Source organism: Pseudophryne corroboree, chromosome 1 (genome assembly GCF_028390025.1).
Source record: "Pseudophryne corroboree isolate aPseCor3 chromosome 1, aPseCor3.hap2, whole genome shotgun sequence".
In the NCBI taxonomy this organism is placed as follows: Eukaryota; Metazoa; Chordata; class Amphibia; order Anura; family Myobatrachidae; genus Pseudophryne; species Pseudophryne corroboree.
In genome coordinates this window covers 141,221,890-141,293,978 of record NC_086444.1, presented here as the reverse complement: position 1 = coordinate 141,293,978, position 72,089 = coordinate 141,221,890, and the positions used below count along the sequence as shown (strand labels likewise).

The 72,089-nt window shown below is 46.3% G+C and overlaps 2 protein-coding genes across 3 annotated transcripts; both read left to right on the top strand.

The window, feature by feature from the left end:
* The first annotated feature begins 12,207 nt into the window (after positions 1-12,207).
* On the top strand, positions 12,208-19,819 carry CCNB1 (cyclin B1). 2 transcript variants are annotated; one of them, XM_063963362.1, is made up of 9 exons: positions 12,208-12,463; positions 13,126-13,257; positions 13,581-13,664; positions 14,944-15,117; positions 16,319-16,477; positions 17,663-17,899; positions 18,680-18,820; positions 18,917-19,027; positions 19,624-19,819. In XM_063963362.1, exons 2-9 carry the CDS (start codon positions 13,129-13,131, stop codon positions 19,723-19,725), a joined length of 1,137 nt encoding a protein of 378 aa, XP_063819432.1. In that variant the 5' UTR covers positions 12,208-12,463; positions 13,126-13,128; the 3' UTR covers positions 19,726-19,819. The 2 variants fall into 2 exon arrangements, with proteins under 2 accessions (XP_063819432.1, XP_063819431.1); XM_063963361.1 differs by having other exon boundaries at positions 12,210-12,490.
* Positions 19,820-33,720: 13,901 nt separating this feature from the next.
* On the top strand, positions 33,721-66,000 carry LOC134992127 (uncharacterized). Its single transcript, XM_063950797.1, has 5 exons — positions 33,721-33,958; positions 55,752-55,903; positions 59,212-59,380; positions 63,870-64,005; positions 64,389-66,000. Exons 1-5 carry the CDS (start codon positions 33,910-33,912, stop codon positions 64,669-64,671), a joined length of 789 nt encoding a protein of 262 aa, XP_063806867.1. The 5' UTR covers positions 33,721-33,909; the 3' UTR covers positions 64,672-66,000.
* The last annotated feature ends 6,089 nt before the right edge of the window (positions 66,001-72,089 follow it).

Genomic DNA, 72,089 nt, shown 5'->3' with positions numbered 1-72,089 from the left:
TCTTCCAAATCAGATGGTAATGCTTAGACGTTACTCCCTTCCTAGCTTGGTTCAGAGTAGGAATGACCTTGCTTGGAATGTCCTTCTGAGCTAAAATCTGGCGTTCAACCTCCATGCCGTCAAACGTAGCCGCTGTAAGTCTTGATAGGCGAACGGCCTCTGTTGTAGAAGGTCCTCGTGAAGAGGAAGAAGCCTCGGATCCTCCAGCAATAATTCCAGAAGATCCGTGTACCAAGCTCGTCTTGGCCAGTCTTGAGCAATGAGGATCGCCTGAACTCTTTTCTTTTTATTAATTTGAGAATCCTTGGGATGAGCGGAAGCGGAGGAAACACATACACTGACCGCAACACCCACGGAGTTACCAGAGCATCCACCGCCACTGCTTGTGGGTCTCGTGACCTGGAACAGTACCTCCGAAGCATCTTGTTGAGGTGAGAGGCCATAATGTCTACTTGAGGTACGCCCCATCGGCTTATTACCTCTGCGAACACCTCCGGGTGCAGGCCCCATTCTCCTGGATGAAGATCGTGTCTGCTGAGGAAGTCTGCCTCCCAGTTGTTTACTTCTGGAATGAAGATCGCCGACAACGCCACTGCGTGTCTTTCTGCCCAGATGAGGATTTTTGTTACCTCTAACATTGCAGCTCTGCTCTTCGTTCCGCCCTACCTGTTTATGTAGGACACCGCTGTGATGTTGTCCGACTGAACCTGAATGTCTTGAGCTTGCAGAAGATGTGCCGCTTGTTGAAGGCCGTTGTAAATGGCCCTCAGTTCCAGAACGTTTATTGGAAGGTGAGATTCCTGACTGGACCGCCTTCCTTGGAAGTTTTCCCCCTGAGTGACTGCTCCCCAACATCTGAGACTTGCATCCATGGTTAGAAGGATCCAGTTCTGAATCCCGAACCTGCGGCCCTTGAGCAGGGGAGAATCTTGGAGCCACCAGAGAAGTGAAATTCTGGCTTTCGGCAACAGGCGTATCCGCTGGTGCATGTGAAGATGCGATCCCACCCACTTGTCTAGGAGATCCAGCTGGAAGGACCGTGCATGGAACCTTCCGTACTGTAGAGCCGCGTAGGAGGCTACCATCTTTCCCAGAAGGCGAATGCACTGATGAACCGACAACCGGGCTGGCTTGAAGACATCCCGGACCATTGATTGGATCACCAGCGCTTTCTCCACTGGTAGAAACAACCTGTGCACCTCCGTGTCGAGTATCATCAAATGTGACTTTGGAAGATTTAGGATCCACCCATGATCCTGGAGTAGTTGAATTGAGAGAGCAATACTCTGCAACAGCGTTTCCCTGGAAGATGCCTTTATTAGTAGATCATCCAGGTATGGATTAATGGGGGTCATTCCGAGTTGATTGCACGTAGCAACTTTTTGCTGCTCGTGCGATCAACCTGACGCCGCCTATGGGTGAGTGTATTTTAGCATAGCAGGGCTGCGAACGCTTGTGCAGCCCTGCTATGCTAAAATGTTTCACGTAAAACAAGACCAGCCCTAGACCTACTTACCATTTGCGACGGATCCAGCGATGCAGGTCCCAGGATTGAGGTCAGACATCCACCCTCAACACGCCTGCGTTCGTTGGACCACTCCCGGAAAACGGTGAGTTGATGCCCCGACACACCTTCCTCCTGTCAATCTTCTTGCGGTTGCCGCTGCAACCGCTTTCCTCGTTCCCGGCAACAGCCATCGCTGGGCAATGTAGCGCGTGCTCAATGCGCACACCGCGCATGCGCAGTTCCGACCTGAAGTGCAGCGTGCGATCGGGTCGGAATGACCCCCATTGTTCACTCCCTGCTTGCGGAGGAGGAGCATCATCTCTGCCATGACCTTGGTGAACACCCTCGGTGCTGTGGAGAGGCCAAATGGCAGGGCCCAGAACTGGTAGTGACAGTCCTGTATCGCAAACCTTAGATAGTCCTGGTGAGGCGGCCAGATCGGAATGTGAAGGTACGCACCCTTGATATTCAGGGATACCAGGAATTCCCCCTCTTCCAGACCTGAGACCACCGCTCTCAGGGACTCCATCTTGAACACTTGTAAGTATGGGTTCAAGGACTTTCGGTTCAATATTGGCCTTACCGAACCGTCCGGCTTCGGTACCACAAACAGGTTTGAGTAATAACCCGTTTCTTAGGTGAGGTGGAACTGGAACAATGACATTTGTGTGTACCAATTTTTGAATGGCTTCCTGCAGAATTGCACTTTCTGTCAGCGAAGCTGGTAAGCCTGATTTGAGGAATCTGTGGAGGTGGGAGTACCTGAAATTCCAGTGTGTACCCTTGGGTAACAATATCTTTTACCCAGGGGTCTAGGCATGATGACGCCCAGATGTGACTGAAATCTTTTAGTCTCGCTCCCACCTGATCGATTCCCAGGCTGTGAGGTCCAGCGTCATACCGAAGACTTGGAGGAGGCACAACCTGGTTTCTGTTCAAGGGAAGCTGCTTGTGCAGGTTTTCTCAATTTTCCCCGACCCTCTCTAAAGAAGGTGGGGAGACCCTTGGATTTTTTAAATGTTGAGGTCTGAAAGGAATGCAGTGCAGGCGTAGGATAGGCTTTCCGAGCCGGTGCAGCTGCGGAGGGAAGAAAGGTTGACTTACCCGCAGTTGCTGTGGATATCCACACATCCAGTGCTTTCCCAAGCAAGGCCTGACTTGTGAAGGGTAGATTCTCCACACTCTTCTTGGATTCCGCATCTGCAGTCCATTGGCGTAGCCAGAGTCCTCTGCGTGCTGAGACAGCCATGGAAGTAGCCCTTGCATTAAGCAGGCCAATGTCCTTCATGGCTTCCACCATGAAACCTGCCGAATCCTGTATGTGACGTTAAAACAAATCAATGTCACGCCTATCCATAGACTCTAATTCCACTAGTAATGTGCCTGACCGCTTTATTATAGCTTTAGAAATCCATGCACAAGCAATAGTGGGCCTTAAAGCCACGCCTGTAGCAGTGTATAGTGATTTGAGCATAGTCTCAATCTTGCGGTCAGCTGGCTCCTTTAAGGCGGTTGAACCGGGGACAGGTAAAACCACCTTTTTAGACAATCTAGATACAGAAGCGTCTACTATAGGTGGGTTTTCCCACTTCTTCCTGTCCTCTTCAGGGAAAGAAAAGGCAATGAGAATTCTTTTAGGAATTTGGAATATTTTCTATGGGTTTTCCCAGGATTTTTCAAACAAGGAGTTTAACTCCTTAGAAGCAGGGAAGGTAAGCGAGGATGCCTTATTTACAGTAAAAATAAGATTTTAAACCTACCGGTAAATCTTTTTCTCCTAGTCAGTAGAGGATGCTGGGGACTCCATAAGGACCATGGGGTATAGACGGGCTCCGCAGGAGACATGGGCACTATAAAGAACTTTAGATGGGTGTGCACTGGCTCCTCCCTCTATGCCCCTCCTCAAGGCCTCAGTTAGAGAACTGTGCCCAGAGGAGACGGACAGTACGAGGAAAGGATTTTTGTTAATCTAAGGGCAAGATTCATACCAGCCCACACCATCCACACCGTATAACTTGGAATATACGCAACCAGTCAACAGTATGAACAAAAACAGCATCAGCCAAAGACTGATCTTAACTGTAACATAACCCTTATGTAAGCAATAACTATATACAAGCCTTGCAGAAATAAGTCCGCACTGGGACGGGCGCCCAGCATCCTCTACGGACTAGTAGAAAAAGATTTACCGGTATTTTCTCTTACGTCCTAGAGGATGCTGGGGACTCCGTAAGGACCATGGGGATTATATCAAAGCTCCAGACCGGGCGGGAGAGTGCGGATGACTCTGCAGCACCGATTGAGCAAACATGAGGTCCTCATCAGCCAGGGTATCAAACTTGTAGAATTTTGCAAAAGTGTTTGAACCCGACCAAGTCACCGCTCGGCAAAACTAATGCCGAGATGCCTCGGGCAGCCGCCCAAGAAGAGCCCACCTTCCTAGTGGAATGGGCCTTTACCGAATTTGGTAACGGCAATCCAGCCGTAAAATGAGCCTGCTGAATCGTGTTACAAATCCAGCGAGCAATGGTCTGCTTAGAAGCAGGAGCGCCAACCTTGTTGGCTGCATACAAGACAAACAGTGCCTCTGTTTTCCTAACCCGAGCCGTCCTGGCTACATCAAGGGACTTGGAATCCTCCAAGTCATCTGCACTCCCTTTACAAAAGTCTGGACTTCTGGGAGAGAAGCCAATTCCTTCTGAAAGAAAATTGATAGGGCCGAAATCTGTACCTTAATGGAGCCTAATTTTAGGCCCATATCCACTCCTGTCTGTAGAAAGTGGAGAAAACGGCCCAGATAGATTTCCTCAGCAGAAGCATTCTTGGCTTCACACCAAGATACATACTTTCTCCAGATACGGTGATAATGTTTCGCCATCACCTCCTTCCTAGCCTTTATCAGAGTAGGGATGACTTCTTCTGGAATGCCTTTCCCAGCTAGGATTCGGTGTTCAACGCCATGCCGTCAAACATAACCATGGTAAGTCTTGGAACACGCAGGGCCCCTGTTGCAACAGGTCCTCTCTGAGAGGAAGAGGCCATGGATCTTCTGTGAGCATTTCCTGAAGATCTGAATACCAGGCCCTTCGAGGCCAATCTGGAACAATGAGTATTGTCCGCACGCTTCTTTGTCTTATGATTCTCAATATCTTTGAGATGAGTGGACCGACTGAAACACCCACGGTGTCACCAGGGCGTCTACTGCTACTGCCTGAGGGTCCCTTGACCTGGCACAATACCGCCGAAGTTTCTTGTTGATGCGTGACGACTTGTTATCTCTGCAAAAACTTCTTGATGAAGTCCCCACTCTCCTGGATGGAGATCGTGTCTGCTGAGGAAGTCTGCTTCCCAGTTGTCTACTCCCGGAATGAAGACTGCTGCCAAAGCGCTTATGTGATTTTCCGCCCAGCGAAGAATCCTGGTGGCTTCCGCCATTGCCGCTCTGCTCCTTGTCCTGCCTTGGCGGTTTACATGAGCCACGGCTGTGACGTTGTCTGATTGAATCAGAACCGGTAGGTCGCGAAGAAGATTCTCCGCTTGACGTAGGCCGTTGTATATGGCCCTCAATTCCAGTACGTTGATATGTAGACAAGCCTCCTGGCTTGACCACAGACCCTGAAAATGTCTTCCTTGTGTGACTGCTCCCCACCCTCGGAGGCTCGCATCCGTGGTCACCAGAACCCAGTCTTGAATACCGAATCTGCGACCCTCGAGAAGGTGAGCATTCTGCAGCCACCACAGGAGAGACACCCTGGCCCTGGGGGACAGGCATATTTTCTAAAGAATTTGAAGATGGGACCCGGACCACTTGTCCAGAAGGTCCCACTGAAACGTCCTTGCATGAAACCTGCCGAAGGGGATGGCCTCGTAGGTTGCCACCATTTTTCCCAGTACTCGAATGCATTGATGGACTGACACTCTTTTCGGTTTTAACAGGTCTCTGACCATGTTCTGGAGTTCCTGGACTTTTTCCATTGGGAGAAAAACCCTCTTTTGTTCCGTGTCCAGAATCATGCCTAAGAAAGATAGCCGAGTTGTTGGAACCAACTGTGACTTTGGTAGATTCAGAATCCATATATATACCTACAGCTAGAGATAAATCTCAAACTGTATATATATCTGGCGCTAAAATAATGTATGGTAGTAATTTACCAGATGGTAATCAGTGAAAATTGTGATCTCTAGGGCTGCTGAGCAAAAACAGCTGGTTAGGCTGAACAACTAATTGAAATACAAAGGAGAAAGAAATGCTCTGCGCACCAAAAATCACTTTGAATTGATTGATTGATTAATTAAGTGCAGTCTAGCAAGGAGAATGATTGACTCAATGAAACTTGACCTTTTTTATAGTGAAAAATATTTTATAAAACAGTTAATGACACAAAACAAAGTAAATAAGACAAACAATACATATATATATATATATATATATATATATATATATATATATATATATATATATATATATATATATATATATATATAGCAGTATAAAAACCGGAGGTATTTCACCTCTTGCAAGTGTAAATAGAAACACTGTATCTAACTTTTATAAACGTGCTGTTTAAACAGCATACACTGTATCTAAAATGCAGATCGGATATCTTAAGTGAAAGAGGCTCTATACAAAGAGCAACAATCGATTCTAACACTGGCGTCCCAGTGTGGAATCAAATAAAATGTCCACAGATGGCTCCACAATAAAATTATTAGAAGCAAAGCAAGTAATAATAGTTACCCTCGTGCTGATTCCTGAGATGTAATGCAGAGTCCTGTATGCATTTGCACGGGGAGAATGTAAAGATTGGTAGTTGCTGCCACAATGGTAATTAAAAGACAGACTTGTTGGAATATTTATTCTCCGTAATAATAGCCGTCAGTTGACCGTCAGATGATGACATGTAGGGAGTTTCCCAGCAAGGGACCTGATCCGTATGGCTATCGGTAACAGCATGGAACGGCAAAACCGCTGATGGCTGGCGCCGCACTGGTCTCACAGCGGAGATCCGTCTATATCCAGCTTGTCGCAGCGGGATTCTGATGTAGAAGTGCCGTTAGCAGCTGGACTCCCTTTAACCTCACTGCGGAGGTATAATTACTGTAGGTCACTTGGCTTAGATGTGGACGGAACCGGAATAGCAGGACCGAGATGGTAGGAGCCCGTCTGTGGAGTAACTGATATCCACTGCACTGCACTCGTAGAAAGGGGCGCTGTGAGACCAGTGCGGCGCCAGCCATCAGCGGTTTTGCCGTTCCATGCTGTTACCGATAGCCATACGGATCAGGTCCCTTGCTGGGAAACTCCCTACATGTCATCATCTGACGGTCAACTGACGGCTATTATTACGGAGAATAAATATTCCAACAAGTCTGTCTTTTAATTACCATTGTGGCAGCAACTACCAATCTTTACATTCTCCCCGTGCAAATGCATACAGGACTCTGCATTACATCTCAGGAATCAGCACGAGGGTAACTATTATTACTTGCTTTGCTTCTAATAATTTTATTGTGGAGCCATCTGTGGACATTTTATTTGATTCCACACTGGGACGCCAGTGTTAGAATCGATTGTTGCTCTTTGTATAGAGCCTCTTTCACTTAAGATATCCGATCTGCATTTTAGATACAGTGTATGCTGTTTAAACAGCACGTTTATAAAAGTTAGATACAGTGTTTCTATTTACACTTGCAAGAGGTGAAATACCTCCGGTTTTTATACTGCTATATATATATATATGTATTGTTTGTCTTATTTACTTTGTTTTGTGTCATTAACTGTTTTATAAAATATTTTTCACTATAAAAAAGGTCAAGTTTCATTGAGTCAATCATTCTCCTTGCTAGACTGCACTTAATTAATCAATCAATCAATTCAAAGTGATTTTTGGTGCGCAGAGCATTTCTTTCTCCTTTGAGATTCAGAATCCAGCCATGTTGCTGCAGCACTCTCAGGGAGAGCGCCACGCTTTTCAGCAACTGATCTTTCGATCTCGCTTTTATCAGGAGATCGTCCAAGTACGGGATAATTGTGACTCCCTGCCGGCGCAGGAGCACCATCATTTCCGCCATTACCTTGGTGAAAATCCTCGGGGACGTGGAAAGCCCAAACAGCAACGTCTGAAACTGGTAATGACAGTCCTGTACAGCGAATCTCAGGTACACCGGATGAGGGGGATATATGAGGACATGAAGGTAGGCATCCTTTATGTTCAGTGACACCATATAATCCCCCCCTTCCAGGCTGGAGATAACAGCCCGGAGTGATTCCATCTTGAATTTGAACTTTTTCAAGTACAGGTTTAGGGATTTTAAATTTAGAATGGGTCTGACCGAGCCATCCGGTTTTGGGACCACAAATAGGGTTGAATAGTACCCCTTCCCCTGTTGAACTAGGGGAACCTCGACAACCACTTGTTGTTGACACAGTTTTTGAATTGCAGCTAAAACAATCTGGGGAAGAAGCTGGTAAAGCAGATTTGAAAAACCGGTGAGGAGGCACGTCTTCGAATTCCAGCTTGTAACCTTGGGATACAATTTCTATTGCCCAAGGATCCACGTCTGACTGAACCCAGACGTGGCTGAAGAGACAAAGATGTGCCCCCACCGGCGCGGACTCCCCCAGTGGAGCCCCAGCGTCATGCGGTGGATTTAGTAGAAGCCGGGGAGGACTTCTGCTCCTGGGAACTAGCCGTAGCAGGCTGTTTTTTCCCTCTACCCTTACCTCTGGCGAGGAAGGAAGAGCCCCGACCTCTTCTGGACTTATGCGACCGAAACGACTGCATCTGATATTGCGGCGCTTTCTTTTGCTGTGGGGAAACATAAGGTAAAAAAAAGTAGATTTACCCGCGGTAGCTGTGGAAACTAGGTCTGCGAGACCTTCCCCAAATAAATCCTCACCTTTGTAAGGCAAAACTTCCATATGTCTCTTTGAGTCGGCATCACCCGTCCATTGGCGGGTCCACAGGGCTCGCCTAGCAGAAATCGCCATGGCGTTGGCTCTCGAACCTAGCAGACCAACGTCTCTCTGAGCATCTCTCATATATAAGACTGCGTCTTTAATGTGACCTAAGGTCAATAAAATGGTATCCCTATCCAGGGTATCAATGTCAGCTGACAAGGTCCAAGCCGCTACAGGGCTACAAACCCAAGCCGACGCTATTGCTGGTCTGAGCAAGGCACCCGTATGTGTATAAATTGATTTTAAGGTAGTTTCCTGTCTGCGAGCAGCAGGATCCTTGAGGGCAGCCGTGTCTGGAGACGGTAGCGCCACTTTTTTGGACAAGCGTGTTAACGCTTTGTCCACCCTGGGTGAGGATTCCCACCGTAACCTGTCCTGCGCAGGGAAAGGATACGCCATCAGAATTCTCTTGGGAATCTGCAGTTTCTTGTCTGGAGTTTCCCAAGCCTTTTCAAATAACGCGTTCAGCTCATGAGATGGGGGAAAGGTTACCTCAGGTTTCTTTTCCTTAAACATGTGAACCCTCTTGTCAGGGACAGAGGGGTCATCTGTGATATGTAAAACATCCTTTATTGCAATAATGAATACTTTTGGCCACCCTTGGGTGTAACCTCGCATCATCGTAGTCGACACTGGAGTCAGAGTCCGTGTCGGTATCAGTGTCTGCTACTTGGGACAGGGGCCATTTCTGAGACCCTGAAGGGCCCTGTGACACAGTCAAAGCCATGGAATGACTCCCTGTTCTATCCCTGGACTCTGCTTTGTCCAATCTCTGATGCAATAAAGACACATTTGCATTTAAAACATTCAACATATCCAACCAATCAGGTGTCGGCGTTGCCGACGGAGACACCACAATCATCTGCTCCACCTCCTCCTTAGATGAGCTTCAGACCTGCCGACACGCGTACCGACACCCCCACACACTCAGGGATATATCTATATGGAGACAGTTCCCCAATAAGGCCCTTTGGAGAGACAGAGAGAGTATGCCAGCACACATCCAGCGCCACCTGACACTGGAAACAAAAAACCAGTTAAAACCAGAGCTTTTATATAAATATACACTCACTGCGCCAATTATTGTGCCTCCCCCCCCCTCTTTTCTGCCCTCTGTCACCGTGTTCAGCAGGGGAGAGTCCGGGGAGCCAGCTTCTCTGCAGTGTGCTGTGGAGAAAATGGCGCTGGTTAGTGCTGGAGGATCAAACCCCGCCCCCTCAGCGGCGGGCTTCGGTCCCGCTCAAATTTCCTATACTGGCGGGGGATTATTTAATATACTGCTTCCGCAGTATATATACATGTTAGCCAGTCCCAAGAGGTCTAATATTGCTGCCCAGGGCGCCCCCCCCTGCGCCCTGCACCCTTCAGTGTCTTCTGTATATGTGTGTGTGTGTGTGTGTGTGTGTGTGTGTGTGTGTGTGTGTGTGTGAGCAATGGCGCGCAGCGTTACCGCTGCGTGTTACCTCAGAGAAGATCTGAAGTCTTCAGCCGCCTTTGAAGTCTTCTTTCTTCTTATACTCACCCGGCTTCTATCTTCCGGCTCTGTGAGGACGGCGGCGCGGCTCCGAGACGAACGGCGAGGGTGAGACCTGCCTAAGAAGCAGAGCCTATCATTTAAGTAGGTCTGCTTCTCTCCCCTCAGTCCCACAATGCAGGGAGCCTGTTGCCAGCAGTGCTCCCTGAAAATAAAAAACCTAACAAAAGTATTTTTCAGAGAAACTCAGGAGAGCTCCCCTGTAGTGCACCCAGTCTCCTCTGGGCACAGGATCTAACTGAGGTCTGGAGGAGGGGCATAGAGGGAGGAGCCAGTGCACACGCATCTAAAGTTCTTTATAGTGCCCATGTCTCCTGTGGAGCCCGTCTATACCCCATGGTCCTTACGGAGTCCCCAGCATCCTCTAGGACGTAAGAGAAATAAGTCTCATCTTCCTGCTCAGGTACCTTCTCAGTAATGTGTAACACATCCCTAATGGCTTCTATCATTAATTGCACCCCTTTAGCATCACCGTCTTCTGTATCAGAGTCGGTATCCGTGTCAGCTTGCAGTATATGGGCAAGTGTACTTTTTTGCGGGTATGTAGGTGGGGTTTTTGATGAAGTAGTGCGGGCTGGATATTGCAACCCCACCACAGTCTTCCTCAAAAACGGAGTCTCTTTCTCAGTATGTGACATCCTCGTTGAGATCTGGGATATCATTCCCCTTAAAGCAGAGGTTCTCAAACTCGGTCCTCGGGAGCCCACACAGTGCATGTTTTGCAGGTAACCCAGCAGGTGCACAGGTGTATTAATTACTCACTGACACATTTTAAAAGGTCCACAGGTGGAGCTAATTATTTCACTTGAGATTCTGTGAGGAGACCTGCAAAACATGCACTGTGTGGGCCCCCGAGGACCGAGTTTGAGAACCTCTGCCTTAAAGAATCCATGCGGGTTCGGATTCAGAAGGCGGAGAAAGCATATTTCAGTCCTGAGTACATGGAATAGACTCCTATGGAGAAGATAAACACTCTGCAGCGCAGGACATAGTCCTTAGACATGTTAACGTGAGATATACACACACACACACAGGAAAATGTCAGATACAGTTTCCCCCAGAGCACCTTCAGAGAGTCAGAGTATAAGGAGCCAGACACACCGTGCCCCTGTAGGCAGTTATTATGATAAATGCCCGGCGCTAACTAACTACCCTTAATAGAGCAGTTAGTACTGTTATCACACTCCACTCCCTGTCTTTAACACCCTGGTACCGTGAGGCATTGGAGTTATGTGACCGTTCTGTGTAATCTGCAGGAAGAAAATGGTGTTGGTGAATGCTGGAACCGCTCTGAGAGGAAGCCCCGCTTCCCGCACTTATTTAAACTGGCCTGAGGATTTTATATGTTAACAGCTGGATTAGCCCCTGTTAGCGCTATGACCAGTGTAGGGTTAACCTGCCGACTCAGGACGCCCTCCAGCGTCTACATGCAGAGATGTTGCTGAGCCATATTGGAGCGCAGCCCGGCGCTGTACTCACCACTCTTCTATCTTCTGGCTCTGTTAGGGGGTGGCGACCATGCCGCGGGAGTGAGCGGTCGCCTCGTGGGCTTGCGATCATCACCCTCAGGAGTTCAGTGTCCTGGCAGCAGATATAGAGAACCATTAACTCTCTATTAAGTTGGTTCCTAACCCCCCCCCCCCCCCCTAAGTCCCACGAAGCAGGGAGGCTGTTACCAGCATCCTCCCTGTAAAACAACAAACTCTAACCTTTGAGAAAATAATAAAACTCTTAGGAGCTCCCCTAGCGGTGACCGGCTCCTCCGGGCACATTTTCTAAACGGAGTCTGGTAGGGGGGGCATAGAGGGAGGGGCCAGCCCACACTATTAAACTCTTAGGGGGAGATTCAATTGTTTGAAAAGTCAGTTGGGTGTCTGTTTTTCCTATCTAATAGACAGGGAAAAACAGACACCAAACTGACTTTTTAAACATTTGAATTCCCCCCTTAAAGTACCAGTAGCTCCTAGTGGACCCGTCTATACCCCATTGTACTAAATTGGACCCCAGCATCCTCTAGGACGTTAGAGAAAATATCGTGCTGCAGAGGCAACCCGTTCCGGCGTTCCGGAGGTTTCCGGATTTGACCCAACAATCCCAGGTGTGGGAACACGTGCTGCAGTACAGCTGTGACCTCTAGCATGATAAACGTTAAAACACAAATTCAAAACAAATGGCAATGCGGGATAACAGCCACGAGCTTCAGACGCTGCGCTCTCCGGGGCTTCACCCGCTGCACCACTGTCCAGGCTCCGGGGCATCACCCGCTGCACCACCGCCCAGGCTCCGGGGCATCATCCGCTGTACCACCGCCCAGGCTCGAGCTTCAGTAACGGCTCATCGCATAATGAGAACCTGCGCCAGCTGATACAGACGCCGCAGCCAATCAGCGTGCAGGGTGGGGGATTTATACCTGAGAGCTGCTGGGGATGTTACAGGCAGTGTGGGGCACAGAGCTACAGTGGTAAGAATGGCTGCAGTGATGACCAGAGTAAGTTGTGTGGCTGCTGGGGGGATTGTAACTACCCTGATCACTGGTCCCAGCACACCCTCGGTGTCTGGGGGGTGGTTTCCTTTTAATAATATAAATGAACCGTTTGAATGAAACTTATCTGAACCTCCTAATGTGACTGCTATAAATGTGGCAGACTATTAAGTCAGTGCTTAAAGTTTTGTAGGGAAGATGTTTATTTAAGTTATGTTCTATTCTACTGAGACCCTATATTGTGTTTGATAGATGAGGGTATGCCATTGTCTGTTGTTTTCTCTCCCCACCTGACATGAAGGGGTAGGTATAATGACCTTTTTATCACTTCTTACTAATCTTAAATGGTGCTCCTAACTATCATGTGTCTGAAAAATGGCAGGAGCTGATTGGTTGAAGCACCATTTAAGATCAGTAATGAGTGATAACAAGAGTGACACTCCTTTTTAAATCTCCCCTGAAGTTACTGTACATACTCTAGTCTGTATTCAAAACATACAGGTGTTAGTAAACTGTCCCCCTCAACTTGCTGCATCACTTGTTTCAGTTTAAATGAGGTTCTGTAGGTGGTGTGTGTGTGCTGGGGTGGTTGGTTCCCCCCCCAGTCAACTACTGAATAGTGAATGTATTGCTCTCTCCAGAGTATGCGGCTCAATGCAGACAACAAAATGGAGGCTGGAAAGAAGGCAGCTGTAACCAGACCACGCCAACGAAACGCACTGGGAGATATTGGGAACTGTATAGTAGGAAGAGGCAAAGTGGCTGTGAGAAAAGTAAGGAAAATGATAGAAGTACTGCTGATTGCTCCAAATGTTGGGTTCAGCCTAAAAATTTGTAATTGTGGCTTTGATTAAATGAGAACCTGAGACCAACCAGGCTGGAACTATGCTTTTCTATTACGCAGGAGGTGAATTGAGCCTCTAGACAGGACTAACTTGCGTATAACTTGTCAGAATCCTAAAACATGAATCTGGTTTGAACCAAAGACCTTAACAATAAATGGCAGACATTATTGCAGTTCTGTTTTTGGGGGTTGGAATATCCTTATTTCCTCCCCCATTTGTGAAATGGAAGGTAACTGATCCTCTACTTGCAGGAAGCTAAAGTTGTAAGAAACAATGTGGTGGAGAAAGCTGTCAAACAACCACCATATCTTGAGGTCCTAGAGGAGGAAGAAAAGGTGAGACCCACTTCCACCTAAAACTGGACTGGCTTGTCCTCCAAGGAAGACTCTCCTTTAAGAATATCCTAATGTGTATATTAAACTTGACTCGTGCCAGAGGTTACTAAGAGACAGAGCCGTAACTACATTTGTGCCTGTCGCACAGTGCAGTCGCCCTGAGGGCACGATGACCAGCATTCTATGTCAGTGGCTTGTAATGAGTCAAATTGACTCATTACAAGCTGTGCACCGCGCCGGAGGAGAGGAGCAGCTCCGGAGGGAGGGGGACTGGAGCCGCAGAAGCGCTATGTAATTGGTAGCGGCGCCACTGCAGTTGTTCCCCCTCCTTCCGCACTGGCTGACCGGCGCTGCTGGGATGTGCTTCCGGCTCTACCTGGTGTAGTGGCGCTACTGTGCGGCATAACTTGAAAAATGGAGACTACTGTGCACTGTAGTATGAATTGGTATTTTGTGGCCACACCCCTATATTTTTTGCGCACACACTGCCCCTGTTTTACATAAGGGGGGGCGCCAATGCCATTTCTTGCACACAGCGCTAAAATGTCTAGTTACGGCACTGCATTCAGAAGCCATATATGGCCTTTTCTTAGCAAAGTCTACCTGGGAGAAGACCTTGTATAGGAATGGGGAAGAGACCTTTAGCGTGAGATTCAAATGTTTGAAAAGTCGGTTGGGTGTCTGTTTTCCTGTCTATTAGATAGGGGTGAAAAAAGACTCCCAACTGACTTCTGAAATGTTTGAATTTCCCCCTTAGAGTCTTGTGGCCATAACTGATTTGGTATTAGGAACTCTCTAACTACATGTGAACTTGCTATGCAAGCACTTTAATGGGCACTTAACATGCTGGATGTGCATCTTTATAATCCAGGGGTTCTCAAACTCGGTATTCAGGACCCCACACAGTGCATGTTTTGCAGGTAACCCAGCAGGTGCACAGGTGTATTAATTACTCACTGACACATTTTAAAAGGTCCACAGGTGGAGCTAATTATTTCACCTGCAATTCTGTGAGGAGACCTGCAAAACATGCACCGTGTGGGGTCCTGAGGACCGAGTTTGAGAACCTGTGGTATAATCGATTAGTGCCTGTGGAGTGCGCTTAAAGGGAAACCTACTTGGTTTATTGTGGATCAATCTCCCTTAAGATCTGTGTCCCTAATCAACATAAATGGTTTAAAACAAGTCTGGAATGGGAACTGACTGTAGTATATAACTCCCATGTTGCACTCTAACTATGTATGGTAAGACCTGACACTACTTACTATGGGTTTATTAGCCACTCTCGCCAAGTCCCATGGATACATCTGGTGCCTCACCGATGGAAGACCAGGGTGTTTCCCACTCGGATGCACTGCTTCAGGTGAAAGATGTTGATGAAGAGGACGCAGACAACCCCATGCTGTGCAGTGACTATGTAAAAGAGATCTACTGCTACCTGAGGGAACTTGAGGTAGGTGCTAATCTGCATCTTGAGATGCTGCATAAACCAGGGACGTGCGGTGAGCTAAATGGCTCAGGAGGCACTGGCTAACCCCAGAGCAAGATTTACATGCAATATGAGCCAAAGGGTACATCTGGGCATTATACACAGGTGCAGCAATATAAACTCCTGGAAATCTGGTGAGCTTTGATTAGAGATATGTGGAAAGGATACATGGGTGAGGCACTGCCTCACCTGCCATAGACTTTTTACTCGCGTTTGGGCTATAAAAATGATTAGAATAATGCAAAGAAGATATTTCAAACAAATTATCAGTATTTTTCATATATTTTATTCAGTCAAAACTCTGGTTTAAACATAAGTATGACTGGAAACGCTCTGCCTCACCCCACTGCACGTCACTGGCATAAACTGTTATAATTCTTCCCCTCTCTAGTAATATCTATAATATACAGGTACAGTATATCTGGAAAACCTGCACTGTTGAAGGTACCTTGGAACTGCACATGCAGCAGCCCTTAGTGTACTGGCCCAGTGAAGTGCCTGTGCAGCAGGTTGTTGCATTTTGCACAGAGGCTAAAATGTCTAGTGGTCTTTTTCTTTTTTCAGTTTCTGACTTTAGCCAACCAGTTGGGATACAGTGCAGCTTTTCTGATCAATAACATATTGAGAAATGTATATCAGTTGTTTTATCTGCATTGGTTTAGGCTTCCTGTTCCCCCTCAACTTTGGGAGGAGGTGCAGCCACTACGGACCCTATGGCTGTAATCCCCTCAAAGGGCAAAGTAGGGAGATAGTGGTCCTGGTCCTTGGTTAAGTCTCAGAGGCCTGCCAATGCTCTCTTTTAACCTTAGTTTAATTTGAGGGGACTTGCAAGTGTCCACTCAATGGGCTCAATTCAACTTATGTATTGAATAGTGCCGGGAGGAGGCTTCCTGGAGCTATTCAATTCAGTATGCGGTCATCCCCAACTAGTTTTTCTTGCACCCCTCCAGGGATGTGAGCAGAAATCGTCTGGCAATTTGTCGGCAATGCTGTTTTGTGCCAGTGTGGACATTAAGCATAATGCAGGTGGGAGTGGAAATTCTATGTGGTTGGGAGAGGTAGAGTGAACTAGTGACTTGTGTAACCATATGTATAGCTTTAGGAAGCATCCTAGAAGTCTCTTGAGGAGACCAAGGAAGACGAGTGATGCAATGTCTCTTTACAGGCTGAGCAGGCAATCAAACCACATCCCCTCCAAGGACAAGAAATCAATGGCAACATGAGGGCTATCCTTATTGACTGGCTGGTACAGGTCCACATGAGGTTTAAATTGTTGCATGAGACACTGTTCATGACCGTATCTATTCTGGATCGTTTTCTACAGGTATGTGTTGCCCGTCTTAAGGAATATATGATCTGAAAACATGCCTCTTCTGCTGAGGAAGAGATGCAGATGTACACTCTTAGCACTAAGAACACTGATGGTAAAAATAATTTAAATAAACCCTCACAATTAAGATGGAGTATAATTGAAGTTCTTAGCACACATTTGCACAAATATGCAGGTCCATGTACCGCGGCCAGGTGACTTCATCACATGGGTCCCTAACCAGTATGTGCAGTCCAGGTCTTCACCCCCCCCCCCCCCCACTATATTTGAGTTAAAGATGTCAACAGACTTGTTGTTGGCTAAATCGTGATAACAAATATTAACGTAATACTTGACACAAAGTATTCGCTGACCTAGCCCTGTAAATCGACGCTTGTATATTGTTGGGCTTATTATACACTGGTAACTTGAGTTGGCATGTGGCTTTAGATGCATGAGCTTCATCTTCCCATGGCTCTTGTACAAGAATGGTCAGTCATCCCTTAAACCAGGGGTGGGGAATTTTTCTTTCTTTTTTTTTTTTTTCTACCAAGGGCCATTTGGATATTTATAAAATCCTTCGGGGGCCATACAATAATTATCAACTTAAAAACGAGCCTGCCCCCATTAGATATACCCCCAGTCAGTTGCTATGCCCCCAGTAAGTATGCCCCAAGTCACTTGAAATGCTCCTGCATCCGGCTGCCACTGAGGGTAAGAAGCCAGGCGCCCACTAGTAACAAAATCTCAGCAGGCGCCTGGCTAAGTGAGCCTGGCTGGATCAAGTGGCTCTGCGGGCCTTATACGGCCCCCGGGCCTGAGGTTCCCCACCCCTGCCTTAAACCAATATTTCCTAAATATTGTGAGGGGGGAGTGCACAAGTGTAGTAATTATTGGCTGACAGATGTGGCACTAATTACTGAGGAGAACTGTAGATCTGTAAACATGCGCTCGGAGGAGGGGTCCCTGAGTAGGGGAAACTGCCTTAAACGCCTTTCAAGTCATATGTACAATCCAGAGGGGAAACATGGAAGAGTTCTTCATGACACTTTCCATGCTCCCTCTTTTCTTTGGTTTGTGTGTGTGTGTGTGTGTGTGTGTGTGTGTGTGTGTGTGTGTGTGTGTGTGTGTATAGTATACAGCAGAACAAAGGTCCCCCTTTTATAATTGGAGACTTAACTCTTCATGTTCCTTCTACAGGTTAACCATGTACCCAAAAACCTGTTGCAGTTGGCGGGTATAACGGCAATGTTTCTGGCATGCAAATATGAAGAGATCTATTGTCCCACAATTGGAGACTTTGCATATGTTACTGATCACACTTACACCAGTGCTCAGATCAGAAATATGGAAATGCAGATTCTAAGGTTACTGAAGTTTGACCTTGGACGGCCCTTACCCCTGCATTTCCTGCGGAGAGCATCAAAGATTGGGGAGGTAAGGAAGAATGCATTTGATCAATCCATAACCAGGCTTCAGGTATCGTGTGGTGTACCTCATGCTGGCAAAGGTCTCTTCCCTTATTGTCTCCATTGTTTAGTAGATTGGTCTCACTGGCACTCTTGGCAACTAACTCAGTGTGATCTAGTCTCCTGAAGCTCAGGCTATGGAACTTGCTTGCTAGAATCCCCCGCAGCTGCCACCTCTCCACAATGGCTACATACTGGCATTGGATATTTAAAACTGAGGTGGTAGTGCCATTTTTGTCAGGAATGGCTAAATACCATGAAGTATACCAGAATATTATGTGGGGGTTTTTGTGTGTACTGAATAGCATCATCCCTCTCAAGACGAGGGGTCTATGTACGAAGCCTTGGAGAGAGTACCAGTTAAGCAGCTCCTAACTGCAATGTTACAGGCTGTGATTGAAAAATGAGTTGGGAGCGGATTGGCTGATACGTTATCGCTCTTTAAATCTCCACTTTTATCACTCTTTAAGGCTTAGTACATTTGGGCCAAAATTCCCTAATGGTTAAAATCTAGTCTCAACTTATGAGAGCCCAACATAATGAGTGAAGAAACCCATGCACATACAGGGAGAAGAAACAAACTTGGGGCCTTGGATAGGCATACTGTAGTACTGCTCACCACCATGGTGCCCTAGCCTCTATAATGGAGGCTGCTAGTCCTCAGAGTATCTAGAGATTGCTTGCTGACACCTTTCAAGTGTAATGAGCATATGATTTTGGAATGGTCATGAATACGTTTGTTTTGCAGGTGGAAGTCTCTCTGCACACCTTGTCTAAGTATCTGATGGAACTGGCTATGCTGGACTATGACATGGTGCACTTCCCTCCCTCACAAGTGGCGGCAGCAGCTTTCTGCCTGTCCCAGAAGCTCCTAGATGGTGGCGAATGGGTGAGTTGTGTCCTTGACCAGGTCTTGCATGGGGGGATAAGAATGATTCAGCCTGAATATCAGCATTTTACCTACAATTGTCACTTATTTCTCTAGACTGCAACTCTACAACACTACATGGCCTACAGTGAAAGTGCTCTTGTCCCAGTCATGCAGCACCTGGCAAAGAATATCCTAAAAGTAAATAGAGGTCTTACAAAGTTCATGGTAAGATAGCAACTGATTCCAGCTGCACTGTAATGGCATGGTCTCAGACAAGCATCACTGGTGTAATATTCGCCTGTCTGTTACAGGTCTCATCAACTGCTCATGAAAGATTCTCTGCAAGCTTTAATTTAGCTTTACTTTAGTGCAGCTACCCAAACTCCACCCTTACAGTCCAAGTTCCAATGATACACATGCTAAAGTACAGATAATTAAATTGACTGAATTACTAATTAAGGGGGAGAAGTTTTTCTCCTCCCCCCCCCCCCCCCCCCCTCCCCGCCGCCTTCCAAGTTACTTGTGGTAAAGCCTGGATATCCTTAAAGCCTGGACTGTTATGCCAGTCTGTGAAATTCTGCTCTAGTAGAACAGCTGTCAGTGTTGGGTACACTGCTACATAATTCTCTCCCCAAATGGAAGCCAGTGCCCTCAGGTTAAAGTGTGGGTGCGTGGCTTTTATTTTTTTTCACTTGGATAGAGTTTAACAACTGCAGCTTTACTCAACTGGCAACAACTTGAGTTGTGTCCTAAAGACATCTTCTGAGGGTGTTGAATACACTAATATGTAATCCTAGAACTGTTGCCCTCTTCTCTTGCAGGCAGTACGGGACAAATATGCCAAGAGTCAGCAGATGCGGATCAGCTGTCTGCCACAGCTCAACTCGGACCTCTTGGTGACATTAGCCAGCGCTGTGTCCTGAACACTTATCTTGCTATCTGTACTTGCCCTGAATCAATGCTCTTAATGTATTTTATAATTTTTTTTTATGACTTTTAATAAATAGACTTCTTAAATGTGTGGTCTTGGTTGAAACAGGTGTAAGTGCTGAAAGGGTCTGCCCAATGATGGGTTCCTATGACTGCTCTAATGCATTTTAGGTGTAGGAAATGAGGTTCTCATCTGACCTACAGTACCTTAGTGCATGACTGAAGAGGAGGATGGGACATGTGCTTTATAGGAAACTAGCATGCTTCTGTGAGGTGTCTTCTACATCACTCAATGGCCCTCATTCTGAGTTGTTTGCAGGGCTGCAAAGAAGTAGCTAGCGAACAAACGCATAGTCGCCACCCACAGGGGAGTGTATTTTCGATTTGCAAGAGTGCAAACGTCTGTGCAGCCGAGCGGGTACAAACACATTTTGTGCAGAACAAGACCAGCCCTGTAATTACTTATTCTGTGCAATGTTTGCTGTGTCGAAGGTCCCGGAATTGACGTCTGATACCCGCCCTGGAAACGCCTGGACATACCTGCGTCTTTCCAAACACTCCCAGAAAACAGTCAGTGGACATCCATAAACACCCTCGTCCTGTCAATCTCCTTGCGTTCGGCTATGTGAATGGAATCATCGCTAGAAGCAGTGCAATATAACGATGCTCTTTGTACGTGCACATTGCAGCTCATACGCATGCGTATTTTATTCCCCCCCCCCTTCTTGATGCATTCAAGTGATATGCTTTTAATCCAACCATAATTGAGTGTCCCTGAAAACCAGAAAGGGGGGTTCGCATACCTATCCATATACACAACAGCCCCTCCCCCTCCAAATCATTGCAGCGGACATAGACTATTCCCAGGTTGTATACCCAGTCCAATAAATAAAATATCAATGTGTACTGTCCAGCATTTAGGTGGTCTGAAATCATACTGATTAACTTTTGCAGTGATGCTGGACAGCGGCTATGTGTCACAGCAGTGATGTCAGCTGAAGAGACAGACTGGGGTGCCATTACCTTTTTCTGACTGAGTTGGGGGCAAAGTAAAAGCATAGTGTGCAGGAGAGTACTTACCAGAAAGTGGATTTAAGGTCAAGGGGTAGGAGAAACGGGCAGCCATGAGGCAAAGGGCACCTGAAGCAAACTAAGGGCAAGAGTATGGGGCAGGGAAAAGCAAAGTTATGCCCACTTTGTTTGAAAAGACATGAGGTATACTTAATAAGAACTAACTTCTTTATAGTTGCCACTTCAACCTGGGATTTCTGCATGTGTGAAAAGAAACAACCTGAAATCCTGACCTGGCGCATGGAGTGGAGACCCATGAATTTGCCAGCTTGCTAGACTTGGGCAAATTACAGGGTTATATGTCTGAATTAGCCAATAGAGTGCCTTAAGGACAGAGTTTGGGAACAACTTCCCTATGGTGTAGTGCAGTGGTTCCAAACCTCTGTCCTCAAATACCCCCTACAGTTCATGGTTTCCAGGTCACCTAGCAGGTGCACAGGTGTATTCATTACTCACTGACACATTTTAAAAGAGCCACAGTTGGAACGAATGTAAGCTGTAAAATATGGGTTTATTCACACCTGCGTTTTCCATGCATTCTCTTCAGACCATGAAATCTGCATCCAAAACAAAGTTAGGTTTAAAAAAAAAAAAAATATTGCTATTTGTCAGGCAGAGAAAAATTACATCAAAACAAAGAAGTGCATTTCAAGCGGTATTACACACAATCGGCATATGCAAATATGAATACATCTAAAAGTATAGTAGACATAAAAATAACGTTAAGGAGAGGAGTACATTGGGTGAGGAGAATGCAGTTTGGATAAGTATAATCCGCACAAACAATCTAGGATCTATAAACGTGTACATCAAAAGTCCTGAAAACATGTCCGTAGTCAGAGGTATATGTAGGCAGATTGGTGTGTGCAGAAAGCAGAGCAATTGTGAATGAGCCATAAAGTATAGGACGATAGCGAGAGTTCTGCCAGAGGCCCCATACCCTTTCATACGTCAGTGGACATTTGCGTTTAGTGTACATAAAATGTTCATATGAAAGTGTAGTATTGACTAGTGCCACCCAGGTGGAGGGCGAGGAGGGAGGGTCAGGGGCCATCCAGGTACAAGCAATACATGTGTGGGATAGCGTAAGAGGTTATTAACATAAAGGCGGACAGAGGGAATCCTGCAAATCTAGACCAAAACATACAAATATGTTCATTTAGTAGAGAAATTTGGATACCTGTGTTACATACACAAGCCGTTACTCTGTTCCAAAAAGCAGACACGTGAGCATAGCCAGAGATGATGTCAGAAATCAGAAGCTGAGAGCACTTAGGGCAAACATCTGAGGCCGATCCTCCAAATTGAAAAAGTTTGCTCGGGGTTCAATAGACACTGCAAAATATATAACTATCTGCTGAAATCAAGCATAAGTGGTGGCGTCTCTGGGGTATCCAAGGACATGGGGGGTAATTTAGAGTTGATCACAGCAGCAAATTTGTTAGCAGTTGGGCAAAACCATGCGCGCTGCAGGGGGAGGCAGATATAACATGTGCAGAGAGAGTTAGATTTGGGTGGGGTGTGTTCAAACTGAAATCTAAATTGCAGTGTAAAAATAAAGCAGCCAGTATTTACCCTGCACAGAAACAATATATCCCACCCAAATCTAACTCTCTCTGCAAATGTTATATCTGCCCTCCCTGCAGTACACATGGGGGGTAATTCCAAGTTGATCGCAGCAGGAAATTTTTTAGCAGTTGGGCAAAACCATGTACACTGCAGGGGAGGCAGATATAACATGTGCAGAGAGCGATCCAACTTGGAATGACCCCCAATGTTATTTCTTTTAGCTCTTAAAGCTTGAATAATAACTTATCATTACAAAAAGCAATGTGCGCATTGTGTATTTCTTTTTTATAAAAATGGGGACTACCTCTTTTATCAAGCATGTTCTGATATAAATGACTGACTGTTCTTTACATAATTGTATTGCTATAATTTTATCACTTCGATTTTTACTTTCCCTTTGTATGTCAAAAAGATTGTTTTAATAAAGAATAAATCTAAATATGTATTTACTCAAAAATGAAAGCATTGTGGCCATTGTTAGTAAAAATTTTACTTTGTCCCTTCAATTGATTTTAATCTACCTTTAATTACTTAAAAGATCAGCTTAATCGGCCGCTTGAAATGAATTGTGTTTGCTGATGTGGTTTAATAAACTAATTTATTAGTTGAAGTCACAGTGCTCTGCTTAAATAATGCACCAATTATACAGTGGATTGTAATAAACACATGGGCCCTCATTCCGAGTTGTTCGCTCGCAAGGCGATTTCAGCAGAGTTACACACGCTAAGCCGCCGCCTACTGGGAGTGAATCTAAACTTCTTAAATGTGCGACCGATGTATGCGCAATATTGCGATCAAAAACGAGTTAGCAGTTTTAGAGTAACTCCAGACTTACTCTGCCTGTGCGATCAATTCAGTGCTTTTCGGTCCCGGCTGACGTCATAAACACACCCAGCGTTCGCCCAAGCACTCCCACCGTTTCTCCGGACACGCCTGCGTTTTTTCCGGAAACGGTAGCGTTTCCAGCCACACGCCCCTAAAACGCCGTACATCCGCCCAGTAACACCCATTTCCTGTCAATCACAATGCGATCGCCGGAGCGATGAAAAAGCCGTGAGTAAAAATACTTTCTTCTTAGTAAAGTTACTTGGTGCATGCGCAGTGCGAACATTACGCATGCGCACTAAGATAATTCTCACTGCGATGCGATGAAAAATACCGAGCGAACAACTCGGAATGAGGGCCATTGAGTAATTATGAGTTTTGTCCATATAAATCTTGAATATTCAATTGATAATGGTGTTGTGGCGATGCAAGTGTTGGGGTATTGGTGTACTTTGGGTTCGGCGTCCCGTTCCTATCAGGTGTACTAACTTACCCTTCCAGCAGTGCTGCAAGTATGGCGGTATGGCGTACCGGTAATTCTCTGTGATGCTTGGTCTCCAGCGGTGGCGGGGTGAATCTCAATAAGGCACCGATTTGCTAGCCAATCAGAGCTCGTGGACTGGCATCCACGGCTCCTGATTGGCTTCCAGTCTGCGAGCTCTGATTGGCTAACGAACCGGTGCCTCATTTGAGATACCCACCGCCGGAGACCGGACTTCATGAGCATTGAGAGACCGGAGAGGCACTGCGCTCTTCTACCCTCACATAGCAGCAAAAGAGTGAGCAGTGGGGGCACTCTGGGGCAATGTATATCTGGCACTGTGGGGCAATGTATATCTGGCACTGGGGCAATGTGTATCTGGCACTCTGGGGCAATGTATATCTGGCACTATGGGGCAATATATATCTGGCACTGTGGGGCAATGTATATCTGACACTGGGGCATTTGTGTATCTGGCACTGTGGGGCAATGTGTATCTGGCACTGTGGGGGCATTTGTGTATCTGGCAATGTGATCTGGCACTGTGGGGCAATGTATATCTGACACTGGGGCAATGTGTATCTGACACTGGGGCAATGTATATCTGACACTGGGGGGGGGGCAATGTGTATCTGGCACTGTGGGGGCATTTGTGTATCTGGCACTCTGGGGCGATGTATATCTGACACGGTGGGGCAATGTATATCTGGCACTGTGGGGCAACGTATATCTGGCACTATTGGGGTCATGTGTATCTGGCCCCCCCATATGTGTACCACGCCCCCATTTTCATTGGCCACACCCCATGTGGCATTTGGCCACACCCATTTTCGGCACGCGCACCTTCGGCACACGCACACGGTACCTACAAAACATTTTTTCTACTTACACCACTGCCTTCCGGTGATATATGCGGATATCGTTTCCTTCTCCTTTGATGGTTGATTGGGCTGATGTCCTGGTGGTGCTTGTGTACAAGCCTGCATGACCAGCTCGTACAGCTTAGGAGTTGCTTGGTGGCTTTGTGACTGTACGGGGTGCAGCGATTTTGCAGGTCGCACTACCTCCCGGTGTCAGTACAGCACTGCTGGTGTGTAAGCCTACACAGCTGCTGGTGATGGTGCAACATGGGTTTGCCCAATTGCTAACTTTTTTGGTATGCTAACAACTCTGAATAACCCCCTGAATACGAATTTTGAGCAGAAATAATAATAATAATTTTATTTATATAGCGCTCTTTCTCCAATAGGACTCAAGGCGCTTAACAGATACATAGCATAATATAATACAGAAAATAGTGAAGTACAGAACAGATTTTCATAAAATACAGAAGCATGGAGATACTAAAGGGACAATTATGGGAATGCTTGAGTAAAAAGGAAAGTCTTGAGTCTACTTTTAAAAGATTCTATAGTTGGGGCCTCTCGCACTGTTGTAGATTCGGAACCGCATGACTAAAAGCTCGACCCCCAGATGAATTACGGGAGATTCTAGGTACTGCTAAAAGTCCTTCATCTACAGATCGCAGTAATCGAGTGGGGCAGTATGGGGTCAGTAGCTGCTTCAGGTACCTTGGGCCCTGCTCATTTAGTGCTTTGAAACTCAGTAAGCCAATCTTGAAGATGATTCGCCATCTTACAGGCAACCAGTAAAGGGAGTAGAGTATGGGTGTTATGTGGCTAGAACGGGGCTGGTTGGTTAACAGCCTGGCAGCTGTGTTTTCCACCAGCTGTAAGCGGTGCAATTCTTTTGCTGGGAGACCAAGGTAGAGGGCATTACAGTAGTCTAATCGAGATGATACAAATGCGTGGATGACTTTTGGCAGATCATCTGAGGGAATTAAGTGCTTGATTCTGGCTATGTTCCTCAGGTGAAAGAATGAGGATTTGATCGTGGCTGATATCTGATGTTTAAGTGTCAAGCCACCATCCAGGACAACGCCAAGATTCCGCACACAATCAGTGGTTTGTAATTCTGAATCCCCGAGTGTAAGTCCAGTTGGTTGGCTATGCTGCAGTCTTGTCCTTTGATGTTGCGGTCCTATCATAAGGACCTCTGTTTTATCCGGGTTCAGTCGCAGCCAACTAGCACTCATCCATTCCTGGAGTTCAGCTAGACAGCCATTTAGGGTTGCTATTATCAGTGCCCGGAGCAAAGGACAAGTACAGTTGTGTATCATCTGCATAGCAGTGATAGACCAGGCCATGGTGCCTGATTATTTCGCCCAATGGGAGCATGTATACTGCAAAAAGCATGGGGGATAGTATAGAACCTTGTGGGACACCACATGGCAATGGCACTGCTGGTGATGAGTATAATCCAGACGATACTATCTGTGACCTGCCTGTGAGAAATGATTTGAACCAATTTAGGACTGTGCCATCAAGTCCACAAAAATGTATCAGACGCTCAATCAGAAGCCCATGGTCCACGGTATCAAATGCTGCAGAGAGATCCAGAAGGATTAATATTGAACAGTCGCCTCTGTCTCTTGCCGTCAGAAGATCATTTAACACACACACACCAGGGCTGTTTCAGTGCTATGTCTTCTCCTGAATCCTGACTGGAATGGATCATAGATATCATGGGTTGTCAGGCGGGTTTTGTAGTTTGACACTCCTTTGATGGCACTGTGGAGATTCCAGCCCGAATGGTGGATATTTTATCTGCAAAGAAGTTTGCAAACTTGTTGCATCTTGCCTGGGAGAGGGTTTCATCAGTCTGCAGGCATGCTGGCTTGCAAAGCATCTCCACTGTGTGGAAAAGTTGAGCTGGCCTATTGTTTGCTGTCGTGATCTCATTTGACAGAAACTGTGATTTCTTATGGGTGATTGTCGATTGATATTCTTCATTATGCTTTATTAGTTTTATTTTGTCATCCACTAGGTTAGTCTTCCTCCATCGTCTTTCCAGTCTACGCCCCCTTTTCTTGAGCTCACTAACACTGTTGTCGAACCAGAGAGCTCGACGTTGTGGTTTACGAGGTCTTATATGCACAGGGGTGATAATATCAATTGCAGCCGTAACATCCCTATTATAATAACGGACTAAGTAACAGGGATCTTCACAGGCACCCAGTATAGCAGAGAGATCCAGATTTGCTGTTAGAGCCTGGAGTCATACCCCTCCTTGGACGATACCTGCTCAACTCCACGGGCAGAGATTTTATTTGAGGGGTTGCAACTGAGAACCAAAGGGCGTGGTGGTCTGACCAGATGACTGGGTTTATTTTTAGGTCAGTGACTTCTAATCCAATCTGAAAGACAAGATCAAGAGTGTGACCACTTTTATGTGTGGCAGAAGGAATGACCTGTGTGAAGCCCAGACCATTCATTGTGCACAGGAGGTCTTGGCCAAGGCGTGAGAGCTCATTATCCACCCATGCATTGAAATCCCTGAGGATGAGCCATTTTTGATGTTCCAGAACCAGGCCAGCAACAGTGTCTGCAATTTCTTGTAGAAATATCTTTCCATCTCTAGGGGGCCGGTAAATGAGAAGTACTCTGAAACCTAATCCTGTTGAACTCTGGGCAGCAATGCACTCGAATGAGCGAGTAATTTCAATAGGATGGACCCTAAGTTTAAGGTCTTTTTTGAAGCAGATAGCCACCCCGCCACCCCTGCGGTCCAGTCTTGGGTTGTGGATGACAGAGTAGTTTGTTGGGACCGCAGCCTCCAATATAGGTGCTGCATTTTCATCTAGCCAGGTCTCTGTAATACAGGCTAGATCTGCAGATTCAATAAGGTCAGCAATTATTGCAGTCTTGTTTCTTATAGATCTGGCATTACAAAGGACTGACCTGATTGGGCATACCAGAGGGCCTTCAGTTTTCTTTATGTTAGGTGCAGGAGCTCTGGGTATGGGGGTTACCAAGCGAGAATTGACAGTTCTGTTCTTCCAAGCACAGGGCCGTCTTTTGGGTATCACTTCTATTTGATTGTTCTTTGAAGCTGGGGGTGAGCAGGTGGGCAAAGGAGTTAGGTGGTTACCGGGGAAAAGAAGTTTCCGGCCTGCTCGCTTCCCACGAATGTGCCGGTGTTTTCTTTTTAAAATGCCAGGGGATTGGAGAATAGAAGCCTGTGATGGTGTAATAGGAACTGCGGAACGTGGTGGGCGGAGTAAAAGAATGAAGCTGGAGGAATACGTATACATTGGGTCATCAATGACAGATTACTATAAGTATGAGCTGCATATGATGATGAGAGAGGGAGAGAAAGCTGTACATATATATATATATATATATATATATAGAATTCCAAAGGTAGCCGGCACTCGTGGACTAAATAATTGACAGAACTCAGGTAGCAGTTGTCAACGTTTCGGGGTTTTATTCCCTTTGTCAAGACCACCATACATACAAAAAGACATACCTTATAAAGAGTGCACCATCACCGTGAACACCTGTCCCGTCGGAGTCCCGATGACGTCATCGTGGCGCGTCCGCGCCGGCGTGTCGGGAACTCACTGGGAGGTGAAAAAAACCCTCAGTGAATACAATGTAGTAAAAACGAAACTGTTAAAATCTACACAAAACAATGTCTCCAATGAACATGGCAACAGGGTGTACGGGTAGCTGTTGTATGGAGTGATGTAAGGCTACAATGCGATCTGCATCATGCATGTCTAATAGAACATAATGCGGCCAAGTGTAAACTCTACACCCATGTCACTAATAAGTGTGCAAAATGGCAAAAAGCCATGATATACCAATAGAATATAAATATCCACGATGTGGCATCAAACCTAAATGATAAAAGATAAAGGCTCACATACATCAGCTATTAAATAAACATGATAAATGTATCAAATTAAACAATGTGCTGCAGACATTCTATGTTGTAACTTTTCTGCGGAGGTGGAAAGGACAAATAATGTGGTGATGGGGAAGAAATTACTGTGTGTGCGACTCGCACATAATGGAAGATACAGTCTCATAGGAATGAGGTGTATGTCAGTATTTCATTGAGGCCGTGCGGTTTATAGGTTTTCAGGGTGTGGATCCAAAATGCTTCTCTCTGCAATAGTTTCCGATCTCTATCACCCCGTCTGATGTTAGGAGGAATACAGTCAATCATGCAGATCGCATTGTAGCCTTACATCACTCCATACAACAGCTACCCGTACACCCTGTTGCCATGTTCATTGGAGACGGACGCGCCACGATGACATCATCGGGACTCCGACGGGACAGGTGTTCACGGTGATGGTGCACTCTTTATAAGGTATGTCTTTTTGTATGCATTTGAAAACCAGGGCACCGTGGCAAGTGTTCCTTCTACAGCAGAGTGCCGGACACAACCAGCATTTGTATATTACATACCCACTCACACGTTTGAGTGGATGAGGCCAAGGCACCGCTGAGTTCTACTACAAGGCCCATCACTGTCTTCTCCTGTTTTACTTTTTCACCCAGCACTTCTCTTTCACAAGTGACTGCTCGGATAGCAGCCCGGAGTTTCTCACAACATGTCTGTGAATTCGGCAACGGATGAGGCCAGCGGCTTTGTTAGTAGCGTCTTACCGCTAGGTGAGATGCTTAATCTATCAGACATCGATGCAGAAAGTATTCTGTTTTCGGACAATTTTCAAGTCGCAGCAGGAACAGATACGGCAGAACAAAGCTACACGCAGTTGTTACGGCTAAAAAAGAAAGAAACGGATTTCTATTTACACGGCGTGACATTATCTGACTATTTTCGGAGCAAAAAAATCCCTCGCGGGTTCAGAATAAAGAACATCCCGACCATTGGCCGCTATAATCAAGACTTTTGCAGGTGTTGGGCAGCAGTTCTAAACAAGTGTTCCTTTGACCTGATTCTACTCGTCATAGAGGAATCAGGCAGGGAACTGAAAGCCGTCAGAGAAAAAATTCAAGCCTTCGAGTTACAACATCTGGATAATCTTAAAAAAGACACCGGCAGTGACTGGATCACAAAACTCAATGAACAAACGAATAAATATAAACAAGAATTAATTAAATTCAAGCAGAACAAACTACGGCTTGTCAATCAAGACTATGCGGAACTGAAAGTGTACAGTTGGGTATATAACCGAGAACCCAAAGTGGACAGGAAAAAATACTTCAGATCTCGTCCAAAGAAACATTGGGGTGACACTGAATCCTCTAGTGACGGTGCATCCTCCAATGAACAAGAAAGACGCAACACGAGGGGTTTTCAGGACAAACCACCCTCGGGGGTCAGAACACGGGCACGCAGAGACGAGGCCGGAGAAAGAATAACAGAAGAGGAGGCCAGTGGGCTCGACTTTTCAAAAAAGAACACAAAAAGGAAGACTTAGTGTTCAATCTGTCTTCTAGACAACTGACAGACTCTGAAACATCGGTTTTAAACCTTGGTCTGTCTTTCGTGCCCACCCAGAAACCCGATGCATTTCAGTCCAAGATAGATTTACACAAATTTAATAGAAGATTACGTTTGAAAGAATGGTTCGGGGACACTCCCACATCAAACAATGAAGTCATACCCGTGAGAAAGAAATCCGTCTTTGAACCACAGTCCCACAATCTTGCCATCAAACACTTTACGCAATCCATGGACTCCACTATTAACCATCTAGTGGAGACCCACCATCAGGATAAGTGGAACTTATCCCCGACACAGAAAAAGGCTCTCAGAGATCTCAGCACGTACCAAGACATTGTCATTCATTCTGCAGACAAGGGAGGAGGCGTGGTCGTGCAAGATGTGAGTGCCTATCGCAATGAAGCTTACCGCCAACTCAGTGACACTAGTGTATACCGACAGTTACCCAGTGACCCCACCAACCGATTCAAGAGCGAACTGAAGACACTCTTAGATCAAGCAGTCTCAGGTGGAATCATAAATGAACGTGACCGCAACGCCATCATTGTAGAGGAACCGGTGATTCCTGTATTTTACATGCTGCCTAAACTGCATAAGGACCCGGTATCCCCACCAGGACGCCCAATCATTGCAGCAAGGGGCTCTCTATATTATGTCCTCTCACAATATTTGGACTTTTATTTACAGCCGGTTGTCAAAGGTATCCCCACGTTTTTAAAAGACACCACCACCCTGCTGCTCAAATTACAGGACCTGTCACCGATGACAGGAGATTGGCTTATGTGTACAATAGATGTGGTGGGATTGTACACTTGCATTCCACATGACAGGGGCCTTGCGGCTGTCCGGAGATGGCTGACCAACAACCCTTTGTACACCGGCCCAGATTTGAATTTCTTTTTGGCTCTCCTAGAAATCACATTATCTAGGAATTATTTTTTATTTGATTCCAAGCTGTATATACAGCACTCCGGTTGTGCCATGGGGTCCTGCGTGGCCCCGAGTCTGGCTAACATTTTCATGGCAGAGGTAGAGAGAGACCTATTCCTAAGCAATGACATGGTCAAGCCACACATCAAATACTATTGTCGCTACATCAACGACATTTTTGTCTTATGGTCAGAGAGTCAAAAGACATTTGATGAGAAAATGAACGAGATCAACACTCTGGATCCAGCGGTGAAGTTCACATGGGAGAGCAGTATATCATCCATCCATTATTTGGATGTACTAATTTCCAGTAATCAAGAACACGTGATTTCTACCTCATTATACACCAAAGAGACAGATCGGAACACTGTGCTACACGCCTCAAGTGATCATCCAGCTGCTACTATACGTGGGCTACCTTACTCACAGTTCTTACGGGTAAGAAGAATCTGCAGTGATGAAGCAGATGCCATTGCACAAATAGATAAATTATTGCATAAATTTCTACTCAGAGGATACCATTACAAATCACTTCAATCAGCAAAAACAAAGGCACTCACACTTTCTAGAGAACAAGCCTTAATTGGAAATGCAACTAAGCACCAGACTCTGGAAAAGAAGGTAATTTGGCCCCAAGGGTACTCTGGCATCAGCAGAAAATTGGCACTGCAAGCACGACAAGTTTGGCCGATTATAACAACAGACCCCCAATTACCCATGCTGAGAGGAACCTCAATTTCACCATCATATAAGCGAGGTCGCAGCATCAAGGATACAGTCATCCATAACGATATCTCACACTTCAAGGCTCCTACTAAAGAACATTTTCTCACAAAAAAACCAGGTAACTACAGGTGTACTGGCTGCACAACATGCAGTTATCTAGAACCAGGTTCCACCTTTCCCCATCCACACACGGGAAAATTATATAAAATCAAACACATTCTTACGTGTTCTTCCACCTTCGTTGTGTACTTTATCAGATGCCCATGCAGCCTACTATACGTAGGTAAGACTAAAAGACAATTAAAAGAACGCATGGCCATGCATAGATCCAGCATCCGTGCAGCTTTGGAAGGCAAAGGTTCGGACCAGCCAGTCGCTAGACATTTTATGGAACAAAAACACAACCTGGCCACATTACGCTACAAGATGATTGACTGTATTCCTCCTAACATCAGACGGGGTGATAGAGATCGGAAACTATTGCAGAGAGAAGCATTTTGGATCCACACCCTGAAAACCTATAAACCGCACGGCCTCAATGAAATACTGACATACACCTCATTCCTATGAGACTGTATCTTCCATTATGTGCGAGTCGCACACACAGTAATTTCTTCCCCATCACCACATTATTTGTCCTTTCCACCTCCGCAGAAAAGTTACAACATAGAATGTCTGCAGCACATTGTTTAATTTGATACATTTATCATGTTTATTTAATAGCTGATGTATGTGAGCCTTTATCTTTTATCATTTAGGTTTGATGCCACATCGTGGATATTTATATTCTATTGGTATATCATGGCTTTTTGCCATTTTGCACACTTATTAGTGACATGGGTGTAGAGTTTACACTTGGCCGCATTATGTTCTATTAGACATGCATGATGCAGATCGCATTGTAGCCTTACATCACTCCATACAACAGCTACCCGTACACCCTGTTGCCATGTTCATTGGAGACATTGTTTTGTGTAGATTTTAACAGTTTCGTTTTTACTACATTGTATTCACTGAGGGTTTTTTTCACCTCCCAGTGAGTTCCCGACACGCCGGCGCGGACGCGCCACGATGATGTCATCGGGACTCCGACGGGACAGGTGTTCACGGTGATGGTGCACTCTTTATAAGGTATGTCTTTTTGTATGTATGGTGGTCTTGACAAAGGGAATAAAACCCCGAAACGTTGACAACTGCTACCTGAGCTCTGTCAATTATTTAGTCCACGAGTGCCGGCTACCTTTGGAATTCTATGCATTTGAAAACCAGGGCACCGTGGCAAGTGTTCCTTCTACAGCAGAGTGCCGGACACAACCAGCATTTGTATATATATATATATATATATATATATATTTTCCCCCAATTCGATATGTGATCCAAAAATTATAATGGGTACATGAACAGAGTTATTGCTACAACCTATTGCTGCTCCAATAATCCAATGTGTATATTTGAAACAAGTAATAAATAAAATAACTTTACTTTTCTGTTGCTGATTTAGTAAATTATTCTGGAACAGAGCAGGCTTGTGGAAGGTGTTAGAATCCAATTCCTACTGTGTAGGTGTGAAAAGTCTCAGTGTGAGAGGTCTTTGAAGTAGATTTCTTGTGGGGGTAGTGATGTCCTTTGTCCTGGGGAATGGCTGGAGTTACACCCACCCAACCAGGATCTGTGTTCAACATGCTACAGTCAATCTAGCTGCTTGAATGTCCTCCTGCCCTGGAAAATCCAAGCTCCTCCTCTTATCCATCTACATTAAACAGTAAAAATAGTTCTTTATCTGTATCTGTTCTGGATACTAGAGAAATACAAAGCTATGACTTTAAGACCGTAACAAGTATTTCTAGCAGAAGCACTCCTGAAAATCAAGCTACAAAGGGAAATATAAGCCCTGAGCACAAGTACAACTCCTTGTAAGTGCCAGGAAGTAACAGCAAACAAACACCAGATGAAAGAGATTATACTGCTTTAGATAAAACTGCTAGGCAACTTTTCTAAGTTGCTCAAAGTGGAGGAGGAACTCAATCATAGCAACCGCAAATACTGAAATACAAGAGTTCAAACAATGAGCAATGAGAACATCCACAGTGCTGACAGTGGTCTGAGTTCTATATAGATATCTGAAGCAGATAGCTCATATTCAGAACATACATTGTGGGTTGAATATCTATAATTATTGTCCTAGCCATGAAAACAGTTCCTCGTTATAGACGGTTTATAATGATCTGTTAATGGGCAGCAAAGCAGAATGAGAGCCTCCAGGAAGAAAGTCACATTCAGTGAGGACCCTGTGATATGTAAGTATATATATTGAATTACACAATAATCTCCTACATTTCCTTTCATTTTCTGCATACTGCAACAGTAGGAGGCACAGTACAACTGTATATGACCTAGAGAAATCTAAGAACAATGGAATATCTTGATAGTCCATAGATCGATCTATCTCCTATTGTTTTCGTATATAGAAAATTAGATAAATAGATACAAATATACTTTGTGAAGCTTATAATTAAGTTGAAGATTTTGGCGTGTTTTATCTTTGTTTTTTTGTTTCCTTTTTTTTGTTTACAAAATACTATAGGCTGCTACTGAGCCCACCCCCCATGGATAGTGCAGATTCCAACATATTTCCCCCTTTCCAAAGATGTATAATAGGTCTACAGATAAATGATGTTCCATAGACAATATTCTAATTTTGGTGTCTTCTTTCTGGCTTTTCGGAGCCTGTACGTAGTATAACATTGAGGCAACAATTTGTCACTTTCCAAATAATCGTTATTGACATACATGCCTACTCTCTCGTAAACAGTCAGGAGACTCCCAAAAATATGGATCCATGTCCAATTGTGGATATCACGGCATTGTCTACAGAGGGTGGGGCATCACCAAGCTCCCAGCACCACCCACTTCTGTTGCACCATTTATTATTATTATTATTATTATTATTATTATTACATTTTATTTATAAGGCGCCACAAGTGTTTCACAGCGCCGTACAAAGGACAGTACACAGGGAGACAAACTTAGCATTACAGTAAATAAATAACAGAAATAGAGTACAGGTAACAAAGAGCACTACACATTCTCAAGACATAATACAGCTAAGATGTAAGTAGTGAGGGAGTAATCATCGTACTACTAGGGGCTGGTGGCCATAGATGGAGATGAGGCTTCACCAGCCGGAGAAAAAGTGGTAAAGATGGTCGCTGAGTAGGGGAGAGCTGCGAGTGAAATTTGTCGAGAAGAGGGCTTAGATAACAAGAGGAAAGAGGGTCCTGCTCTGAAGAGCTAACAATCTAGTGGGAAGGGACAACAGACAGATGACATGAGGTGCAAGCAAGCGGGAGGAAGCCTGATGGCAGTATGCAAGCAAAGCTGAGATGTTCAAGGCATGAGGCAGGGGGATGGAGGAGCGGCCTCAGGACTAGGTTTTGCATCTGGAAGGTAAGCTTTGATGAATAGGTGGGTTTTTAGTGCCCGTTTGAAGCTTTGCAAGGTCGGGGAGAGTCTAATGGAGCGGGGGAGTGCGTTCCACTGAATGGGTGCAGCACAGGCATAGTCTTGAACTCGAGCATGGGAAGCAGTGACCAGGGCGGTGGAGAGGCGACGGTCATTGGTCGACCGTAGGGGGCGGGAGGGAGTATGAAATGAGAGAAGGTTGGAGATGTAGGAAGCAGTGGAATTAGAGATTACCTTACATGCCCCCACAGTGCCCACCCGGCTGCCGCCTCCCGGAGGGGCAGCCCAAATGTCAGCAAGTATGATTATACAGCACTTTACAGAGAATATTTCTAGTCATCCACAACAGTACTTGTCTCAGTGGGGTTCAGAGTTCCTTACCACACAGACATACAGTGGGCGGCTGGGTTAGTTTTGTATATTCATAGAGAACTGGCAGATTAGTACTCTAAGAGGGAATTTAATTATCCATGATCTGTTTTCACGGTAAAAATTTGCAGTAAATGCCTGTTAAAATAGTTTTTGGGGATAATTAAATTACCCCATTTTTTCACTCCAGTCTCTTCGTGAAAAAACACAGGATCTGGGAAAAGTTTCCCGATCCATGTGTTTTCGCTATAACGGCCGCAAAAACACCGCACTTATCAGGGATTGTGTTTCTCCTTCCTTCGGGGTTAATTGAATTCTAAAATAAAATTTCTTGCTGTATCTTCAAGTTTTCAAGAGTATATTAGTGCATATAAATTTTACACCTATTTAGCTGCATTCAGATTTCATCTCTGCTTTTGATATGTTCAAGCAGCATTTAGAGAGCATCAGAGTGCATTTAAATTGTCCAAGTTCAGTCAAGAGTGATAAAGGACAATTATGTTTAAAAGGGCATGGTCTATTTAAAGTCTACAGCTATAATTCATATTGTATGCATGCTAATGCCTATGGGTGGTTATTCCGAGTTGATCGCTCACTAGCAGTTTTTAGCAGCCGTGCAAATGCCGCCACCCACTGGGAGTGTATTTTAGCTTAGCAGAAGAACGAATGAAGGGATCGCAGAGCGGCTACAAAATATTTTTGTGCAGTTTCAGAGTAGCTTCAAACCCACTCAGCGCTTGCGATCACTTCAGACCATTCAGTTCCTGATTTGACGTCACAAACATGCCCTGCGTTCGCCCAGCCATATGCCTGCGTTTTTCCTGGCACACCTTCGTTTTTCCGAACACTCCCTGAAAACGGTCAGTTGACACCCAGAAACACCCTCTTCCTGTCATTCACTCTGTGGCTGCCAGTGCGACTGAAAAGCATCGCTAGACCCTGTGTAAAACTACATTGTTCGATGTTTAAGTACGCCGCGCATGCGCATTGCACAGCATATGCATGCACAGAAGTGCCTTTTTTTTGCATCATCGCTGCACAGCGAACGAATGCAGCTAGCGATCAACTTGGAATGACCACCATGATACCCATTGACAGACCGAGCTTGTATCAATAATATATTGTAATGTGTATTTTTATGCTTCAGTATTGTATGTGACAGTGCTGTGTGTCTGTTGCTATAGGCCTTATTCAGGTTTATTAGTAAACTACAAAAATAAGCAATTGGGCAAAACCATGTTGCCTTGCAGGTGGGAGAGATGTAACATGTGCAGAGAGATTTAGATTTGTGTGGGATGTGTTCAAACTGAAATCTAAATGGCAGTATAGAAATTAAGCAGCCAGCACAGAAACAATATAACCCATCCAAATCTAACTCTCTGCACATGTTACATCTGCTTCACCTGCAGTGCACATGGTTTCACCCAATTGCAACCTTTATTTGGTTTGCTCCCTGAATAACCCCCCCCCCCCATACAGAGCCGGATTAAGACTATGTGGGGAACCGGGGCACTTCAAACAGTGGAGCCTTTAATAAAGAGGCAGACAGAAGAATTATATGAATATATATTTATACATATATTCATATAAATCATACATATCACTATATAGGCATCCCGTATAATATATATATATATATATATATATATATACACACACACACACACACATATATATATATATACACATATTTAGTATATACACACATATATTTATCTATCTATCTATCTATCTATCTATATATAAATATATATGCACTGTGTATGTGTGTGTGTGTGTGTGTGTGTGTGTGTGTGTGTGTGTGTGTGTGTGTATGTGTATATATATATATATATATATATATATTTATAACCCAGAGCCTACAATATAAAATTTTCATGACAGCAGCCTTACGTGCATGGCAGGAACAGCTGGTTCCTCTATCTCCACCAAGCCACACAGTTGCTTCTTCCTTTCATGCAGCCTGTGCGCCCAGCAAGTGACTGAGCCGCAGGCTGCTCCTGTGCACACACTATTGGCGCCGCGGCTGTGAATCGGTGAGCTGGGAGCGTAACCACAGTTCGGATCGGTATGAGAGATCCGATCTGTGGCAGGCTGCTGGGGGCCCTTTTAGAAATGGGGGCCTGGGGTACTTACCCCCAGGGCCCTCCCCTTAACCTCTTAAGTGGCATGCCTGGAAAATTTCCAGGCCAGCCGTGCTGCGCAGACTGGCAACCCTGGAAATTTTCTGGGCATACCACTGCTCCCCCTCCCTCCTCCTTGCAGTCTGTTCTGCCGGTGGGCGTTTGCAGAATGACGCAATCTCGTTGTGAAGTTAGGACGCGATCACGTAGTGATGTCAGGATGCGAATACGTTGTGACATTAGGACGCGATCACGTCCCATGACGCGATCATTTTGAATCATCGATGGTCGGTGGCCATCCCTAGCTACCCATAGGGAATGAGCATTCCCTAGCAACGAGCATTCCCCGAGGCAACGAGAATTGATCCCAGAGCATAAAACCCCTGTCAAAAATCATGACACATCATGTAAAACCCCTGGCAATGCGCATGAAACCCCTGGCACCGTGCAGGTAAAAAAAAATAAAAAACCTGCCCTGGGAGGTATGACCAAATTCGAAAAATCGCCACTGAAGGGGTTAATCCGGCTCTGCCCCCATATGTCTAATTTTAAGAATATCTTTCCAAGACCTGCCACGTCAATGTCACGTTTGCTTGTCCTCAACTTTGTTGCGGAAAATTTTCCTAAATGAAAAATATACAAATAAAATAAAAATAAAAAGATGTTTTATGCATTAAAATTAGTGATGAGCGGGTTCGGTTCCTCGGAATCCGAACCCGCCCGAACTTCAGCTTTTTTCTCACGGGTCCGAGCGACTCGGATCCTCCCGCCTTGCTCGGTTAACCCGAGCGCGCCCGAACGTCATCATCCCGCTGTCGGATTCTCGCGAGACTAGGATTCTATATAAGGAGCCGCGCGTCGCCGCCATTTTCACACGTGCATTGAGATTGATAGGGAGAGGACGTGGCTGGCGTCCTCTCCGTTTATAGAGAAGAGACTAGAGTAGAGAGAGACACAGTATTTAGTAATTTTGGGGAGCATTAGGAGTACTACTACTTGCTGAAGTGATAGTGTGACTGTATATCTGACTTGTGGGGGAGACAGTGGGGAGCAGTTAGAGTCTGAGAGCAGGAGTACATATTTTAACATACAGTGCACACTTTTGCTGCCAGAGTGCCACACTGCCATTGTGACCACACTGACCACCAGTATATTGTGATTGTCTGCTTAGGAGTACTACTTGCAAGTTGCTGATAGTGTGACCAGTGACCTGACCACCAGTTTAATTAATCACCACCAGTTTAATATATATATATAATTGTATATATATATAATTGTATACCACCTACCCGTGTTTTTTTTGTTTTTTTTCTTCTTGATACATACTATAGTAGCTTACTGTAGCAGTCTGCGGTGCTGAGCTGACAGTGTCCAGCAGGTCCATCATCAGTCATTACATAATAAATATATATACCTGTCCGGCTGCAGTACTAGTGATATTATATATATATATATATTAATTTCATCTCATTATCATCCAGTCTATATTAGCAGCAGACACAGTACGGTAGTCCACGGCTGTAGCTACCTCTGTGTCGGCAGTCGCTCGTCCATCCATAATTGTATACCACCTACCCGTGGTTTTTTTTTTTGCTTTCTTCTTGATATATACTACTATAGTAGCTTACTGTAGCAGTCTGCGATGCTGAGCTGACAGTGTCCAGCAGGTCCGTCATCAGTCATTACATAATAAATATATATACCTGTCCGGCTGCAGTACTAGTGATATTATATATATATATATATATTAATTTCATCTCATTATCATCCAGTCTATATTAGCAGCAGACACAGTACGGTAGTCCACGGCTGTAGCTACCTCTGTGTCGGCAGTTGCTCGTCCATCCATAATTGTATACCACCTACCCGTGGGTTTTTTTTTCTTTCTTCTTGATACATACTACTATAGTAGCTTACTGTAGCAGTCTGCGGTGCTGAGCTGACAGTGTCCAGCAGGTCCGTCATTACATAATAAATATATATACCTGTCCGGCTGCAGTACTAGTGATATTATATATATATATATATATATATTAATTTCATCTCATTATCATCCAGTCTATATTAGCAGCAGACACAGTACGGTAGTCCACGGCTGTAGCTACCTCTGTGTCGGCAGTCGCTCGTCCATCCATAATTGTATACCACCTACCCGTGGTTTTTTTTTTTCTTCTTTCTTCTTGATACATACTACTATAGTAGCTTACTGTAGCAGTCTGCGGTGCTGAGCTGACAGTGTCCAGCAGGTCCGTCATCAGTCATTACATAATAAATATATATACCTGTCCGGCTGCAGTACTAGTGATATTATATATATATATATATATATATATATTAATTTCATATCATTATCATCCAGTCTATATTAGCAGCAGACACAGTACGGTAGTCCACGGCTGTAGCTACCTCTGTGTCGGCAGTCGCTCGTCCATCCATAATTGTATACCACCTACCCGTGTTTTTTTTTTTTCTTTCTTCTTGATACATACTACTATAGTAGCTTCATGTAGCAGTCTGCGGTGCTGAGCTGACAGTGTCCAGCAGGTCCGTCATCAGTCATTACATAATAAATATATATACCTGTCCGGCTGCAGTACTAGTGATATTATATATATATATATTAATTTCATCTCATTATCATCCAGTCTATATTAGCAGCAGACACAGTACGGTAGTCCACGGCTGTAGCTACCTCTGTGTCGGCAGTCGCTCGTCCATCCATAATTGTATACCACCTACCCGTGGTTTTTTTTTTTCTTTCTTCTTGATACATACCACTATAGTAGCTTACTGTAGCAGTCTGCGGTGCTGAGCTGACAGTGTCCAGCAGGTCCGTCATCAGTCATTACATAATAAATATATATACCTGTCCGGCTGCAGTACTAGTGATATTATATATATATATTAATTTCATCTCATTATCATCCAGTCTATATTAGCAGCAGACACAGTACGGTAGTCCACGGCTGTAGCTACCTCTGTGTCGGCAGTCGCTCGTCCATCCATAATTGTATACCACCTACCCGTGGTTTTTTTTTTTCTTTCTTTCTTCTTGATACATACTACTATAGTAGCTTCATGTAGCAGTCTGCGGTGCTGAGCTGACAGTGTCCAGCAGGTCCGTCATCAGTCATTACATAATAAATATATATACCTGTCCGGCTGCAGTACTAGTGACATTATATATATATATATATATATATATTAATTTCATCTCATTATCATCCAGTCTATATTAGCAGCAGACACAGTACGGTAGTCCACGGCTGTAGCTACCTCTGTGTCGGCAGTCGCTCGTCCATCCATAAGTATACTAGTATCCATCCATCTCCATTGTTTACCTGAGGTGCCTTTTAGTTGTGCCTATTAAAATATGGAGAACAAAAATGTTGAAGTTCCAAAAATAGGGAAAGATCAAGATCCACTTCCACCTTGTGCTGAAGCTGCTGCCACTAGTCATGGCCGAGATGATGAAATGCCATCAACGTCGTCTGCCAAGGCCGATGCCCAATGTCTTAGTACAGAGCATGTAAAATCCAAAACACCAAATATCAGTAAAAAAAGGACTCCAAAATCTAAAATAAAATTGTCGGAGGAGAAGCGTAAACTTGCCAATATGCCATTTACCACACGGAGTGGCAAGGAACGGCTGAGGCCCTGGCCTATGTTCATGGCTAGTGGTTCAGCTTCACATGAGGATGGAAGCACTCAGCCTCTCGCTAGAAAAATGAAACGACTCAAGCTGGCAAAAGCACAGCAAAGAACTGTGCGTTCTTCGAAATCCCAAATCCACAAGGAGAGTCCAATTGTGTCGGTTGCGATGCCTGACCTTCCCAACACTGGACGTGAAGAGCATGCGCCTTCCACCATTTGCACGCCCCCTGCAAGTGCTGGAAGGAGCACCCGCAGTCCAGTTCCTGATAGTCAGATTGAAGATGTCAGTGTTGAAGTACACCAGGATGAGGAGGATATGGGTGTTGCTGGCGCTGGGGAGGAAATTGACCAGGAGGATTCTGATGGTGAGGTGGTTTGTTTAAGTCAGGCACCCGGGGAGACGCCTGTTGTCCGTGGGAGGAATATGGCCATTGACATGCCTGGTCAAAATACCAAAAAAATCAGCTCTTTGGTGTGGAAGTATTTCAACAGAAATGCGGACAACAGGTGTCAAGCCGTGTGTTGCCTTTGTCAAGCTGTAATAAGTAGGGGTAAGGACGTTAACCACCTCGGAACATCCTCCCTTATACGTCACCTGCAGCGCATTCATCATAAGTCAGTGACAAGTTCAAAAACTTTGGGCGACAGCGGAAGCAGTCCACTGACCAGTAAATCCCTTCCTCTTGTAACCAAGCTCACGCAAACCACCCCACCAACTCCCTCAGTGTCAATTTCCTCCTTCCCCAGGAATGCCAATAGTCCTGCAGGCCATGTCACTGGCAATTCTGACGAGTCCTCTCCTGCCTGGGATTCCTCCGATGCATCCTTGCGTGTAACGCCTACTGCTGCTGGCGCTGCTGTTGTTGCTGCTGGGAGTCGATGGTCATCCCAGAGGGGAAGTCGTAAGCCCACTTTTACTACTTCCACCAAGCAATTGACTGTCCAACAGTCCTTTGCGAGGAAGATGAAATATCACAGCAGTCATCCTGTTGCAAAGCGGATAACTGAGGCCTTGACAACTATGTTGGTGTTAGACGTGCGTCCGGTATCCGCCGTTAGTTCACAGGGAACTAGACAATTTCTTGAGGTAGTGTGCCCCCGTTACCAAATACCATCTAGGTTCCACTTCTCTAGGCAGGCGATACCGAGAATGTACACGGACGTCAGAAAAAGACTCACCAGTGTCCTAAAAAATGCAGTTGTACCCAATGTCCACTTAACCACGGACATGTGGACAAGTGGAGCAGGGCAGGGTCAGGACTATATGACTGTGACAGCCCACTGGGTAGATGTATGGACTCCCGCCGCAAGAACAGCAGCGGCGGCACCAGTAGCAGCATCTCGCAAACGCCAACTCTTTCCTAGGCAGGCTACGCTTTGTATCACCGGTTTCCAGAATACGCACACAGCTGAAAACCTCTTACGGCAACTGAGGAAGATCATCGCGGAATGGCTTACCCCAATTGGACTCTCCTGTGGATTTGTGGCATCGGACAACGCCAGCAATATTGTGTGTGCATTAAATATGGGCAAATTCCAGCACGTCCCATGTTTTGCACATACCTTGAATTTGGTGGTGCAGAATTTTTTAAAAAAACGACAGGGGCGTGCAAGAGATGCTGTCGGTGGCCAGAAGAATTGCGGGACACTTTCGGCGTACAGGCACCACGTACAGAAGACTGGAGCAACACCAAAAACGCCTGAACCTGCCCTGCCATCATCTGAAGCAAGAAGTGGTAACGAGGTGGAATTCAACCCTATATATGCTTCAGAGGTTGGAGGAGCAGCAAAAGGCCATTCAAGCCTATACAATTCAGCACGATATAGGAGGTGGAATGCACCTGTCTCAAGCGCAGTGGAGAATGATTTCAACGTTGTGCAAGGTTCTGCTGCCCTTTGAACTTGCCACACGTGAAGTCAGTTCAGACACTGCCAGCCTGAGTCAGGTCATTCCCCTCATCAGGCTTTTGCAGAAGAAGCTGGAGACATTGAAGGAGGAGCTAACACGGAGCGATTCCGCTAGGCATGTGGGACTTGTGGATGGAGCCCTTAATTCGCTTAACAAGGATTCACGGGTGGTCAATCTGTTGAAATCAGAGCACTACATTTTGGCCACCGTGCTCGATCCTAGATTTAAAACCTACCTTGGATCTCTCTTTCCGGCACACACAAGTCTGCTGGGGTTCAAAGACCTGCTGGTGAGAAAATTGTCAAGTCAAGCGGAACGCGACCTGTCAACATCTCCTCCTTCACATTCTCCCGCAACTGGGGGTGCGAGGAAAAGGCTCAGAATTCCGAGCCCACCCGCTGGTGGTGAAGCAGGGCAGTCTGGAGCGACTGCTGATGCTGACATCTGGTCCGGACTGAAGGACCTGACAACGATTACGGACATGTCGTTTACTGTCACTGCATATGATTCTCTCCCCATTGAAAGAATGGTGGAGGATTATATGAGTGACCGCATCCAAGTAGGCACGTCAGACAGTCCTTACTTATACTGGCAGGAAAAAGAGGCAATTTGGAGGCCCTTGCACAAACTGGCTTTATTCTACCTAAGTTGCCCTCCCACAAGTGTGTACTCCGAAAGAGTGTTTAGTGCCGCCGCTCACCTTGTCAGCAATCGGCGTACAAGGTTACATCCAGAAAATGTGGAGAAGATGATGTTCATTAAAATGAATTATAATCAATTCCTCCGTGGAGACATTGACCAGCAGCAATTGCCTCCACAAAGTACACAGGGAGCTGAGATGGTGGATTCCAGTGGGGACGAATTGATAATCTGTGAGGAGGGGGATGTACACGGTGATATATCGGAGGATGATGATGAGGTGGACATCTTGCCTCTGTAGAGCCAGTTCGTGCAAGGAGAGATTAATTGCTTCTTTTTTGGTGGGGGTCCAAACCAACCCGTCATTTCAGTCACAGTCGTGTGGCAGACCCTGTCACTGAAATGATGGGTTGGTTAAAGTGTGCATGTCCTGTTAATACAACATAAGGATGGGTGGGAGGGCCCAAGGACAATTCCATCTTGCACCTCTTTTTTCTTTAATTTTTCTTTGCGTCATGTGCTGTTTGGGGAGTATTTTTTGGAAGGGCCTTCCGGCCTGACACTGCAGTGCCACTCCTAGATGGGCCAGGTGTTTGTGTCGGCCACTAGGGTCGCTTAGCTTACTCACACAGCTACCTCACTGCGCCTCTCTTTTTCTTTGCGTCATGTGCTGTTTGGGGAGTGTTTTTTGGAAGGGCCATCCTGCGTGACACTGCAGTGCCACTCCTAGATGGGCCAGGTGTTTGTGTCGGCCACTAGGGTCGCTTAGCTTACTCACACAGCTACCTCATTGCGCCTCTTTTTTTCTTTGCGTCATGTGCTGTTTGGGGAGTGTTTTTTGGAAGGGCCATCCTGCGTGACACTGCAGTGCCACTCCTAGATGGGCCAGGTGTTTGTGTCGGCCACTAGGGTCGCTTAGCTTACTCACACAGCTACCTCATTGCGCCTCTTTTTTTCTTTGCGTCATGTGCTGTTTGGGGAGTGTTTTTTGGAAGGGCCATCCTGCGTGACACTGCAGTGCCACTCCTAGATGGGCCAGGTGTTTGTGTCGGCCACTAGGGTCGCTTATCTTACTCACACAGCTACCTCATTGCGCCTCTTTTTTTCTTTGCGTCATGTGCTGTTTGGGGAGTGTTTTTTGGAAGGGCCATCCTGCGTGACACTGCAGTGACACTCCTAGATGGGCCAGGTGTTTGTGTCGGCCACTAGGGTCGCTTATCTTACTCACACAGCTACCTCATTGCGCCTCTTTTTTTCTTTGCGTCATGTGCTGTTTGGGGAGTGTTTTTTGGAAGGGCCATCCTGCGTGACACTGCAGTGCCACTCCTAGATGGGCCAGGTGTTTGTGTCGGCCACTAGGGTCGCTTAGCTTACTCACACAGCTACCTCATTGCGCCTCTTTTTTTCTTTGCGTCATGTGCTGTTTGGGGAGTGTTTTTTGGAAGGGCCATCCTGCGTGACACTGCAGTGCCACTCCTAGATGGGCCAGGTGTTTGTGTCGGCCACTAGGGTCGCTTATCTTACTCACACAGCTACCTCATTGCGCCTCTTTTTTTCTTTGCGTCATGTGCTGTTTGGGGAGTGTTTTTTGGAAGGGCCATCCTGCGTGACACTGCAGTGCCACTCCTAGATGGGCCAGGTGTTTGTGTCGGCCACTAGGGTCGCTTAGCTTACTCACACAGCTACCTCATTGCGCCTCTTTTTTTCTTTGCGTCATGTGCTGTTTGGGGAGTGTTTTTTGGAAGGGCCATCCTGCGTGACACTGCAGTGACACTCCTAGATGGGCCAGGTGTTTGTGTCGGCCACTAGGGTCGCTTAGCTTACTCACACAGCTACCTCATTGCGCCTCTTTTTTTCTTTGCGTCATGTGCTGTTTGGGGAGTGTTTTTTGGAAGGGCCGTCCTGCGTGACACTGCAGTGCCACTCCTAGATGGGCCAGGTGTTTGTGTCGGCCACTAGGGTCGCTTATCTTACTCACACAGCTACCTCATTGCGCCTCTTTTTTTCTTTGCGTCATGTGCTGTTTGGGGAGTGTTTTTTGGAAGGGCCATCCTGCGTGACACTGCAGTGCCACTCCTAGATGGGCCAGGTGTTTGTGTCGGCCACTAGGGTGGCTTATCTTACTCACACAGCTACCTCATTGCGCCTCTTTTTTTCTTTGCGTCATGTGCTGTTTGGGGAGTGTTTTTTGGAAGGGCCATCCTGCGTGACACTGCAGTGCCACTCCTAGATGGGCCAGGTGTTTGTGTCGGCCACTAGGGTCGCTTAGCTTACTCACACAGCTACCTCATTGCGCCTCTTTTTTTCTTTGCGTCATGTGCTGTTTGGGGAGTGTTTTTTGGAAGGGCCATCCTGCGTGACACTGCAGTGACACTCCTAGATGGGCCAGGTGTTTGTGTCGGCCACTAGGGTCGCTTAGCTTACTCACACAGCTACCTCATTGCGCCTCTTTTTTTCTTTGCGTCATGTGCTGTTTGGGGAGTGTTTTTTGGAAGGGCCGTCCTGCGTGACACTGCAGTGCCACTCCTAGATGGGCCAGGTGTTTGTGTCGGCCACTAGGGTCGCTTATCTTACTCACACAGCTACCTCATTGCGCCTCTTTTTTTCTTTGCATCATGTGCTGTTTGGGGAGTGTTTTTTGGAAGGGCCATCCTGCGTGACACTGCAGTGCCACTCCTAGATGGGCCAGGTGTTTGTGTCGGCCACTAGGGTCGCTTATCTTACTCACACAGCTACCTCATTGCGCCTCTTTTTTTCTTTGCGTCATGTGCTGTTTGGGGAGTGTTTTTTGGAAGGGCCATCCTGCGTGACACTGCAGTGCCACTCCTAGATGGGCCAGGTGTTTGTGTCGGCCACTAGGGTCGCTTAGCTTACTCACACAGCTACCTCATTGCGCCTCTTTTTTTCTTTGCGTCATGTGCTGTTTGGGGAGTGTTTTTTGGAAGGGCCATCCTGCGTGACACTGCAGTGCCACTCCTAGATGGGCCAGGTGTTTGTGTCGGCCACTAGGGTCGCTTATCTTACTCACACAGCTACCTCATTGCGCCTCTTTTTTTCTTTGCGTCATGTGCTGTTTGGGGAGTGTTTTTTGGAAGGGCCATCCTGCGTGACACTGTAGTGCCACTCCTAGATGGGCCAGGTGTTTGTGTCGGCCACTAGGGTCGCTTAGCTTAGTCATCCAGCGACCTCTGTGCAAATTTTAGGACTAAAAATAATATTGTGAGGTATTCAGAATAGACTGAAAATTAGTGGAAATTATGGTTTTTGAGGTTAATAATACTTTGGGATCAAAATGACCCCCAAATTCTATGATTTAAGCTGTTTTTTAGTGTTTTTTGAAAAAAACACCCGAATCCAAAACACACCCGAATCCGACAAAAAAAATTCGGTGAGGTTTTGCCAAAACGCGGTCGACCCCAAAACACGGCCGCGGAACCGAACCCAAAACCAAAACACAAAACCCGAAAAATTTCAAGTGCACATCTCTAATAAAATTCAGTGAATGGTTTATAACAGGGATGGGGAACCTTCGGCCCTCCAGCTGTTGTTGAACTACACATCCCAGCATGCCCTGCAACAGCTTTAGCATGGCCAAATAGCAAAACTGTAGCAAGGCATGCTGGGATGTGTAGTTCAACAACAGCTGGAGGGCCGAAGGTTCCCCATCCCTGGAATATCTCTTCAAAAACATTGTCTGTCTGCCACAAATGTCTTCACATTTGCAAATACCTATACACAAATAGCTGATACACAAATAGCTGGAGGATGTAGGCAAAATGATCCTTGAACGGTATGTAACAAATTAATTTGTGACAAGTAAATCTTGTGTTCAAGGGCTAGACCTGTAATTATATAACTACGACGGAAACCTGAAAGGGTGTTGGGCAATAAATGCCTAATACATACCTCCCAACTGTCCCCATTTTCAAGGGACAGTCCCATTTTATATAGGCCCCCATCCCTTATATAGGCCCAGTGGTGGGATTCAGCCGGTTCGCACCGGTTCTTCAGAACCGATACCTAATGTTAGGTATGGTTCTGAGAACCGTCTGTTAATGAGCGCCGCCAGCATAGGTGCAGATTCCGTTACCCCAGTAGAGCTTGCCGCCGCTGCCCCCGCAGCCCCCGCAGTAGATTGAGACGCGCAGGGGGCTGCAGAAGCGCTTCTGTACCGTAGCAATGGGGGGAAAAATGGCCGCCGCCAAGGAGGAGACAGATGCTAGAGGTCACATTTGACCTCAAGCGCCTGTCTCCTCGGCGGCGGGCATTTTAAGAGGGTGTTTTTTTTACACTACTATGGTACAGAAGCGCTTCCACAGCCCTCTGCGTGTCTCAACATACTGCGGGGGCTAGCAGTAACCACTGATGCCCGAACCCACCCTCCCTAACTTTACTGATGCAGCGGCCAGGAGATACCTGGCAATACGCAGGAAAGCCCTGGCAACGCACAGGAGACCCCCTAGCAACACGTATGAAACCCCTGGCAATGCACAGGAGACCACTAACAACGCGCATGAAACCCCTGGCAACGCACAGGAGACCCCTAGCAATGTAAGTGGCATTATTGTGTGTGGGCATAAAATGGTGTTAGGGCCATAACTGTGTGTATCATAATATGTAATTGGCGTTACAGTGTGTGGCATAACGCATAATGGGTGTTATTTGAGTATTAAATGCATGAATTATTAAACTACCTTTCGGTATACTTAAAAATAAGATTTTACTTACCGATAAATCTATTTCTCGTAGTCCGTAGTGGATGCTGGGACTCCGTCAGGACCATGGGGAATAGCGGCTCCGCAGGAGACAGGGCACAAAATTTAAAAGTTTGACCACTAGGTGGTGTGTACTGGCTCCTCCCCCTATGACCCTCCTCCAAGCCTCAGTTAGGATACTGTGCCCGGACGAGCGTACACAATAAGGAAGGATTTTGAATCCCGGGTAAGACTCATACCAGCCACACCAATCACACCGTACAACTTGTGATCTGAACCCAGTTAACAGTATGACAAACGTAGGAGCCTCTGAACAGACGGCTCACAACAATAACAACCCGATTTTTTTGTAACAATAACTATGTACAAGTATTGCAGACAATCCGCACTTGGGATGGGCGCCCAGCATCCACTACGGACTACGAGAAATAGATTTATCGGTAAGTAAAATCTTATTTTCTCTGACGTCCTAGTGGATGCTGGGACTCCGTCAGGACCATGGGGATTATACCAAAGCTCCCAAACGGGCGGGAGAGTGCGGATGACTCTGCAGCACCGAATGAGAGAACTCCAGGTCCTCCTTAGCCAGGGTATCAAATTTGTAGAATTTTACAAACGTGTTCTCCCCTGACCACGTAGCTGCTCGGCAGAGTTGTAATGCCGAGACCCCTCGGGCAGCCGCCCAAGATGAGCCCACCTTCCTTGTGGAATGGGCCTTGACAGATTTAGGCTGTGGCAGGCCTGCCACAGAATGTGCAAGTTGAATTGTGCTACAAATCCAACGAGCAATCGTCTGCTTAGAAGCAGGAGCACCCAGCTTGTTGGGTGCATACAGTATAAACAGCGAGTCAGATTTTCTGACTCCAGCCGTCCTTGAAATATATATTTTCAATGCTCTGACAACGTCCAGCAACTTGGAATCCTCCAAATCGCTAGTAGCCGCAGGCACCACAATAGGCTGGTTCAGGTGAAACGCTGAAACCACCTTAGGCAGAAAGTGAGGACGCGTCCGCAGTTCTGCCCTGTCCGAATGGAAAATCAGATATGGGCTTTAATACGATAAAGCCGCCAATTCTGACACTCTCCTGGCTGAAGCCAGGGCCAGTAGCATGGTTACTTTCCATGTAAGATATTTCAAATCCACCGATTTGAGTGGCTCAAACCAATGGGATTTGAGAAAATCCAAAACTACATTAAGATCCCATGGTGCCACTGGGGGCACAACCGGGGGCTGTATATGTAGTACTCCTTTTACAAAAGTCTGGACTTCAGGGACTGAAGCCAATTCTTTCTGGAAGAAAATCGAAAGGACCGAAATTTGAACCTTAATGGACCCTAATTTGAGGCCCATAGACAATCCTGTTAGCAGGAAATGTAGGAATCGACCAAGTTGAAATTCCTCCGTCGGGGCCTTCCTGGCCTCACACCACGCAACATATTTTCTCCAAATGCGGTGATAATGTTGTGCAGTCACCTCCTTCCTGGCTTTTACCAGGGTAGGGATGACCTCTTCCGGAATGCCTTTTTCCCTTAGGATTCGGCGTTCAACCGCCATGCCGTCAAACGCAGCCGCGGTAAGTCTTGGAATAGACACGGTCCCTGCTGAAGCAGGTCCCGTCTTAGAGGTAGAGGCCACGGATCTTCCGTGAGCATCTCCTGAAGTTCCGGGTACCAAGTTCTTCTTGGCCAATCCGGAGCCACGAGTATCGTTCTTACTCCCCTTTGCCGTATAATTCTCAGTACTTTTGGTATGAGAGGCAGAGGAGGAAACACATACACTGACTGGTACACCCATGGTGTTACCAGATCGTCAACAGCTATTGCCTGAGGGTCTCTTGACCTGGCGCAATACCTGTCCAGTTTTTTGTTGAGGCGGGACGCCATCATGTCCACCATTGGTCTTTCCCAATGGACCACAATCATGTGGAAGACTTCTGGATGAAGTCCCCACTCTCCCGGGTGCAGATCGTGTCTGCTGAGGAAGTCTGCTTCCCAGTTGTCCACTCCCGGGATGTTTACGTGGGCGACTGCCGTGATGTTGTCCGACTGAATCAACACCGGCTGACCCTGAAGCAGAGGTTTTGCCAGGCTTAGAGCATTGTAGATTGCTCTTAGCTCCAGTATATTTATGTGAAGAGACGTCTCCAGGCTTGACCACACGCCCTGGAAGTTTCTTCCCTGTGTGACCGCTCCCCAGCCTCTCAGGCTGGCATCCGTGGTCACTAGGACCCAGTTCTGTATGCCGAATCTGCGGCCCTCTAACAGATGAGCACTCTGCAACCACCATAGCAGAGACACTCTTGTCCTTGTGGACAATTTTATCCGCTGATGCATCTGCAGATGCGATCCGGACCATTTGTCCAGCAGATCCCACTGAAAAGTTCGTGCATGGAATCTGCCGAATGGAATCGCTTCGTAAGAAGCTACCATTTTTCCCAGGACTCTTGTGCATTGATGCACAGATACTTTTCCTGGTTTTAGGAGGTTCCTGACTAGATCGGATAACTCCCTGGCTTTCTCCTCCGGAAGAAATACCTTTTTCTGAACAGTGTCCAGAATCATCCCTAGGAACAACAGACGTGTCGTCGGGATCAGTTGGGATTTTGGAAAATTCAGAATCCACCCGTGTTGTTGGAGCACTACTTGGGTTAGTGCTACTCCGACCTCCAGCTGTTCTCTGGATCTTGCCCTTATCAGAAGATCGTCCAAGTAAGGGATAATTAAGACGCCTTCTCTTCGAAGAAGGATCATCATTTCGGCCATTACCTTGGTAAAGACCCGGGGTGCCGTGGACAATCCAAACGGCAGCGTCTGAAACTGATAATGACAGTTTTGGACCACGAACCTGAGGTACCCTTGGTGTGAAGGAGAAATTGGAACATGAAGGTAAGCATCCTTGATGTCCAAGGACACCATAAAATCCCCTTCTTCCAGATTCGCTATCACTGCTCTGAGTGACTCCATCTTGAACTTGAATTTTTGTATGTACAGGTTCAGAGATTTTAGATTTAGAATCGGTCTTACCGAGCCGTCCGGCTTCGGTACCACAAATAGCGTGGAGTAATACCCCTGTCCCTGTTGTAGGAGGGGTACCTTGACTATCACCTGCTGAGAATACAGCTTGTGAATGGCCTCCAATACCGTCGCCCTGTCGGAGGGAGACGTTGGCAAAGCAGACTTTAGGAAACGGCGAGGAGGGGACTTCTCGAATTCCAACCTGTAACCCTGAGATACTACCTGCAGGATCCAGGGGTCCACCTGCGAGTGAGCCCACTGTGCGCTGAAATGTTTGAGACGACCCCCCACCGCCCCTGAGTCTGCTTGTAAGGTCCCAGCGTCATGCTGACGCCTTTGTAGAAGCCGGGGAGGGCTTCTGCTCCTGGGAAGGAGCTGCTTGTTGCAGTCTCTTACCCTTTCCTTTGCCTCGGGGCAAATAGGAATGTCCTTTTGCTCGTTTGTTCTTATAGGAACGAAAGGACTGCGGCTGAAAAGCCTGCGGCTTTTTCTGCTGGGAGGTGACCTGGGGTAAAAAGGTGGATTTTCCGGCCGTTGCCGTGGCCACCAGATCCGATAGACCGACCCCAAATAATTCCTCCCCCTTATACGGCAATACTTCCATATGTCGTTTGGAATCCGCATCACCTGACCACTGGCGCGTCCATAAACTTCTTCTGGCAGATATGGACATCGCACTTACTCTTGATGCCAGAGTGCAAATATCTCTCTGTGCATCTCGCATATAAAGAAATGCATCCTTTAACTGCTCTATAGTCAGTAAAATACTGTCCCTATCCAGGGTATCAATATTTTCAGACAGTGACTCCGACCAAGCCACGCCAGCACTGCACATCCAGGCTGAGGCGATTGCTGGTCTCAGTATAACACCCGTATGTGTGTATATACTTTTTAATGTATTCTCCAGCCTCCTATCAGCTGGATCCTTGAGGGCGGCCGTATCAGGAGACGGTAACGCCACTTGCTTTGATAAGCGTGTGAGCGCCTTATCCACCCTAGGAGGTGTTTCCCAGCGCGCCCTATCCTCTGGCGGGAAAGGGTATAATGCCAATAACTTCTTTGAAATTAGCAGTTTTCTATCTGGGGTAACCCACGCTTCATCACACACTTCATTCAGTTCCTCTGATTCAGGAAAAACTATCGGTAGTTTTTTCACACCCCACATAATACCCCTTTTTGTGGTACTTGCAGTATCAGAGATATGCAAAGCCTCCTTCATTGCCGTGATCATATAACGTGTGGCCCTACTGGAAAATACGTTTGTTTCTTCACCGTCGACACTGGATTCAGTGTCAGTGTCTGGGTCTGTGTCGACCGACTGAGGTAAAGGGCGTTTTACAGCCCCTGACGGTGTCTGAGACGCCTGGACAGGTACTAACTGGTTTGCCGGCTGTCTCATGTCGTCAACCGACTTTTGTAGCGTGCTGACACTATCCCGTAATTCCATAAACAAAGCCATCCATTCTGGTGTCGACTCCCTAGGGGGTGACATCACCATTACAGGCAATTGCTCCGCCTCCACGCCAACATCGTCCTCATACATGTCGACACACACGTACCGACACACAGCAGACACACAGGGAATGCTCTGATAGAAGACAGGACCCCACTAGCCCTTTGGGGAGACAGAGGGAGAGTTTGCCAGCACACACCCAAGCGCTATAAATATATATAGGGACAACCTTAATAAGTGTGTTCCCTTTATAGCAGCTCAAATATTATAAATATCGCCAATAAGTGCCCCCCCTCTCTGTTTTTACCCTGTTTCTGTAGTGCAGTGCAGGGGAGAGTCCTGGGAGCCTTCCTCGCAGCGGAGCTGGGCAGGAAAATGGCGCTGTGTGCTGAGGAGAATAGGCCCCGCCCCCTTTTCGGCGGGCTTCTTCTCCCGGTTTTTTTGGAACCTGGCAGGGGTTAAATACATCCATATAGCCCCAGGGGCTATATGTGATATATTTTAGCCAGAATAGGTATATTACATTGCTGCCCAGGGCGCCCCCCCCCCCCCCCAGCGCCCTGCACCCTCAGTGACCGCTGGTGTGAAGTGTGCGGAGAGCAATGGCGCACAGCTGCAGTGCTGTGCGCTACCTCATGAAGACTGAGACGTCTTCTGCCGCCGGTTTCTGGACCTCTTCTCTATTCGGCATCTGCAAGGGGGTCGGCGGCGCGGCTCCGGTGACCCATCCAGGCTGTACCTGTGATCGTCCCTCTGGAGCTAGTGTCCAGTAGCCTAAGAAGCAAATCCATCCTGCACGCAGGTGAGTTCACTTCTTCTCCCCTAAGTCCCTCGTTGCAGTGAGCCTGTTGCCAGCAGGACTCACTGAAAATAAAAAACCTAACAAACTTTTTCTAAGCAGCTCTTTAGGAGAGCCACCTAGATTGCACCCTGCTCGGACGGGCACAAAAACCTAACTGAGGCTTGGAAGAGGGTCATAGGGGGAGGAGCCAGTACACACCACCTAGTGGTCAAACTTTTAAATTTTGTGCCCTGTCTCCTGCGGAGCCGCTATTCCCCATGGTCCTGACGGAGTCCCAGCATCCACTAGGACGTCAGAGAAATGGTCATTGGGACATAGAACCTGTTGTTAATTTATTTGAATCCCACCACTGTATAGGCCCCAACCCTTTTTGGACGCGCATGGCTTTGCCACGTAAGGGAGTCCCACCTTGGTAGTCCTGGATGTTGGGAGGTATGTGCACAGTCAAGAGGTAACATCATGTTGTGGGCCCCATAGCATCATTATGAGGCACCGCTCCCCAGTGTTTCTAGAGAGACACTGCTGTCCATAGTGGTTGTTCATTGTATGCCTCATAATATTGCAGCTATAGTGCCCTAGTTCATTTTATGCCCTTAGAAGTGCCCTAGTTTACATTATACTGCACAGTTTTACCAGTTCATATTATGTCACATTGTATTCCCCCCAGTTCACAAAGTGCCACAGTGTATTGCTTCCAACTTACATTATGCCACACGATGCCTCCAGTTCACATTATGCCACACAGGGGACAAGGACCAACCACCTCCTACCTGAGGGGGATACTTTCTAATGCAAGACATTCCATTTTTGAATGGAGATCTTCTTAATTAGATACACTGTCCGTTTCTGGGACAGTCCTAATCTCAGAGCTCAATGCCTCCCACCAGCTTTACAAAGGCAAAAAAGAAGGAGAAGCTACTCTCCGACAGTGCTAGGCTTACTGATTAGCTCGGCTCAAACTTGCCTCTTCTCCCAGGACGGTTTGAAGCCCCCCTCCCTCCTCCTTTCTCCTTCCCCCTTCCCCACCACACACACACCCGCTGTGCTGACTTGGATATCCTTCCTAGAAGAGGTCTTCTAAATGTCGGCAATTTCGGCAAGTAGGGCACAGCTGCACCTGTGAGTGCGAAACAGGAGTGTGGGAGATGGATCATATCAGTGTAAAGCTTTACACTGGGGAGAGACATCGAAGGAGAGACAGGGCCAGACCCAGTATCATACTTCCCAACATGACCCTCCCCAGGAGGGACACAATGCTCTGCTTCTGGACTTTTCTCTTAATGTATGATTGCTGGCACCTGTGTTGAACAGGGTAATGGATAAGAAAGGTGTTTCAGCACAGGTGATGGCAATCATACATTAAGAGAAAAGTCCAGGAGCAGAGCATTGTGTCCCTCCTGGAGAGGGTCATGTTGGGAGGTATGCAGTATCTTAGCAGACAATTTTGGGACCTTGGTAGACAACAATATGAGCTGGGTCTGGGGACCCCTAAGCCTCTGGGCCCTATAGCAATGGCACCCCTTGCACCCACTATAGTCCTCACTCCAATGTTTATATAGCTCACACATGTTCTGCAGTGCTTTACAGAGAGTATTTGGCCTTTCACATCAGTCACTGTCCCAGTGAAGCTTACAATCTATATTCCCAGACTTTCCAACATAACCCCTTCCATCAGGTACAAATCCTCTGCTTAAGCTTGCCATATACCTGACCAACTTTCCTAAATCCATCCTACTAACTGGCTGGATGGAAAGAAAATCTGATAATGTATGGGAGAAAATGAAAATCAGCCTCTGCTCCCAAACACTGTACAACAGACAAAAACTGTCATTCAGACAAGTATAACGTTTTTCGATGTTTTCTGGCATTTGGGAACCATTGGAGTTATCAACTGTGGTTATTGCACAGCCGGCTCTTCTAACATTACCGCACATGTTTTTACATTTTAGTGGACTCTGCAGGGATGAAGGATCACACTCACTGTGGAATTCTCCAGCACTATCACCAGCTCATTGTGAAACATCTCACTCTCACCTCTCCTGTGTACAGGAGGCTGAAAGAACATGGGATCCTGACAACAGATCAGATTGGATTACTGGAGGTGGGGAAAAAACATTGTTTTGTGCATTGAACACTGATGTATCTATAATGGGTGCAAGGTGTGTGGTGCTTATGGGCCCCTGGGTTCAGGGTGGCCCAAACCACGCACACCCTGCATCCATTTAATTATACTTACTGCTCCGTCTGTCCAATGCTGGCTGCAATTTTCTGTGATTTACACATGTGCAATAGAGAAGTCCCTGGGAATGCGGCACGGGTGCTATGTTCCCGGAGTCCTGCAGATGCCAGAGTCTACTGCACTGCCGAAGATGAGGGGCCCGATAGGATCCTGCACATGGGCCCCTTTATCTCTTAAAGCGCCTCTGGCATTAAAGTTTCCCATTAAACATAGTTTTGCACTTTGCACCACCTGACAGAAACATAAGCATCACATAGATACGGCCGGGAGGCTCCTGAAAAATCGGGTGGCGGAAAGGTTAGCAAGTGTCCCGCATCCGCCACCCCCCCACAGCTGTTCTCAATGGAGCACCAGTGGGCTGTTCGAGAGGACCCGATGAAGCCATTTGCGCTGAATCGTGTAATCGTAGCTCCGCCCCTGCTAACCAGTCCCTGTTTCCTCGTCGCTGGATAACGGGGGGACGGAGCCACAATGCCATTTTCATGTCACCACGCCCATCAACATGCCCCCTTACCACCAGACGCGACCTCTGTTCACCGACCAGACTGCCCGCTCCCTGAATAGGGGGCAGCAATGTCTGCAAGTATGGATAAAAGCTAATTGTGATGTACAATCCTTACCTTTGCTGGTAAGAGTGGAGATGGCATTGCTGGTCAAATGTATATTATTGCTATGTATCTCTCTCTCTCTATCTGTCTTCAATAGTGCTGCCCAGGTGTGTGCATAGACAAGTCATGCCTGAGTACCCTAACAGAGTTTATTACGGTTACCAGGGAGCATGGTTACCTACAAAGAGCCTTGAAGCCTTTTTCCCAGTCAACTCCGTGTCACTTGTCATGCAATGTCCCTAGCACAAACATTTAAGGCACATATCGATGAGGAAAATAAGTTAGAATGGAAATATTGCCTCCATTAATATGCACCATAGCCCAGTTACTACTCAAGATGTGTGCTTTGCACTCCATACATGTCATGTTCTGTTGGATTCACACCCATGACCATATGATACACATTATGTTCGAGTTTTGCTGCCTATTGTACCATTAGTGGTAGATTGCTGGTTTGGATGTGCAGAGTTATCTAATATGAACTTCTACTGTTCTCTGCTCTGTGACACCTTAGTGAGGCTTAGGTCAGTGCAGGTCATTTGTAATCCTCCCTAGGTGGCCTCCAGCCTCTTCTAAACAGCTGTCAGTGCTGGCTCACTGTTGCAAGTCCCTAGTCCAACCATATATTCTGTGTACTATGGGCCTGGTACAGAGGTGTACATATTGTCGATATTAGATGCAATGGAGCAATGTTTGTAGACATGCGAACAGTAAAAGATTGTCACAACTGAGGGCTGATGACCATGACTGGGAGCCTCAGTTGTAGGAACTTACGGGTATTTAAATTTAGGAGGAGCTATGGGACTCCTGGACATGCATACTGACAGTAGCAATGAATGCCCGAGGGCGTGACCACGACAACTGGAATTGCCTTAAGTGGTTTTATTAAATAAAAAGTCAAAGAACGTGCAAAAGAATAATAGAAGGTCACAAGTAATAATTAGGTGCACAACTGGTTAAGACCAGTAACCTGGAATATGGAGGAAAGTTCTGTAAACAATAAAGGAAGCTAGGGTTCGCTGGAGGATGAGAAATGAGGCTGGGGTTCGTAGGTAAATGAGGAATGAAGCTGGAGTGCGCTGATAATTGAGAAACGAATGATGGTTACTGAAAAGCCAGAGTTCAGACACAGGAATCAGAGTAGACTTGTAAAGGGTTAATCTCTGGAGAGTCAGGTTACACTGCTGAGTGTAAACACCAGCGAGTCAGGCTGAACTGCAGAATGGAATTGCAGGAGAAAGTCTGTAGTGAAGCTTGCAGGCTGGAATCACTGATGACAATGAAAGCACTGACGATTTCCTGGTTCAGGCTCAATCCCTTTATACCCTTAGGTATGCAGGGATTGGATGAGCAATTAGGCAGACTTCAGCGGAGCTATGGATTGGAGGACAGGATCATGTGACGAACTAAGATGGCTGCGCCCATACCGGCCAGTGGAGGGAAACCTTGTTTGTAACACCACATGGAGATTCCTCTGTAATGGCGGCGGTGAACACAGAGAACGTCGACTTGCGTCTCAGACCTCCAGCGCGGACGGCCGCAGCCGCAGTAGATGAGGAGTGCCACATAACCTGTAATGCATTGAGAATACACAGACGATGCCCGAGGCCCCGCCGGCTGGTGACGCTATGCCAGTCGCCCGGGCACTGGAAGGACAATATCCACGGACCAGCAGAGACCCATGGAGGACATGCATCCAGAAGGGAAAATGGTGTCTCAGTACCCGGATCGTGACAAAGATGCAGCATGGAAGCCGCTGCTTCTAAGAATCAGCCCCACAATGACTATGATCAGGAGAAACTGGATCTCAACTTTAATACCCCTTTCACACCGCAGCTTGAACCCGGTAAATTGCCGATTTTTATGGCTTCCTAAACGGTTCGAGCTGCGATGTGAAAGGGTCACCTTCAATTTACCGTTTTCAAAATACCAGTATTTTGAAACGGTAAAAAAGCAGGGTCCTACCCGTTTCAGACCCGTTTCACTGTGCAGTGTGAAAGGGTCTGAAATGGTATTTGCAAGCCCCAGAAGGTGATAGGCTGTCTCCATGTGTGATGTCACCAGGCAGAAGCAGGAAATAAACATTTAAAATGACAACCACATGGGTGAAACGGGTTCAGTGTGAAAGGTACCAAAACGGTAATGAAATGGTAATATACTGGTTACAACATGCGATGTGAAGGGGGTTTAACTGCTCAGACCCGTTTTAAGAACCGTTTAAATAACCATTTCAAAAGCAGGTTTTGCGATGTGAAAGCAGCATTATTTAGAGGGTTACTTTCTATATGAACTACAGCGGTGAACATGGATAAATGACTGTCATTTATTCATGAAAGTTTATTTAGAAATCATGTATGTATGTATGTATGGGCCCAATAGGTGCCAATCTGACTTGGATATGGGGGAGTCCATACGCATTTTATATTAGGAAAAAAACTGGAAAACTGCCAATTTACATACCTATTGGTTTAATTTTACCGTCAATGTTTTGTTTTGTGTTTTTTAGTCCCATCCAGGTCCAATTGTAAAATAGTATTTTGAGTTTGTTTTATATACAAATAGATGGAAGAGTTTCCAGACCGAAAGATTTCCAAACTTATCGAGGTACTGAAAAGTGCAGACCGCCATGTCTTCACTACATTCTGCGCGGTACTTCATGACACAGGACAGCATCACCTGGCCCAAATACTGCAAATGGCCTCAAGTAACAAAACACCTGCGTTACCGGAAGGTAAGATGTATGGTATCAAAAGTAAAATCAGATTAATGGAAATGCATTCTGCACTGTTAGTAGGTTGTTAGTAACCCTTTCATTGTCAGGGGTCATATTATATGTCCACCTTAGTAGTTTTTTTCCCCATATAGATAAAAGAACAGTAAAAAGCTGGAGCAATTCAAAATCAGAGGGCTTAAATGCTAATGCTTCTATTGACTGGTGAACTTGATGTCTCTTATATACTCCACATGTCTCTGATGAAGTTAACTTATCCAGAAAAACACGTTAGATCGACTACCACTGGGTTGTTGTGATATCTTTCACCCATTTGGGACCCTCCAAATTACCCCCAACTACTGTATATTGTGGAAAAACCACCAGAGCTAGAGCTGGTGCCTCTTGACTCCCAGAACATCTGAAATTGTGTCCACTGTGGAAGGTGACAAACAATGGAGGATCTATAGGCTTAGTAAATAGACCCCAGAGTCACTGAACACCGCAGTGTAGGACAGGCTGTGATATAGGTTATATTGTATGCTGTTGACAGTGAAATGCTTGAAGGGTCTTACATCCTCCTTCTTGTACCTGCTTTTAAAGCAATAGGTAGAGGAACTATAAAGGGTCGTTCAGTGCCTTAAGAAATGAAATATGGCCAACTGCGAGCTACAACCAGATGGTTCTGTCACTAAAGTGATCCACACAGTATAGTATCAAATAAAACATATACAGCAAGATGCGAATCAGTGGAAACCTAAAAGAATGTATAGTTATTGCTCTCTTAAGTAAACACTTATTTTGGGATACCGTTGGGATTCAGTTAACCCTTTTGTTATGCACAGAAATATGGGAGCCTGCCAATGTGATCTTCTATAATGTCAAAGCAGCTCTGTGTCGAGAGGATACACAGCTCTGGAGGGTTGTGTACAAAGTACAGAGGACCAGGCCTGCTAAAAAAGCACAGTCATGCCCCCAACATGGTATGAACACCCCCAAAGAGGTGAGCTGCATATCCACTCTGGCCTTCTCCCGGAGTGGAGACATACAGCAAGTATGGCGTGAACTGGGCGGTGACAATGCAATCGCACTCTGACTTGTGGGGGTGTCATGGGCATGTATCAAAAGTACTGTGTGATTCTGAATCATGCATATGGGGTAGGGAAGCCAAACTTCTGATGGAACTCTGGTACTTAGCATGGGACTGGTACAAGTGCAGGTACTATTGTTGACTGATGTGGTGGCTGGTGTAAAAGCAATGGACGGCACGGCATCCCACTTGCACACACATGAACCCCCACAGTAAGTGAATGGATACTTGCATAAATCTGGCCTCCACAGCTGCCTGCAACTATGGCCACTTTGGAAAGAGAAAGGGGCGTGGCATTGTGGCACACCCCAGTTTTGATTAGTCTGGAGGGGGGGGGGGGGTGATGCACTCCTGGAGATGCTGGTCAGCTGCTAGCTAGCATTTATCAAGTACATTCTATAAAATAATAAGGTAGAAGCTGATTGGTTGGAAAAGGAACTTCTCCACTTGTCTTTAGAAGGCTTACATCCTCCCAAGTTCATGTAACTTAGGCCTTATTCAGACCTGATCGCAGCAGCAAAAAATTTCTCTAATAAGCAAAACCATGTGCACTGCAGGTGGGGCAGATATAACATGTGCAGAGAGACTTAGATTTGGGTGGGGTGTGTTCAAACTGAAATCTAAATAGTGCAAAAATAAAGCAGCCAGTATTTACCCTGCACAGAAACAATATAACCCACCCAAATCTAACTCTCTCTGCACATGTTATATCTGCACCCCCCTGCAGTGCATATGGTTTTGCCCATTAGAGAAAGATTATGTTGCTGTGATGAATTAGGCCCTTAGGCAATGAAGAAAGTAACAATCAGCCAACCAGAAACAGTTAGCTAGTGCTCATCATCAGTATGTATGTGCGCCAGCCCTAAGGCACCTGCAAGCGATAGTGTTATTGACATATGGGTACGCAATGGCCTCAGTGTTCTGCTAACACACTGTCATGCGTCCCTTGTCTTACCTGTTCTACCTCTCCAAGCATGAAGATTTGCCAGCACCATGGGGGTCATTCCGAGTTGTTCGCTAGCTGAAAATGTTCACTGCGCAGCGATGATGCAAAAAAAGACACTTCTGCGCATGCGGCGCAATGCGCACGCGCAACGTACTTTCACAACGACCAATGTAGTTTCACACAAGGTCTAGCGAAGCTTTTCCGTTGCACTGCTGGCCGCAGAGTGATTGACAGGAAGGGGGCGTTTCTGGGTGTCAACTGACCGTTTTCAGGGAGTGATCGAAAAAACGCAGGCGTGCCAGGAAAAACGCAGGCGTGCCAGGAAAAATGCAGGCGTGGCTGCCCGAACGCAGGGCGTGTTTGTGATGTCAAAACAGGAACTGAACAATCTGAAGTGATCGCAAGCGCTGAGTAGGTCTGGAGCTACTCTGAAACTGCACACTTTTTTTTCATAGTCGCTCTGCGATCCTTTCGTTCGCACTTCTGCTAAGATACACTCCCAGTGGGAGGCGGCATAGCATTTGCACGGCTGCTAAAAACTGCTAGCGAGTGAACAACTCGGAATGACCCCCCCATATCTGCCATTGGATGTAACTGTGCATGTTGGCAATCCTGCAATTTACTTCAGTATGTAAAAAGCAGAAGTGTAACCTATATGTTGGAAATAATAGGGTGGATGCCTGGACCATACACATCTCGAGATGCGTTCGGGTCCGTATCAGCAGCATATCTGTGTATGATCTAACAGTGGAATACAGAATGCGTTTCTGCAGTTCTGCATGATCCATACTTGCATAGACATGACATTATTGTACTCGCCCCCTTTCTTCCCCCATCATGCCTCTCCAGGTGCTAGATACGCCCATCTGTACTGGCGCATACACGCTCTCCATGTGGGCATGTGTAAGGCAGAGTTTCACAATTTACGCTGCAAAAACAGTTGTTAAGTTGAACTCCGCATTACGCCCAATGTCACAATTATGCTATGTGGTTTTTATATTATTATATTAAATGATGCCATGTGATTGTGATATAGGGGGACATTTACTAAGCAGTGATAAGAGCGGAGAAGTGAGCCAGTGGAGAAGTGCCCGTGGCAACCAATCAGCACTGAAGTAACATCTATAATTTGCATACTATAAAATTATACAGAGCTGCTGATTGGTTGATGGGGCAACTTCTCCACTGGCTCACTTCTCCGCTCTTATCACTACTTAGTTAATGGCCCCCATGGGGGCTTAGGCTGAGTCGGACGCAGCAACAATATCGGAGGCAGGGGAGTGCACCAAGATATTGCATCTTACGTCAGTGTCGGAGGATTGTCTCTGTCGTGTTGATGAATGGTTGTGTACAAAGGCGCTGAACTGCTCACATAGGAGGCCATACCCCTTTTCCACTAGCTCTTAGAAACACGAGTAAATGTGCGGGGGCGCGCATTTACCCGTGTTTTGCCCTAGTGGAAAAGGGTTCCCCCGGCAAATTCCCGGATCAAGTGATCCGGGAATCCTACCCGGGTAGCTAGCCGGGTTGAACACATGTTCAACCCGGCTAGCTGTCTAGTGTGAACAGGTGCCGTGTTGAAGCGACACGACTCCCGTTCACAGTGTATAGGGAGGGCGGCGCTGGGAGATCATGTGATCTCCCAGCGCCGCCCCTGCCGCGTCAGTAGTAGCGTCACCAACCCGGCAATATGCCGGGTTGGTGAGCGCTGTTCAAAAGGGGCTGTAGCACGGGTCGCAGCCGTGTCAGGCGACACGGCTGCGACCCGTGCTTTAGTGGAAAAGGGGTATTAGACAGAGGCACTGCATCTACCGTAGGGCTGGGGCAAGTTTTGATGATGCAACTGATGGTGACTCTAAAGATGCACCAGTCGGTATTTCCACTTCTGCGGATGCTATAGTGGACGTCTCATTCCTTGCACGATGCATGGATCTCCACCAAGCAAGAACTTTGTAGCATAAAGATGCAGACGCGACTGCAGCAAATGATGCAGCAAGGCTGTGTCTGCGCCACACTCAGAATCAGCTCCATAATGTGTTATCTGTACAGATTGCAAACCCATCTTCTACATATCTGTTCAAAATCTGGAACCTGGAATCTGGGCTACAGCTGAGGACCGTTGTAAGGGGGCAGGAAAGCTGTCCCCAATGCTGAGTACACATTTACAGGTTATCAGAACAAACATACTTGGTTTGCCAGAAATACAGTCATTTCATTTATGTAAACTAGTCCTGGGGAATAAAGTTAGTGACACCTGTATCAGCTCTCTTTGTTGTGTACATTACACTAGAAAAATGACTGAACTCATTGGTTGCTATGGGTTACATCTACCTTTTCATTTGACCAATTTTTATGTTTTCCTGGAATTGTTTGTCCTGTGCTTGCTTGCTTGCTACTTTGTCATTTTCACCGCTGAGTGCAACAACTGACCATTGACTGTGTTAATTAATTATTATTTTTTTAATTGTCCAAAGTACCACCGATCTCACGGCATAAACAAGTCCTAAATGAAGCATTGTCCCTACACGTGGAATATGATAAGACAATCAAAGAAGAAAATGTACAGCTAAGAAAGAAAATAAAAAGAATGAGAAGCCAATATATGACAAAGTATGTGTGAATGTCAAATACCCTTAACTGTTCCCAATGGATGTGTATTCTGTTACTATCAAAATTTGGAAAAATAGTTTCAATATATTAGGTCCACTAATAGAGCTAAAGACCACAATGCCGGAACTCCACCTCCGCAACGGCCTCGCCTGTCAATCCATCGGGGATGCGACCGCAATGTGTATAACCGTGCAGCCACTGTGTGGCCGCTGCGCATGCGCAGTTTGCCGACACTGGCAAACTGCACTGCGGGCCGCTGTTGCAGACGGGTCTGAATGACCCCCTAAGTTGTTTCAACTATATTGTTTCTCTGAGTAATGCAGCCTTTGGGGGGGGGGAAAAACAATAATAATAATATTGTCTGTATATTTGTGCATTCACAGCTTGCAGGAACTGGAAGAGAGAGTAAATATAGCTAAATGGGAGCGTGACCTTGCCATCAAAGAGAGGAACATTGTATACAGTGAAAATGAAGCTCTGCAGAACCTCAACACTGAGCTTCGTGCCCTGGTCAGGAGATTGCATGAAACCACTCTACAATCTGGTGCACAGGACTTCAGGACTCTCCGTTCCAATGTACAGGACCTCGGATTCAGTGTAAATTACCTGAACGAAAAATCTAAGAGGCTTTATCCAGCGACACACTTAGGTCTTGTTTATAGGTGAACAGTTATTACCTCATATTTCTATATTTTAAAAGCTATGATTCTTCACAATTAAGACTGATTGAAATATTTTTTTTTATTATGTTTAAATTGTATTTCCTTACTAAACTATGTAAATAGCGGCTTTACATTGGTCAATAAAGTCAACTTTATAACTACGAGGTAATGTATGAAGCACAAAATGGCTGCTCAGAGGTGCTACAGCAGAACTGGAATTGTTGTGGGCCTTGATTCGTACAGCTGCATATACACTAGGAATGGAGAGTGAAATGGCCGCTTTGTGGAGGAGCACTGGTATGCACAGGCAGAGGGAAGGAAGTGGGCCATACTACAGATCTACAGTATTGAGGTTGACAGTCAATAGGTTGACATCAAATGGTCGACATGCATAATGTCAACAGGTAATAAAGGTTCACAGATAAAAGGTTGACCGTGTCGAAATGTACAAAAGGTCGACGGGGTCAAAAAGATTGACACAAAAATGGTCAACACACAAATGGTTGACACAAGTTTTTTGGATCAAATCTTGTATGTTGGTAATAAGTGACCACCATTAGTAAAAATTTATACCCTTGCGGGCTCGCTTCCCTCGCCACACTTTGGGCACAGGTTACTACTGTTCCCAATCCGTCCACTTGGATAATAAATCAAGCAAATGTTGGAAAAACATGTAAAAAATCCCAAATAAATGCGTTGACCTTTTGTACTTGTAAACTTAACGCCTGTCAATCTATGGTGTCGACCTATTGACTGTCACATGCAGCACTCGGCTCCTGTCACAGTGTAGGAGCTGGTAGTTCAGCCAGACAAGTCTCTTACATCCCCACTTTTTGATGGGGGGGAACTTTCTACCAAACTAAGTGGGACATGTACTAAGCAGTGATAAAAGCAGAGAAGTGAGCCAGTGGAGAAGTTTCCCACGGTAACCAATCAGCATTGACATAATATTTAAAATTTGCATAATATAAAGGTATACAGAGCAGCTGATTGGTTGCCATGGGCAGCTTCTCCACTGGCTCACTTCTCCACTTTTATCACTGCTTAGTACATGTCCCCCTTATTGTCTTTGGCCCCAGTGACACCCCTGATCTGGTGGCATAACAGCTCATGACAAACCTCCTCCTTGTCCTCAGTACTGCCCCAGTTGCTATCTACCCTTAAACCCTCCCTGCCCCAACTGCCGCATGCGCTTTATCATCTTCTACCCCCACCTTCTGCCTGCCCTTACCCTCTTCTACCCCAACTGCTGCCTGCCACCACAACTGCCCATGCTACCACCTGACCCTACCCCCAGCACTATCCCGACTGTTGCCTGCCCTTAGCCTCCTCTCTGCCCCCAGCACTGCACCTGTTGGCTATGTGAGATCAAAACAATGTATTTATAAGCATTATCAGTGCTGGAAATATAAATGTGATTTGCCATGGTGTATGTGAAGGGCATGTGGGTTAGGTGTGATGCTATGTGGAGAGGCATATGAGGAGCTCCAAAGCATAAATTGTGAAGGGACCCAGAAACCCCCATTTGTTTTTTAAAGTGAAGGGTCCCTGAGACCCACATAATATTTTGTTCAGTGCGATCTCTGCCTTGTGTACAGTAGCATGTTCTGTATACATCTCTCCTGTCCTATTGTATTAGAGATATCCTTGATTATCACCAGAGAAATAACCAGAGATGTGCGTTCGGTGCGGCTGCCTAGGGCACAGGGGACATCGCCCTGCAGTGTCCTGTAAGACACTCCGAGGACACACCCTGAAACAAGTGGAGCAGCCCAGGGGTTCCTTAGAGTGCTCCTGGCATAGGCGTTTCTATAATGGGTGCAGTGTGTGCGCTGAACATTGGCCCCTAGGTCCGGGGGGCCCACACCACACCCATAGAGTATACTTACCCCTCCAGAGTCTCGCGGCGGCGGCCCTGCAGTGCGGGCACAAATCACCTGGAAAATGGCCACCATGGCCATTTCTGAGTGATTTACACATGTGCACTGGAGGTATCCCCGGAAACATGGCACCAGCAGTAGGCTCTGGCTTTATGACAGAGTCTACTAGCTGCAGGAGAGGAGGGTGCCCGCAACGGAGGCTGCAGGTGGGTCTCCTCCTCTCTTAAAATGCCCCTGGCTCACCTGTTGTCCTGGTCCTGGCTGCCTCGCCTCCTAGATGTAGCATCATGATGTTACATGTTGGGGGGCATGGTGGGCACAGGGTGTTAAGTCGCCCTACAACGTCACAGATGTCCCCTCCATTCCTCTTTTATTTATGTTTTACATTCAACCTGTGTACTATGTTCACTTCTGAATAGCCCGCAAGTCCACCTACAGGTCCATGGAACAAATAAATAATTATGTCCCATGAAAGTGTAGAGATGAGGCTTGACTGCGTTCATAATAAGTGTGGAGGATGCTTTAACATATTCACACACAATACAATGTAATGACGTGTCATATACATGACAGAGAATGGCGTCACGTTGAAGTCACGACAAGACTCACTTGAGCAGACGTTATGTGTGAGTGTGGAAGGGTTCATCAAAATAAAACCACCTGGAATGCCTGAAATGATTAAACTTCCCCAAAATGACAATCACTATTCTCTACCACCGCTAAGATTTGGTTCCAGTGCAGATCCACCTAGAATAATATTCTTCTGAGGTGGCTTCCTCCCACACCGCAGCCAGAGCACTGGAAAGGCGTGGTGGAGGAGAGGTGGGCTGGAAAACCAAACATGAGAAGTAATCATGAGACTGTAGCTTTGATTGGTCCTTGCGACAACACCCATCCTCCGCTGACATTTTGGTTTCTGAAACTAATTTGCCAGGGTATCCAGTTGATAGGTCGACGGTTTTTAATAATTCATTTAAACTTATTCTTACTTTACCATCCACATGTACTATAATTGGGAATGGTAACCAGTGCTGAGCGCTGCGAGCCACCTTGCCCGAAGCGTGGTGAGCAACGCGAGCCCGCGAGGGTACACGTTTCCACTAATTTGGCTTTTACATGCTTCAAAATACAAAATAACAAATAAAATTTAGGGGGGGGGGGGGGGAAACTTAGTCAACCATTTTTGTGTCAACCTTTTGTACCTGTCGACTTTTTCAGGTATTTACATTTTACACGTCGGCCTATTGACCCTGTCGACCATATGGGGTCGACCTAAAGATCCACACCCATTTACTGGCACTGTATTACAAAACCACCAGAGCTCCATGTAACTATCCTCAAAATGGTCATGCAGATTTAGGGCCTAATTCAAGATTCATTACAAAACAGTAGTTTCCTATAATGGGCAAAACCATGGCCCTCATTCCGAGTTGTTCGCTCGCAAGCTGCTTTTAGCAGCTTTGCACACGCTAAGCCGCCGCCTACTGGGAGTGAATCTTAGCTTATCAAAATTGCGAACGAAAAATTCGCAATATTGCGAAAAGACTTCTCTGTGCAGTTTCTGAGTAGCTCGAGACTTACTCTTCCAGTGCGATCAGTTCAGTGCTTGTCGTTCCTGGTTTGACGTCACAAACACACCCAGCGTTCGCCCAGACACTCCTCCGTTTCTCCAGCCACTCCCGCGTTTTTCCCAGAAACGGTAGCGTTTTTTCAAACACTCCCATAAAACGGCCTGTTTCCGCCCAGAAACACCCACTTCCTGTCAATCACATTACGAACACCAGAACGAAGAAAAAACCTCGTAATGCCGTGAGTAAAATACCAATCTTCATAGCAAATTTACTTGGCGCAGTCGCAGTGCGAACATTGCGCATGCGCAATTAGCGGAAAATCGCTGCGATGCGAAGAAAATTACCGAGCGAACAACTCGGAATGACCACCCATGTGCACTGCAGGGGAGGCAGATATAACATGTGCAGAGAGAGTTAGATTTGGGTGTGGTGTGTTCAAACTGAAATCGAAATTGCAATGTAAAAATAAAGCAGCCAGTATTTACCCTGCACAGAAACAAAATAACCCACCCAAATCTAACTCTCCCTGCACGTGTTATATCTGCCCCCCTGCAGTGCACATGGTTTTTCCCATTAGCTAACAAATTTGCTGCTGCGATCAAATCTGAATTAGGCCCACTGTCTCTCTCTTGCTGACACTGTCTCTATCTTCTCTTTTTCTTACACTGACTCTTTCTCACTCTCTCTCTCTCCCTGACGCTGTCTCTCTCTCTCTGACGCTTTCTCTCTTTCTCCCTCTGACACACACTCTCTGGCTGACACCCCCCCTCTCTCTCTCTCTCCCTGACACTCTCTCTCCCCAACACTGTCTCTCCCTCTCTTTCTCTACCTGACATTGGCCCTCATTCCGAGTTGTTCGCTCGTTCTTTTTCATCGCATCGCAGTGAAAATCCGCTTAGTACGCATGCGCAAAGTTCGCACTGCGACTGCGCCAAGTAACTTTACTATGAAGAAAGTATTTTTACTCACGGCTTTTTCTTCGCTCCGGCGATCGTAATGTGATTGACAGGAAATGGGTGTTACTGGGCGGAAACACGGCGTTTCAGGGGCGTGTGGCTGAAAACGCTACCGTTTCCGGAAAAAACGCAGGAGTGGCCGGAGAAACGGTGGGAGTGCCTGGGCGAACGCTGGGTGTGTTTGTGACGTCAACCAGGAACGACAAGCACTGAAATGATCGCACAGGCAGAGTAAGTCTGAAGCTACTCTGAAACTGCTAAGTAGTTAGTAATCGCAATATTGCGAATACATCGGTCGCAATTTTAAGATGCTAAGATTCACTCCCAGTAGGCGGCGGCTTAGCGTGTGTAACTCTGCTAAATTCGCCTTGCGACCGATCAACTCGGAATGAGGGCCATTGTCTCTCCCTCTCTCTCTACCTGACAGTATCTCTCCTTCTCTCTTTACCTGACACTGTCTCTCCGTCTCTCCTAATAACAGTGTCGTTCTCTCTCGCACACTCAGTATTTATCTCTCTCTTTATGACGCTGTCTCTGTCCCTCTCTGACACTGTATCTCCCTCTGACACTATATCTCTCTCTCCCTGACACCCCCTCTCTCTCATTCTCTGTTTCCTTGACATCCTCTATCTCTCCCTCTGTCTCTCACTGATGCTCTCTCTCTCCCATTCCCCTCTTATTTTTTCTCTCAGTCCCTTACACACTCTCTATCACTTCTGTTTGCTTCCTCCCTCTCTTGCTCCTCCCACCTCTCTCTCTCTCTCTCTCTCTCTCTCTCTCTCTCTCTCTCTCTCTCTCTCACACACACACACACACACACACACACACACACACACACACACACACACACACCCTCTCTCTCTCCCTGATGCTCTCTCATCCCTCTCTTTCTTCCTGACACTCTCTCTCTCTTGTTCCTCTCTTTTTCTCTCATTCCCTTTTTCCATGAAACCCTCCTCTCTATCTCTTTCTCCCCCTGCCACCCTCTTTGTTTCCCTCTCACTCCCCACGCTCTCTTTCTCCCCTAAGCGGCTTTTTAGCGACCGGGGGGGCGCCCTTCCAAGATTTTGCTATGGGGCCCACATAGTTCTAATTACGCCACCACTGTCTGCCTGTCACTTAGTATATTATGGCTACTGAAAGCCCTTAACCATAGTTTTAGACTGGCGGAACTTTCCGTGAGTATATCCTCGTATACAGTTAATAATAAGTAAAGCTTTACTGAAATTAAATTACAAGTAGCATAAATGTTCCATTTCTACTAAGAAAAGACAGGCTAATAGGATTAGCAGGCTAAAATATGTACTGTACAAACCATTACAGTATAAATGATAATAAAAATGTTACAAACATGTCATATAATGTACATAAATAATGCAGAATAAAAATTAGAAAAACAGAAAGAATAACCTTTTATCTGAAGGAAATTATTTTGTTGCTTCCTTACAAAGAGGTAGACAATGACATTTTTTCTATTGGACCCCATAGAGCTACTGTAGGGATGGACATCGAAATATTGATGGTTAGAAACTATCAATGTTTTCAATCCGATGGAAATACTTTTTCCATCAAATTGCGGGAATCCAATGGTTGCCAGCCATCGGATACAACTTTCCGTTGCCCATCCGATGGCTGGCTGTTATTTTTCAGCTGCTGACACCCGGAAGTGGTGTCGATAGTTCAGCTAGTGCACATGCACGAAACTATGACTGTTTCTGCACATGCACAAAGTCTAACCATTGCAGTGGTATTACCATTGGATGGTTGTGATGTGATGGCTAGTGTCATCGCATCACTGGATTTGATTTCGGAAGCCCGGCAACCACCATTCGATGCTGGGATTCTGATATTCATCCCATTCCCTACACTGAGCACTACGGAAGCCAGTAATACCTGTTTAATTTATTCCTTTCCTCCCCCTCCTCTGCCATCCACACACACCGGGAACTCAGGATAAATGAATCCCTCCTATGTCACAATCCAGTACTTATTTAATATTGCACGATATGGCATAGTATGTCCCATGTCTACTTAGCAGTATGATTCTGCCTTTATTAGTACAATGCTAAAATGATGAATTTAGGAAGCCTTGGATAGAACCCGTCTAGGAAGATGTGGATTCTAGTAGTTTCCAAACTTAGTAATCACTCATAGCAACAATGGTGAGGCACGGAGTTTCCCTCAAAACAGGGCTTTTCTCTGAATTAGGAACAGACCTCATAGTCTTCTGGCATCCGCATTTCTCCCAACTTTAAGGTGGATGGAAGAGGGACTCAGACGCGACGTAGTGGCACCCGCCAGGAAAAAGGGGGTATGGCTTTATGATAATGCCGCCATCGTGAGCCACGCCCCCATTTCGCGGCATTATGGGGGCATGGTCAGCGCTCTGTGAGCTGCTGGCCGTGCCCCCAGTCCCACTCGTCTTCGTGAATAGACGCTGTGCACCTCGTCTTTTCACTGCTGCTCTGTTTAGCAGAGTGACAGGAGCCTCCCAACTGCCACTCCCCCTCCACCGCAGGACACGTGGCCCGCAGGTGGAACAGTCCCAAAAAAATGGGATTGTCCGACGAAAATTGGGACATTCCCGGTGGGAGGTATGCATCTGTGACCTCCTCATGGCCTCAGCTTCACCTCTCAAATGAGGCCAGATGTACTAATCCTTGAAAAGTGGTAAAGTAGATAAAGTACCATCCAGTCAGCTCCTAATTGGCATTTTTCAAACACATCCTGTGACATGGCCGTTAGGAGCTAATTGGCTGGTACTTTATCACTCCCCACTGGCACTTTATCAATTTTCAAGGCTTTAGCCATACTTGCCTACACTCCCTCATTCTGCAGGAGACTTCCTGAAATAGAAGCAATCTCCCTGACTCCCTGAATAGTCCAGCAATCTCCCTGATTGCACCTTAACCCCATTGTGCAGCTGTTACATTCTTGGCGGGGGGGAATAAATCACAGATACATACATTCAAATGGGAACATCAGCGCCATTTCCCTGCATTGGTTATAAGACAC

Excerpts from the sequence above, each read along its gene's own strand:
- CCNB1 (XM_063963361.1), top strand. The coding sequence starts at position 12,470 with ATGGCTGCAGTGATGACCAGA. Across the intron at positions 13,258-13,580 it reads GCAAAGTGGCTGTGAGAAAA|GAAGCTAAAGTTGTAAGAAA; the intron begins GTAAGGAAAATG and ends CTCTACTTGCAG. Across the intron at positions 16,478-17,662 it reads TTCTGGATCGTTTTCTACAG|GTTAACCATGTACCCAAAAA; the intron begins GTATGTGTTGCC and ends TTCCTTCTACAG.
- LOC134992127 (XM_063950797.1), top strand. The coding sequence starts at position 33,910 with ATGAGAGCCTCCAGGAAGAAAGTCACATTCAGTGAGGACCCTGTGATA. Across the intron at positions 33,959-55,751 it reads CAGTGAGGACCCTGTGATAT|TGGACTCTGCAGGGATGAAG; the intron begins GTAAGTATATAT and ends TTTACATTTTAG. Across the intron at positions 59,381-63,869 it reads AACACCTGCGTTACCGGAAG|TACCACCGATCTCACGGCAT; the intron begins GTAAGATGTATG and ends AATTGTCCAAAG.